The sequence below is a fragment of the Ranitomeya imitator genome, chromosome 5 (genome assembly GCF_032444005.1).
Source record: "Ranitomeya imitator isolate aRanImi1 chromosome 5, aRanImi1.pri, whole genome shotgun sequence".
NCBI classification, from domain to species: domain Eukaryota; kingdom Metazoa; phylum Chordata; class Amphibia; order Anura; family Dendrobatidae; genus Ranitomeya; species Ranitomeya imitator.
The window spans coordinates 41,067,347-41,139,435 of record NC_091286.1 but is presented as its reverse complement, the minus strand read 5'-3'; the positions used below and the strand labels follow the sequence as shown (position 1 = coordinate 41,139,435).

General features: G+C 45.1%; 1 long non-coding RNA gene across 1 annotated transcript; it reads left to right on the top strand.

Moving 5' to 3' along the window:
• The first annotated feature begins 23,677 nt into the window (after positions 1-23,677).
• LOC138681245 (uncharacterized) lies at positions 23,678-38,811 on the top strand. Its single transcript, XR_011321903.1, has 3 exons — positions 23,678-23,739; positions 32,421-32,575; positions 37,852-38,811. It is a non-coding gene; the product is annotated as an uncharacterized lncRNA (long non-coding RNA).
• The last annotated feature ends 33,278 nt before the right edge of the window (positions 38,812-72,089 follow it).

Sequence of the window (72,089 nt, the reverse complement as noted above, 5' to 3'; positions counted from 1 at the left end):
CGGCTTGTTATTGTAGGCTGTAGGCTTTCCTGAAGAGATGGGTTTTCAGGTTCCGTCTGAAGGATCTGAGGGTGGTGGTGGATAATCGGACGTGTTAAGGCATGGAATTCCAGGGATGGGGGATATTCGGGAGAAATCTTGGAGGCGGTTGTGTGAGGAACGAATAAGTGTGGAGGAGAGTAGGAGGTCTTGGGAGGATCGAAGATTACGTGAGGGAAGATATTGGGAGATTAGTTCAGAGATATAGGGAGGGGACAGGTTGTGAATGGCTTTGTAGACCAGTGTTAGTAGTTTGAACTGGATTCGTTGGGGAATTGGGAGCCAGTGGAGGGATTTGCAGAGGGGAGATAAAGGGGAGTAGCGAGGAGAGAGGTGGATTAGCCGAGCAGCAGAGTTGAGGACAGACTGGAGTGCTGCAAGAGAGCTGGGAGGCCACAGAGGGTGTTGCAGTAATCGAGGCGGGAGATGATGAGAGCATGCACAAGAGTTTTGGTAGATTGTGGGCTGAGGAAGGAATGGATTCTGGCAATATTTTTGAGTTGGAGGCGACAGGAGGTGGCAAGAGCTTGGGCATGAGGATTGAAGGACAGGGCAGAGTCGAGAGTCACCCAGAGGCAGCGGATTTCAGGTGAGCGAGAGAGCGTGATGCCGTTTACCATAATAGATAGATCAGGTAGGGGGTAGAGTTGAGCGACCTTGACCTTTTTAGAGTCGAGCCGGGTTTTGCGAAACCCGACTATGTCCAAAGTCGGGTCGAGTGAAATCGGCCGATTATGACGTAAAGTCGGGATCGACCGAAACACGAAACCCAATGCAAGTCAATGGGGCAGCATAGTCGGCAGTGAGTGGGGGCCAGGAAAACACCTAGAGTGGCCATTTTAATGTCAAAACCATCCATTCTTCTTAATGAAGCTTGTCAAGCGTAATTTACCTTATAATAATTGGAAGGCATTTGAAATTGGGGGTCATTTGGCTAAAGTTGTGGGGGGTAGGGCTGGTTCAAGTAATTAGTGGGCCCAGGAAATCTGGACCACGTCACGGCAGTGGAGCAGGGAGAGGTAAGTATTTCAACTTTGCAAGTGCTGTGAACCTGAGCAAGCAGGGGGGGCCCACTCGTTGGCATTGGCACTGGCACAGGGCCCCTCAAAGTACAGCGGTGTGTTTGCACGGCGGGGGCGCCTCCCACCGGCAGCAACACTTTTGCGTACTATGAGAGGCCCTGTGCCAGTGACGTCGCCAACTAGTATTCCTCCCCCCACCTGATGAAGGAACCTGCACTTTCATCTGCACCTTCCTCTTTGTCCCCGTGTAAGGTGGTATGGTATGCGGGAAGAGCAACCTGACTTTCAGCAGGGTCACAATGTTGTTGTGTAGCGTGCACGGGGAATGTTGCGTTATGGGTCAATGTACCAGCAGACTCATCTATCACTGGCTGGGCAATGGGCACGATGAAGTGGAAACACAGATATAGGCCCAAAGAAGAAAGTGGGCTAAATGCAGTTCAAAATTGGTAACACAGGAATAACCAGGGGGCATTGCAGTGGAGGACAACTGGAATGAGAGGCTGACACAGAGAGTAGGGCCAAATCAGTAAGTAGTCGAAATGCAGTTCAAAATTGGCAACCGTAGTAAACAGGCGGCACAGCTTTGTTCAGTGGAGGAGAACAGCAAGGAGTGGCAGACACCGATAGTAGGCCCCAAACCAACTAGTACGCCAAATGCAGTTGTTCCATTTAACCACAATTTAATGAGAGCCTGAAGATAGAAGCTCAGGAAAGGCAACCTGGGGAACACCTTGGAGTGTAACACACCATCTCTCTCCACCCCATACCCATTTTGTATGGCCTAATGCAGTGTACTTTTCTACAACTACTAAACGAGAGTCGGAAGACCGAAGCAATGGCAAGGAAACCTGGGGAACACCTTAGAGTGTAACACACCCTCTCTCTACACCCCATACCCAATTTGAAGGCCTAATGCAGTGTAGTTTCCAAGAACTACTAAACGAGAGCCGGAAGATCGAAGCTCAGGAAAGGCAACCTGGGGAACACCTTGGAGTGTAACACACCCTCTCGCTACACCCCATACCCAATTTGAAGGCCTAATGCAGCGTAGTTTCCAACAACTACTAAACGAGAGCCGGAATATCGAAGCTCAGGAAAGGCAACCTGGGGAACACCTTGGAGTGTAACAAACCCTCTCTCTACACCCCATACCCAATTTGTAGGCCTAATGCAGCGTAGTTTCCGACAACTACTAAACGAGAGCATGAAGATCGAAGCTCAGGAAAGGCAACCTGGGGAACACCTTGGAGTGTAACACACCCTCTCTCTACACCCCATACCCAATTTGTAGGCCTAATGCAGCGTAGTTTCCGACAACTACTAAACGAGAGCCGGAATATCGAAGCTCAGGAAAGGCAACCTGGGGAACACCTTGGAGTGTAACACACCCTCTCTCTACGCCCCATACCCAATTTGTAGGCCTAATGCAGCGTAGTTTCCGACAACTACTAAACGAGAGCCGGAATATCGAAGCTCAGGAAAGGCAACCTGGGGAACACCTTGGAGTGTAACACACCCTCTCTCTACACCCCATACCCAATTTGAAGGCCTAATGCAGTGTAGTTTCCAAGAACTACTAAACGAGAGCCGGAAGATCGAAGCTCAGGAAAGGCAACCTGGGGAACACCTTGGAGTGTAACACACCCTCTCGCTACACCCCATACCCAATTTGAAGGCCTAATGCAGCGTAGTTTCCAACAACTACTAAACGAGAGCCGGAAGATCGAAGCTCAGGAAAGGCAACCTGGGGAACACCTTGGAGTGGAACACACCATCTCTCTACACCCCATACCCAATTTGAAGGCCTAATGCAGAGTAGTTTCCAAGAACTACTAAACGAGAGCCGGAAGATCGAAGCTCAGGAAAGGCAACCTGGGGAACACCTTGGAGTGTAACACAACGTCTCTCTACACGACGGAAGGGCTGATTCTTAGGAAGGAAGGCTGTTGGAAATAAGCATTGCGCGTCCGAGGGTGATTATATTCTTATTAGGTATATACTCACCCTCGGACGCGCCCTGCTTCTTTATTTGGAATGAATGTTTATTTGCAATGTGGTGTTGACTTTCTCTATTATTTTGGTAATTAATGATTTTATTATTTTCATTATTTTGCATCTTCTCGGCAATAATATAAAGAAGACGCGACAGGACAACACTCGGTGGATGCCATATGTGTGTTTTCAATTTAAAAAAACTTTCAGTTAACTACTTGCAGGAGAAAGTAATTGTAGCTGGTGGCCATTTTTAGTACTGTACCAGATTAGAGTTGTGTGTTTGTTTTTAATGTTAAAATGTCTGCATTTGATATCTCACCAGTATTTTCTTTTTTATAAGCAAAATACTTATTTTTATATTTTCTGATGTTGGTTCCAGGGGTACACGGCCAGCAGTGCCCTGGTCAGTGTAGTAGTAGTTGAAAGAATGGACCGCAGACAGGCATCGAAGGCCTAAAATAATAACACATGGCTGTAGGCAATTTTAAATTGGTTCCAGGGGTACACGGACAGCAGTGGTGTGGTCAGTGGAGGCCTAGTGGAAGGAGTGACCGCAGACAGGCATCGAAGGCCTAAAATAATAACACATGGCTGTAGGCAATTTTAAATTGGTTCCAGGGGTACACGGGCAGCAGTGACCTGGTCAGTGTAGTAGTAGTTGAAAGAATGGACCGCAGACAGGCATCGAAGGCCTAAAATAAAAAAATTGGGCTGGCTGTAGGCAATTTTAAATTGGTTCCAGGGGTACACGGGCAGCAGTGGTGTGGTCAGTGGAGGCCTAGTGGAAGGAGTGACCGCAGACAGGCATCGAAGGCCTAAAATAATAACACATGGCTGTAGGCAATTTTAAATTGGTTCCAGGGGTACACGGGCAGCAGTGACCTGGTCAGTGTAGTAGTAGTTGAAAAAATGGACCGCAGACAGGCATCGAATGCCTAAAATAATAACACATGGCTGTAGGCAATTTTAAATTGGTTACAGGGGTACACGGACAGCAGTGACCTGGTCAGTGTAGTAGTAGTTGAAAGAATGGACCGCAGACAGGCATCGAAGGCCTAAAATAAAAAAATTGGGCTGGCTGTAGGCAATTTTAAATTGGTTCCAGGGGTACACGGACAGCAGTGGTGTGGTCAGTGGAGGCCTAGTGGAAGGAGTGACCGCAGACAGGCATCGAAGGCCTAAAATAATAACACATGGCTGTAGGCAATTTTAAATTGGTTCCAGGGGTACACGGACAGCAGTGACCTGGTCAGTGTAGTAGTAGTTGAAAGAATGGACCGCAGACAGGCATCGAAGGCCTAAAATAAAAAAATTGGGCTGGCTGTAGGCAATTTTAAATTGGTTCCAGGGGTACACGGGCAGCAGTGACCTGGTCAGTGTAGTAGTAGTTGAAAGAATGGACCGCAGACAGGCTTAGAAGGCCTAACATAACAAACTTGGGCTGGCTGTAGGCACTTTTAAATTGGTTCCAGGGGTACACGGGCAGCAGTGGTCTGGTCAGTGGAAGTCTAGTGGAAGGAGTGACCGCAGACAGGCTTCCAAGGCCTAACATAACAAACTTGGGCTGGCTGTAGGCACTTTTAAATTGGTTCCAGGGGTACACGGGCAGCAGTGGTCTGGTCAGTGGAAGTCTAGTGGAAGGAGTGACCGCAGACAGGCTTCCAAGGCCTAACATAACAAACTTGGGCTGGCTGTAGGCACTTTTAAATTGGTTCCAGGGGTACACGGGCAGCAGTGGTCTGGTCAGTGGAAGTCTAGTGGAAGGAGTGACCGCAGACAGGCTTCCAAGGCCTAACATAACAAACTTGGGCTGGCTGTAGGCACTTTTAAATTGGTTCCAGGGGTACACGGGCAGCAGTGGTCTGGTCAGTGGAAGTCTAGTGGAAGGAGTGACCGCAGACAGGCTTCCAAGGCCTAACATAACAAACTTGGGCTGGCTGTAGGCACTTTTAAATTGGTTCCAGGGGTACACGGGCAGCAGTGGTCTGGTCAGTGGAAGTCTAGTGGAAGGAGTGACCGCAGACAGGCTTCGAAGGCCTAACATAACAAAATTGGGCTGGCTGTAGGCACTTTAAATTGGTTCCAGGGGTACATGGGCAGCAGTGTATGGTCAGTGGAAGTCTAGTGGAAGGAGTGACGGCAGACAGTCTTCGAAGGCCTAACATAACAAAATTGGGCTGACTGTAGGCACTTTTAAATTGGTTCCAGGGTAACACGGCCAGCAGTGGCCTGGTCAGTGTAGTAGTTGTAGAAAGAAGGGACCGCAGACAGGCTTCGAAGGCCTAACATAACAAAAATGTCAAAACAATGGTATTGTCAGTGCCAGGCATTGAAGGATGTCAGCGGCTAGACTACACATTGGTGAAGCTGTGAGAGATAATTTTGCTAGTGGTAGAGCACTGTTTGAGCTGGGGGGGGGAACTGTCTTGTGGCCGGCGGTACAGGCACAGGGCCCCTCATATTACAACGGTGTGTCTGACGTTGGGTGCGCACCACCACCGCCAGAGACACTTTATTGTACTATGAGGGACCCAGTGGCAGTGCCGTCGACCAAAAGCGGCCACACCCACCTCTTCAGACAAACAGCACTCTCAAGGGTCCAAGCGCAAAGTGGCGATAGCACGGCCCCGTGTGGGGAGTTTGGCCATTTCGTGAGGTGGAAACATGTCGTATGCTGGACAATCAGGTGAAGAAAATTACGAGATTGGAAAAGTCATTCAGAATAGTCCACAGGCAAGACCTTTTCATAGGAAAGCTAGGTGTCAGCCGGGCAGGGTGGGGCAAAAGATTTTGAAATCCAGTTGTGGTTCATTTTAATGAAGGTTAGATCATCTACATTTTGGGTAGCCAGACGAGTCCTTTTTTCTGTTAGTATTGAACCTGCAGCACTGAATACTCTTTCTGATAGGACACTAGCTGCCGGGCAAGCAAGCTCCTGCAATGCATATTCTGCCAATTCTGGCCAGGTGTCTAATTTGGATGCCCAGTAATCAAATGGGAATGACGGTTGAGGGAGAACGTCGATAAGGGATGAAAAATAGTTTGTAACCATACTGGACAAATGTTGTCTCCTGTCACTTTGAATTGATGCTGCAGTACCTGTCCTGTCTGCGGTCATAGAAAAATCACTCCACAACCTGGTCAGAAAACCCCTCTGTCCAACGCCACTTCTGATTTCTGCCCCTCTAACACCTCTGGTCTGCTGGCCCCTGGAGCTCGTGTGAGAACGATCACGGGCGCTGTGTGCAGGGAATGCCAGAAGCAAACGGTCAACAAGAGTTGATTGTTTTGTTGCTAATATTAGTTCCAAGTTCTCATGTGGCATAATATTTTGCAATTTGCCTTTATAGCGAGGATCAAGGAGGCAGGCCAACCAGTAATCGTCATCGTTCATCATTTTTGTAATGCGTGTGTCCCTTTTGAGGATACGCAAGGCATAATCCGCCATGTGGGCCAAAGTTCCCGTTGTCAAATCTGCGGTTGTGCTTGGTTGAGGGGCAGTTGCAGGCAAATCTACGTCACTTGTGTCCCTCAAAAAACCAGAACCCGGCCTTGCCACGCCACCAATTTCCCGTGCCCCCGGGAAAGCTTCCTCATTAAAAATATACTCATCCCCATCATCCTCCTCATCCTCCACCTCCTCTTCGCCCGGTACCTCGTCATGTACACTGCCCTGACCAGACAATCGCTGACTGTCATCAAGGCTTTCCTCTTCCTCTGGTGCAGACGCCTGATCCTTTATGTGCGTCAAACTTTGCATCAGCAGACGCATTAGGGGGATGCTCATGCTTATTATGGCGTTGTCTGCACTAACCAGCCGTGTGCATTCCTCAAAACACTGAAGGACTTGACACATGTCTTGAATCTTCGACCACTGCACACCTGACAACTCCATGTCTGCCATCCTACTGCCTGCCCGTGTATGTGTATCCTCCCACAAAAACATAACAGCCCGCCTCTGTTCGCACAGTCTCTGAAGCATGTGCAGTGTTGAGTTCCACCTTGTTGCAACGTCTATGATTAGGCGATGCTGGGGAAGGTTCAAAGAACGCTGATAGGTCTGCATACGGCTGGAGTGTACAGGCGAACGGCGGATATGTGCGCAAAGTCCACGCACTTTGAGGAGCAGGTCGGATAACCCCGGATAACTTTTCAGGAAGCACTGCACCACCAGGTTTAAGGTGTGAGCCAGGCAAGGAATGTGTTTCAGTTGGGAAAGGGAGATGGCAGCCATGAAATTCCTTCCGTTATCACTCACTACCTTGCCTGCCTCAAGATCTACAGTGCCCAGCCACGACTGCGTTTCTTGCTGCAAGAACTCGGACAGAACTTCCGCGGTGTGTCTATTGTCGCCCAAACACTTCATAGCCAATACAGCCTGCTGACGTATGCCAGTAGCTGCCCCATAATGGGAGACCTGGTGTGCAACAGTGGCAGGTGCGGATGGAGTGTTTGTGCGACTGCGGTCTGTGGACGAGCTCTTGCTTCTGCAGGAGGACGAGGAGGAGGAGGAGGAGGGGGTGCGAACGGCTACAGACAACTGTTTACTAGACCGTGGGCTAGGCAGAACTGTCCCAAACTTGCTGTCCCCTGTGGACCCTGAATCCACCACATTTACCCAGTGTGCCGTGATGGACACGTAACGTCCCTGGCCATGCCTACTGGTCCATGCATCTGTTGTCAGGTGCACCTTTGTGCTCACAGATTGCCTGAGTGCATGGACGATGCGCTCTTTAACATGCTGGTGGAGGGCTGGGATGGCTTTTCTGGAAAAAAAGTGTCGACTGGGTAGCTCGTAGCGTGGTACAGCGTAGTCCATCAGGTCTTTGAAAGCTTCGCTTTCAACTAACCGGTAGGGCATCATCTCTAACGAGATTAGTCTAGCTATGTGGGCGTTCAAACCCTGTGTACGCGGATGCGAGGCTAAGTATTTCCTTTTTCTAACCATAGTCTCATGTAGGGTGAGCTGGACTGGAGAGCTGGAGATCGTGGAACTAGCGGGGGTGCCGGTGGACATGGCAGACTGAGAGACGGTGGGAGATGGTATTGTTGCCGCCGGTGCCCTAGATGCAGTGTTTCCTACTACGAAACTGGTGATTCCCTGACCCTGACTGCTTTGGCCTGGCAAAGATACCTGCACAGATACAGCAGGTGGTGCGCTAAATGGTGGTCCTACACTGCCGGAAGGGATGTTGCGTTGATGACTAGCTTCATTGGCCGAGGGTGCAACAACCTTAAGGGACGTTTGGTAGTTAGTCCAAGCTTTCAAATGCATGGTGGTTAAATGTCTATGCATGCAACTAGTATTGAGACTTTTCAGATTCTGACCTCTGCTTAAGGAAGTAGAACATTTTTGACAGATGACTTTGCGCTGATCAATTGGATGTTGTTTAAAAAAATGCCAGACTGCACTCTTTCTAGCATCGGATACCTTTTCAGGCATTGCAGACTGAGCTTTAACCGGATGGCCACGCTGTCCTCCACCAGGTTTTGGCTTTGCCACGCGTTTTTGGGCAAGATACGGGCCCGGCAGATGGAACCTGTGGCGATGTTGATGCCTGCTGCGGCCCCTCCTCCTCCTCTGCTTCAGAACTGCTGCCGCCTGCACCCTGTTCCCCCAATGGCTGCCAATCGGGGTCAAGAACTGGGTCATCTAATAACTCTTCTTGTACCTCCTGCGCAACTTCGTCTGTGTCACCGTGTCGTTCGGTGGTATAGCGTTCGTGATGGGGCAACATAGTCTCATCAGGGTCTGATTCTTGATCAGCACCCTGCGAGGGCAATGTTGTGGTCTGAGTCAAAGGACCAGCATAGTAGTCTGGCTGTGGCTGTGCGTCAGTGCACTCCATGTCAGATTCAATTTGTAATGGGCATGGACTGTTAACTGCTTCACTTTCTAAGCCAGGGACGGTATGTGTAAAGAGCTCCATGGAGTAACCCGTTGTGTCGCCTGCTGCATTCTTCTCTGTTGTTGTTTTTGCTGAAGAGGACAAGGAAGTGACTTGTCCCTGACCGTGAACATCCACTAACGACGCGCTGCTTTTACTTTTACCAGTTTCACGAGATGAGGCAAAAGAGCTAGAGGCTGAGTCAGCAAGATAAGCCAAAACTTGCTCTTGCTGCTCCGGCTTTAAAAGCGGTTTTCCTAATCCCAGAAAAGGGAGCGTTCGAGGCCTTGTGTAGCCGGACGACGAACCTGGCTCCACAGCTCCAGACTTAGGTGCAATATTTTTTCCCCCACGACCACCTGATGCTCCACCACTACCACTACCCTCATTACCAGCTGACAATGAACGCCCCCGGCCACGACCTCTTCCACTAGACTTCCTCATTGTTTTAAAAACGTAACCAAACTAACGTTATTTGTTGCAGTCACACAACTTACACGGTGAGCTATAACTTCAGTATGATTTAGCTACCCCTTTACAGGTTGGTGAGACCACAGCGAAAATCAGGCCCAATGTTACACACTCTTTTTTTGGTGGCTGCAAATTAGAGAGATGCCCCACACGCAGGACTGTCACTGAAGCACAAATGTTAATATTAATGTCACACTATTATTTTTTTTTTATTTTTATTTTTTTCAGGAACACTTTAGAAACCCCCCCAAAAAAAAAAAATAGATTTTTGCAGGGAGAATTTAGAAAACAAATGTAACAAACTATATGCTTTCTATGGGCCACTGAGTGAGAGATGACGCACACAGGAATCAGGAGTGGCACACAAGCCCAGAGGCCAATATTTTTCTACCAATGATTGATGGAGTTATTTTCTCTGGTAGATTTTGGAACCCAAATCAAGGAAAAAAAATGTAGGCTTTCTATGGACCACAATTGGAGAGAGAGAGAGAGAGAGATGGCACACCCAGGAGTCAAGACTGGCACACAAGCAGAAAGGCCAATATTAATCTCCCACTGTTTTTTTTTTTTTTTTTTTTTTTTCAGGGAGACTTTAGAAAAAAAAATAATAAAAAAAATATGATTTTATCAGGAAGAATTTAGAAACCAAATAAAATAAAATGATTTTTTCAGGGAGAATTTATAAAACAAATAAAAACAAAAATAGGCGTTCTATGGCCCACTGACTGAGAGATGACGCACACAGGAGTCAGGAGTGGCACACAAACCCAGAGGCCAATATTTTTCTACCAATGATTGATGTAGTTATTTTCTCTGGTAGATTTTAGAACCCAAATCAAGGAAAAAAAATATAGGCTTTCTATGGACCACAATTGGAGAGAGAGAGAGAGAGAGAGAGAGAGAGAGAGAGATGGCACACCCAGGAGTCAAGACTGGCACACAAGCAGAAAGGCCAATATTAATCTCCCACTGTTTTTTTTGGTTGTTTTTTTTTTTTTTTTTTTCAGGGAGACTTTAGAAAAAAAAATAATAAAAAAAATATGATTTTATCAGGAAGAATTTAGAAACCAAATAAAATAAAATGATTTTTTCAGGGAGAATTTATAAAACAAATAAAACCAAAAATAGGCGTTCTATGGCCCACTGACTGAGAGATGACGCACCCAGGAGTCAAGACTGGCACACAAGCAGAAAGGCCAATATTAATCTCCCACTGTTTTTTTTGGTTGTTTTTTTTTTTTTTTTTTCAGGGAGACTTTAGAAAAAAAAATAATAAAAAAAATATGATTTTATCAGGAAGAATTTAGAAACCAAATAAAATAAAATGATTTTTTCAGGGAGAATTTATAAAACAAATAAAACCAAAAATAGGCGTTCTATGGCCCACTGACTGAGAGATGACGCACCCAGGAGTCAAGACTGGCACACAAGCAGAAAGGCCAATATTAATCTCCCACTGTTTTTTTTTTTTTTTTTCAGGGAGACTTTAGAAAAAAAAATAATAAAAAAAATATGATTTTATCAGGAAGAATTTAGAAACCAAATAAAATAAAATGATTTTTTCAGGGAGAATTTAGAAAACAAATAAAACCAAAAATAGGCGTTCTATGGCCCACTGACTGAGAGATGACGCACACAGGAGTCAGGAGTGGCACACAAACCCAGAGGCCAATATTTTTCTACCAATGATTGATGTAGTTATTTTCTCTGGTAGATTTTAGAACCCAAATCAAGGAAAAAAAATATAGGCTTTCTATGGACCACAATTGGAGAGAGAGAGAGAGAGAGAGAGAGAGAGAGAGAGATGGCACACCCAGGAGTCAAGACTGGCACACAAGCAGAAAGGCCAATATTAATCTCCCACTGTTTTTTTGGTTGTTTTTTTTTTTTTTTTTTCAGGGAGACTTTAGAAATAAAAATAATAAAAAAAATATGATTTTATCAGGAAGAATTTAGAAACCAAATAAAATAAAATGATTTTTTCAGGGAGAATTTAGAAAACAAATAAAACCAAAAATATGCGTTCTATGGCCCACTGACTGAGAGAGAGAGAGAGATGGAACGCTTAGTACTGGCACACAAGCCCAAAGGGCAATATTAATCTCCCTTTTTTTTTCCAGGGAGAATTTCTGAAACCCAAAAAAAAAATAAAATAGGCTTTCTATGGCCCACTATTTGTGAGAGAGATGGGACGCTCAGGACTGGCACAGATGGCACGCTCAGGACTGGCACAGAAGCCCAGAGGCCAATATTAATCTCCCTTTTTTTCTGGGAGAATTTATAAAACCAAAAAAATATTTAAATAGGCTTTCTATGGCCCACTATTTGTGAGAGAGATGGCACGCTCAGGACTGGCACAGATGGCACGCTCACAACTGGCACACAAGCCCAGAGGCCAATATTAATCTCCCTTTTTTCAGGGAGAATTTCTAAAACCCAAAAAAAAAATAAAATAGGCTTTCTATGGCCCACTATTTGTGAGAGAGATGGGACGCTCAGGACTGGCACAGATGGCACGCTCAGGACTGGCACAGAAGCCCAGAGGCCAATATTAATCTCCCTTTTTTTCTGGGAGAATTTATAAAACCAAAAAAATATTTAAATAGGCTTTCTATGGCCCACTATTTGTGAGAGAGATGGCACGCTCAGGACTGGCACAGATGGCACGCTCACAACTGGCACACAAGCCCAGAGGCCAATATTAATCTCCCTTTTTTCAGGGAAAATTGATAAAACAAAAAAAAAAATTAAATAGGCTTTCTATGGCCCACTATTTGTGAGAGAGATGGCACGCTCAGGGCTGGCTGGCACAGATGGCACGCTCAGGACTGGCACACAAGCCCAGAGGCCAATATTAATCTCCCTTTTTTTCTGGGAGAATTTATAAAACCAAAAAAATATTTAAATAGGCTTTCTATGGCCCACTATTTGTGAGAGAGATGGCACGCTCAGGACTGGCACAGATGGCACGCTCACAACTGGCACACAAGCCCAGAGGCCAATATTAATCTCCCTTTTTTCAGGGAAAATTGATAAAACAAAAAAAAAAATTAAATAGGCTTTCTATGGCCCACTATTTGTGAGAGAGATGGCACGCTCAGGGCTGGCTGGCACAGATGGCACGCTCAGGACTGGCACACAAGCCCAGAGGCCAATATTAATCTCCCTTTTTTTCTGGGAGAATTTATAAAACCAAAAAAATATTTAAATAGGCTTTCTATGGCCCACTATTTGTGAGAGAGATGGCACGCTCAGGACTGGCACAGATGGCACGCTCACAACTGGCACACAAGCCCAGAGGCCAATATTAATCTCCCTTTTTTCAGGGAAAATTTATAAAACAAAAAAAAAAATTAAATAGGCTTTCTATGGCCCACTATTTGTGAGAGAGATGGCACGCTCAGGGCTGGCACAGATGGCACGCTCAGGACTGGCACACAAGCCCAGAGGCCAATATTAATCTCCCTTTTTTTCAGGGAGAATTTATAAAACCAAAAAAAAAAATAAATAGGCTTTCTATGGCCCACTATTTGTGAGAGAGATGGCACACTCAGGACTGGCACACAAGCCCAAAGGCCAATATTAATCTCCCACTGTATTTTTATCAGGGAGAATTTATACACCCCACAAAAAAAAATACAGAAAAATGAAAAGGCTTTCTATGGCCCACTATGTGAGAGAGATGGCACACACAGGGATGGCACTCTAGCAGAAATGCCAAATTGCCAATCTTAATCTCCCACCAAAAAAAAAAAAAAAAAAAAAACAGGGAATGTCCTACAATTACTATCTCCCTGCCTGCAGTAATCTCAGCCAGGTATGGCAGGCAGCTACTATCTCCCTGCCTGCAGTAATCTCAGCCAGGTATGGCAGGCAGCAATAAGGAGTGGACTGATGCACAAATGAAATAAAAAGTGTGGACAAACAAAAAAGATAGCTGTGCAGAAAGGAAGGAACAAGAGGATTTGTGCTTTGAAAAAAGCAGTTGGTTTGCACAGCGGCGTACACACAGCAATGCAGCTATCAGGGAGCCTTCTAGGGCAGCCCAATGAGCTACAGCGCTGAGGGGAAAAAAAAAAAAAAAAAACTTCCACTGTCCCTGCACACCGAGGGTGGTGTTGGACAGTGCAAATCGCTGCAGCACAAGCGGTTTTGTGGTTAATGGACCCTGCCTAACGCTATCCCTGCTTCTGACAAAGCGGCAGCAACCTCTCCCTAAGCTCAGATCAGCAGCAGTAAGATGGCGGTCGGCGGGAACGCCTCTTTATAGCCCCTGTGACGTCGCAGACAGCAAGCCAATCACTGCAATGCCCTTCTCTAAGATGGTGGGGACCAGGACCTATGTCATCACGCTGCCCACACTCTGCGTTTACCTTCATTGGCTGAGAAATGGCGCTTTTCGCGTCATTGAAACGCGACTTTGGCGCGAAAGTCGCGTACCGCATGGCCGACCCCGCACAGGGGTCGGATCGGGTTTCATGAAACCCCGACTTAGCCAAAAGTCGGCGACTTTTGAAAATGTTCGACCCGTTTCGCTCAACCCTAGTAGGGGGGATACGTGAGGTGGGGGAAAGATGATGAATTCAGTTTTGTCTACATCGAGTTTAAGGAAGCGAGAGGTGAAGAAGGAGGATATGGCTGACAGACACTTCAGGATTCTGGACAGCAGGCCAGAGAGGTAGATCTGAGTGTCGTCTGCATACAGGTGGTACTGGAAGCCATGGGACTTTATAAGTTGTCCTAGGCCAAGGGTATTGATGGAAAAAAGTAGGGGCCCTAGGACAGAGCCTTGAGGGACTCCAACAGAGAGAGGGCGGGATGAGGAGGTAGTGTGGGAGTGGGAAACGCTAAATGTGCGGTTGGATAGGTGTGAGGCAATCCAGGACAGGGCAAGGTCTTTGATGCCAAGGGAAGAGAGAATCTGTAGCAGTAGGCAGTGATCGACTGTGTCGAAAGCAGAGGACAGGTCAAGAAGGAGGAGAATGGAGAACTGTCTGTTAGCTGTAGCTGTGAGTAAGTCATTAGTAATTTTGGTCAGAGCAGTTTCGGTGGAGTGGTGGGGGCGGAAACCAGATTGGAGGCTGTCAAGAAGAGAGTTAGATGAGAGGTGGGAGGAAAGTTGAGCATGGACATGCTGCTCAAAGAGATTTGAAGCAAACGGGAGCAGTGATATGGGGTGATAGCTGGGCATAGCAGTTGGGTCAAGGTTAGTTTTTTTGAGGATGGCTGTGATGGTGGCATGTTTGAAGGCAGTGGGGAAGGTACCAGAAGAGAGCGATAGGTTGAAGAGATGGGTTAGAGCTGGAATGATCGTGTTAGTGAGGTTGGGGAGCAGGTGGGAAGGGATGGGGTCAAGTGCACAGGTGGTGAGGTGTGATTTGGAAAAGAGGCGAGTAAGCTCTCCTTCAGTGATGTTGGAGAGGGAGGTTATTAGGGAAGGGCAGAGGTCTGGTATATGGAGTGGTTGGGGTGATGGACAAGTAAAGGTTTGCCTTGTTTGGTCGATCTTGTTTTTGAAGTAGGTGGCAAAGTCCTCGGAAGAGATGAAGGGAGTTGGAGGTGGCAGTGGTGGGTGGAGGAGAGAGTTAAATGTGCTGAACAGTTGTTTTTGGTTGTAGGATATTGAAGATACAAGGTTAGTGAAATAGATCTGTTTAGCAGAGGTGAGGGCTGATTTGAAGTCAAGTGTAGCTTGTTTGAAAGCAGAGAAGTCGTCTGGCAGGCGTGTTTTCTTCCAACGCTGCTCCGTGACCCTGGATGCTTTTCGAAGGTTTCTTGTGAGATTGTTATGCCAGGGTTGCCTATTGGTTCGTCGCACTCTGCCAAGCACGAGAGGGGTGACTGAGTCTATGGCTTATTTGAGGGTGGAGTTATAGAAAGCGGTGGCGCTGTCCGTGTCGTGGAGTGAAGATATTGAGGACAGGGGTAGGAGAGAGTCTGATAGTCTGTGAATGTCTAGGTTTGCGAGGATTCTGCAAGGATGTGGTAATGGCTGGACCTGAGGTTTATAAGGGTATATAACACTGCCCACATAGTATATAGCAGCCATGTAGTATATCACGCAGCCCACGCAGTATATAACATTGCCCACATAGTATATAACACTGCCCACGTAGTACATAGCAGCCATGAAGTATATAACGCAGCCCACTCAGTATGTAACACAGCCCACGTATTATGTAGCAATGTTGGCACTATATGTGTGGTTAAAAGACTTAAAATAAAAAATAAACATATACTCACCCTCCGAAGGCCCCTTGAAGTCCTGGCACCTGTGTGTGGTGCACGCGGCAGTTTGCGGTCCCAGAGTTGGTATGAGCGCAGGACCTGTGATGATGTCGCAGTCAGATGACCGTGACGTCATGGAAGGTCCTTCTCACATAGCATCCTTGGCCTCGGAACCTTCCGCTTGCACTGCCGAGGACCGCACGCCACGCCATAAAGTTTTTTTTATTATTATTATTTTTAACATTAAGTCGTTTTACTATTGATGCTGCATATGCAGCATCAATAGTAAAAAGTTGGTCACACAAGGTTAATAGCTGCGTTAATGGAGTGCGCTACACCGCGGCATAACGCGGTCCATTAATGCTACAATTAACCCTGTGTGAGGGCTGACTGGAGGGGAGTATGGAGCGGGCACTGACTGCGGGGAGGAAGGAGCGGCCATTTTGCTGCCGGACTGTGCCCGTCGCTGATTGGTCGTGGGCGTTTTGCCACGACCAATCAGCGACTTGGATTTCCATGACAGACAGAGGCCGCGACCAATGAATATCCGTGACAGACAGACAGACGGAAGTGACCCTTAGACAATTATATAGTAGATGTATTCATTGGCGAAATTGGAGGGATAAGGTTGTAAATTATTGCTTCAAAGGCTTGTCAATGATAAATTTCAATATTTACGGTAACTTTGTTGAACGGTAATTGGGGTGCCCCTGAAGGTCCAGACGCCACAGAGGTACTGCATCTCAGCCAGAGATGTGGTATCCCAACTCTTTTGTAAGACGAGAGCTTTGTACAGAACTCCAACACTCGCACCCAACAGACACCAGTTTAGACGGAGCATCTGGGGAAGAGTGTGAGAGCAGTTGGTCCTGAGAGACCAAAGAAGGAGGAGAAAGGAAGAAGAGCTTATTGCGAACATCAGCTCAGATGGAGTTTGTGAGAGGAGTGAAGCTCAGCAGACGTGGGGGTCTGCAGCTCCAGATAGACTGAGAGAAAGAGCAAGAATTGAAAGGAAGGAGAAGAAGCTCCCAGTAGAAGGGGTTCCAGGAGCACGGGGAGTGCGGAGGCCACCCGTGGGATCCGTTTCCAGGCTGACCAGTGTCAATGGAGGGACCAGGCCGCAGTAGGGGATCCGGCCCCTGAATTAGTGGGAACACTCCAGGCTCCAGCTAAGAATCCGGAGGCTGCTGTTTTTGCAGGTGCAGTAGCCACATTTGCACCTACCTGCCGAAAGGATGAACACATAGGGTCCAGGGGACAGAGAGTACCTTGCCCGACAAGACCCACGTTCACTGTCTTGGGACACTGGGTGGCAAGCACCGAGACAGGAGAGGCGATAGCCAGCGCAGAAAGGTGGCCAGGAGAGGCATACATAGAAGTGGAGTTATGGACAGGTGCCCGACTTGCCGGAGAGTTTTCCTGACTTCTTACCTGGAGGACAGAGCCCCCCGGCTGGGGGCCAGAACTGTAAGTAAAGCTGTGAAAACTGCAACCTGCTTCCATGTCTTTCCGGCATCACCTACTCTGCACCTCTACCTCTCCCTAGAAACATTGCCACCCACATCACTTACGGCCCTGGGGACCCTGCTTCACCTGTGGGAAGCTTCACCATCTTTACTGCAGTAACATCACCCCAGAGGACCCCTTTAAGCAGCATTGGTCACCAATGACCGAGCACCACAGGTGGCGTCATGAACTTTCACCACCTTACATATCCATTTAAAAACTATCCCTTTTACTTGAGTGCCCAGGGCCACAGACAGGGTCGCTGCCGCCGTAACCACCCCTTTAATTACGACCAGACCCGGTACCGAGTAGCCCACGGCCCTGGCAGGCGACTCATAATTTTTTTTATATGGTGCAATAAAGGCTGCTTAATCTAATTGTGCTCCATCATTAATTAGAGTATCTGGTATTAACATATTATAAATAAAACATTTGGTTGTGCTTCCTCCTGCCATTCCATCCCTGAGTGCTAGAGATGAGGTAAATTATTCGATTGGGTTTGAATTCTCCTCGAATTGCATGAATATTTATATTTTCCAGAAAACTGACTTTTTTTTGTAATTCACTCCACCTGAATTCAGCAAAATGGAGCTAAGTTGCTGCCATAGAGGTCAAGGCAAATTGTTAAAAAAAATTTGCAATTGTCAGCTCACTGATCATCTGTACCGGCAACTCTGCTGCCTGTTGACCTGTCCTCCATGCCTCTACTTTTCCTCTTACCCATCAAGCTGGATTCTGCTCGCCTTCTTCACACCAGGCCAGGACTTCCAGCACAATGCGGCCTCTAATTTCCTTGTGTAGTAACCATCATTCATCAAGTCACGACGTGATGACACTTGTCACCCAAGTAACGGCAAAGTGCTTAGTGACAGCTGATGTGTGGCTGGAGCGCCCCACTAGGACCCTGGGGTACTTGGGCAGGTCCAGTGGTCGTCAAAGGGGTTGTCATGGTGGCAGCGACCCAGTCCGTGGCCCTGGCCGTGGCCCTGGCCCTGGCCGTGGCATCCAAGTAAAAGGGAAGGTCTTTAAAGGGGTTGTTTGGAATAAAGAATGTTCGTGACGCCACCTGTGGTATTCAGTCAGGGACGACCGACGCTGCTTAAAGAGGTCCACTGGGAATGATGGTACTGCAGCAGGGATGGTATTTCTTCACACAGGTGAAGCTGAATCCCCAGGGCTCCCGGGGTAATAGGCAGAGATGGTGTGGTGCCAGAAAGAATCAGAGGACACAAGGTTGCAGTCTCTTTACCTTTTAGTGGTGGTTTTCGGCCACAGTACAGGTTACCAGTAACAGGTGATGGTGAGGTTCAGTCAGCCCCTCGAAGCGATTATGGATCCCCCTTTCAGGTGAGGTTGGAAACCTTCCTTCCTGCGCTGTAAGGTGAGTCCCTTGCTACCTATGGCTCCACACAAGGTCCTCTCTCTGTCCTAAGACAGTACCCGCATGGCAGGCAATGCTTTTTACAGGTGTCTCTAATTTTGACTCCAGGCTCTATATGTTGCTGTGCCTTCAGGTGTGGGTGTGAACAGATGACCTGAAATCTTCTACCCTCCGGTTTCTGCTGTGGGGCATACAGTCTCACTCAGCCTCGGACTCCCGGTGTCCAGTTCTTGCGCTTCAGTGTAGAGGGAGATTATTATTATTATTTATTAAGGGAGCTCAGTCGCAGCTCCCCTCCAGCTCTTTACCTCTCCCATGCTTCTCCTCTCGCACGTCCTACAGACACAACTCTGTTTGACTCCTCCACTCTGGTCAGTAGCTGCAGCACCATGTGCCTGCAAGGCTCCAGCTCTCCTGCTCTCTCCACTCTCCCCCACTGTCTGCTACAGACTACACTAACTCCTCCAAGCCAGAACAGTTCAGAGCTCCCCCTTCAAGCCTGGAATCAGAACATGTTGCATGTATTGTGCTACCTGTTAAAGGGATCCTCCTAGCTTCCAAGCATGGCATCACCCTCCCCGAAAGGAAGGCAACACCACTGTAACAATCGGCTTCCTGGGGAGTTACATGGCCATGCCGTAAGTCCCAATCTGGCATGAGGAGGTTGAAGAGAATCCTGAGTACAATATAGCGCACTGCAGCGATGGCGGGACAGGTGAGCAGTGAGATAAGGATCCTTTTTTCATTTTTACATTCTACAGTTATTATGCTCTGGGGTCTAGAGAGATCCCATTGCAGGGGAAGAATGATCATTGTCGAAGAGGTGTAACCTTGATTGGGCCCATGGAGTCAGGAGGCCCTCTGACACGAGCCCTGCTTTCAGCTGAATGTGCATCATCGGACGCACATTCAGCTGAAATGTATTGTGTCGCAGAAAGCTATCAGCTCCCTGCACCTGAATAGCTAAAGAGGTCAGCAGCCTATCAGAGGCCATCATCTGAAGTTGGCGTGTCTGTCACAAGTGGCGCATCACATCACTGCTATGAACCGCTTGTTCCCTTGCACGAGCTATGGAGGATGAAGAGGGCACTACTCACCATGGGAGCATGTAAAGTTAAGAATTAAATTTTATTTTTTGCGATCAAATCTGTTTGAAGAAAGCGCCAAATTGGGGGGACATTATAACAGCAAAGGGCCCTGGGCGAGGGATATTATTAAAGGATGAAGGACAGGATAGGGGACAATATTAAATAAAGGGCCTGAAGGGGGGTCATTATTAAAGGATTGGGGTCAAAATGGAGGGGACATTATTACAAGACAAGTGACATTACTACAGGTAGGGACCAGGATGGGAGGCATTATTATAGGATGGGGTCCAGGACAGTGGACATTAGTACAGGATGGGGGCCAAGAAAGGGGGACGTAATTACAGAATAGGGGACATTTTGTACAGGATGGGGGACATTATTACTGAAATGGGACTTTTTTACAGGATGTGGGACAATATTACAGGAAGGTGCCATAATGTGGAACATTATTACATGATGAGGGCCAGAAAAAGGCATTTTAAAACAGGATGGGAGCCAGGATGGGGGACATAATTTTAGGATAAAGGGCATTACTACAGGAAATAAAACAGTATTATTATTTAAAATTAGGCAAATAATTTTTTGGCGCTCATCTAAACTGAGTGCCGACCGATCCCTAGGAATGTAGCTGCAGTGATGTGACTTATTTACATGATTCCCTGATTACCTCTGTGAGACCGCTTTTCTCATAATTTCATCCCACACAAAACAGACTAGTAAGAGATAAGTGAATTTCCTGAAATTAGTTTTGGGTTTGACTCGCCCAAATTAAGCAAAAAATTCAATTACGACCAACTCGATTTGGCACAAAACCAAGTACTCCAGAGACTCCAACTGTCCTGAAAAGATATATGTGACACACTGACGTCTCCTATATCCAACCTTTCTCAAGCTTTTTAACATGATGTCAGCCTCATTAATGTCAAAGTGCCTTGAACATTACAGCAAATTATTTTGATTTACAAATATTGATGAATTTTGGAAAAGTTGGACGCATCTCAATTCGTAGAGAATTATCTCACCTTTACAGCTAAATTATCACACTGCCGTATACCACCCATACAATGCTACCAGATACTGGCCATATAAGCTGTCCATCTGCCATCTTTCTGGATTCTGAATGCTGTAAAAAGTTTAAAAGAATTTTTCTTTTATTCACCTCTCATTAACCCTCCCCTACCTTTCTCGCTGCCTTCGGTCCTCTGATCGGCTTTGCTTTCTTCTCTCTTCTTTTTTCTTTCTTCTTCTGTTTCTGGACCTCCATCATTGCTTTTCTTCACTAGGCCCCATTTCTTTATGTGTGGCGTGACACACTTCATAGCAAAAATATGCTTCAAACTCCACACGATAGTGCTGGGCCCACTGAAGAAAAGGCAGAAGAAGACCAAAGACAGAAAAGAGAAGGTAGAGGAGTCCATTTGAGGACTGGCGTTGGTAATGTAGAGGGCAACAAAGCATTTTCTTTTTTTTATCCCCTTCCTGGCAGATTCGATATGCACAAAATTTATTAGATTCCCTGGCCAAATTTGAGTAAATCTGGTGAATTTCAAATTCAGGAAATTTGCTCATCCCTATTTAGTGCCAAGGTAATACTGTCACAAAATACTACCACATAGTGGCCAAAAATATGATATATTATACTGCCATAGAGTTCACATATATCAAATAGCTTCCAAAATATTACACAATTCTAAAAAATAATGGGTACTTTACATTTTCTCCTGGGGTTCCTGTCTTTCACGCTGTCTAAAAATTTCAAACTGCAATTGGGCAACAAGCACTCAATATTTCGAGACAGCTGTTCTCATAATTTCATTCCAAATAATATTACTAAACATATAGAGCCCGAATAATCATTTGTGGGTTTTTTAAGTCACATTCCTTTTTTTCTTGTAGTATTTGTTGCCTTTTTTTTTATACGACAAATGCTACAAAATGGTGCATTTGGTTCTTGAATATGTCGCAAAGTCAAAAAAAAAAAAAATTCTGACGTGAACTGTTTTTGCGACTTTTAACACAAAACGTTGCATGTTTTGCAAAATGGTGCAGAAATTGATCAATATACATTAACGGCATACTCAAAAACATACCCTGGATGGCTGGAGTGAAGCTGAGCCAAAGTTTGCAATTGCTAGACTCAGCCCACAAAGCAGGAAACTAAAACAAAACAGGGGAGCACATGTAAAATAGTCTTCAAAAAGGCACAAAAAGATGAACCTTGATCATACTGCCATATATAGCCCACACTGTCTTGCTGCATAGCGGCCAAATATTGCTCAACATCCAAATAACACTTCCTTAAAAATCCACATAATAATGAAATGTGGTGTAAACAAATTATTAAAAAGACATAAAAATTAATACCAAAGCTATAAAAAATTTGCCTTTTTTACATTAGCTGCTGAAGTTGCTATCCACAACGGTCCCCAAAGCCCTAAAAATGTGTCAGTTCCTAGTTAAGTGTCCCCTTTACCCTCCTCTAACCACCGATCGATCAAACTGCTGCCAGACCAGCTCTACCCTCGCCTACTGTATCCTCACCCATCCCTTGTAGATTGTGAGCTCTCGCGGGCAGGGTCCTCTCTCCTCTTGTACCAATCGTGACTTGTATTGATTAAGATTATTGTACCTGTCTTTATTATGTATACCCCTCCTCACATGTAAAGCGCCATGGTATAAATGGCACTATAATAATAAGTAATAATAATATCACACATTATTTATTATTTTGGTCTCCTTTCATGGTCATAGGTAATTTTTGGCCCCTATAAATAACTAGGTGGCACTGCTTCCTCTTCCTAACCCCCTAAGCCTAGTTTTCCACCCCCTACAATCACATGGGACCATAATGTTAATATCATCTAGCAGATTTTTAGTGCTCCCTCTATAGATCAGTCATGATATTTAGTAGCAATGGCATCAGTTACAAGTCCTAGGTCTAGTCTAACGATCACTCATCTGCGGTTTGGTACAGCTACATAATAAAGTCCAGCAGTTAACGTGCCCTATGACCCCAAAACTAATACAATTATTGTCCACAAAATGTTCTGATAGCCACCCCCTTTTAACATGCCATGCCTCACTGTGACACTTCCACCTCCCGAATGTATGAACGAGCGCCAGGGCTACTGGAGCATTCCAAAACTGAGAGGTTTCTTTTGTAGCCATCTTTTCTAGTAGGTCTTCACTTTTTCTGGGAGTATGGGTAAGTCGGCAAGTATGGTAATTGTTATAACAGCCCCTGCACATGTCTCCTTCCTCTTCTCAGCAGGGACTCCGGCATGTTGGCTCACCTCCTCGCACCTCTCTGGTCACCACTGTCTCTGCCTCATCCCAGGGCCTGCACATGGTATCATGAGCGAATGCTTAGGGAGCGTGTACTTCTGTAACTGTCCCCAGCTAATGGCTGGGATACATTAGATATTTAAAGGGAACCTGTAAGCAAGATTTTGCTCAGTAACCTACAGGCAGTGTCAGGTCGGTGCCATTATACTGATTACAATGATACCTTGGTTGATGTAGTCTGTCTTGTGGTTGTTGTTTAATCTTTATTTGTAGTTTTCAGTTAATGAGATTCTCATGCTTTGGGCGACCTGTAGGCGGGGCCTGTGGGTGGGGTTGTGGGCGGAGCTTTATGTGGTGCTCTGCCTACATCTGTATGGGCTTATGACAGGTCACTGATCCTTCACTGACCTGCCCCCTATTTTACATACTGCATATCGTTTTGTGTGGTTGCAAAAAAATGTAGCTTCATCAAAATGGCGCCTGCGCTGTAGCCCATTATGCCTATATGCCTTTATGCTTATACTATTGTGTGGTAAAAAAAAAAAAATTTGGTGGAGTTTTTCTATTTCCTAATTTTATCAAAATCCTCTCGAAAAAAGTGACATGCATTTTGTTTTTTTCCACCCACCCCTCGTTCTGCAAAACCTTTTCAGGAAAAAAGAAAAACAAAAGAACAATCCAAAAAACTCCTTATGTGATTACCAAAGCGGATTTCCCATAGAAATTAAAAGGAAGAGTTTTCCAAGCATCTTCCATTTGGTTTTTGGAGCAGGACTTTGGCGTTGATCTGCTCCAAAAAGACTCCTCAAAAGACCCTGTGTGAACACATCCTGGTAAGTGTCAAAATGCACCCTGCAATGTAACCTGACCCCAGTAATATAGTTTGTACATGGTAGATGTAGGGGGGCCCTGACACAGATTTTGCATTATGGTCGATGTATATAACATGATCTTACCATAAATAGGGGGTCACGTACTGTTATAAGTGCCGATTGTCATGTACTTGTCCTGGAAGGAATGGGCCTAAAGGCCCCTTCACATTAAGCGACGCTGCAGCGATACCGACAACGATCCGGATCGCTGCAGCGTCGCTGTTTGGTCGCTGGAGAGCTGTCACACAGACCGCTCTCCAGCGACCAACGATGCCGGTAACCAGGGTAAACATCGGGTAACTAAGCGCAGGGCCGCGCTTAGTAACCCCATGTTTACCCTGGTTACCATCCTAAAAGTAAAAAAAAACAAACGCTTCATACTTACCTACAGCCGTCTGTCCTCCAGCGCTGTGCTCTGCACTCCTCCTGTACTGGCTGTGAGCACAGCGGCCAGAAAGCAGAGCATTGACGTCACCGCTCTGCTTTCCGGCTGACCGACGCTCACAGCCAGTGCAGGAGGAGTGCAGAGCACAGCGCTGGAGGACAGACGGCTGTAGGTAAGTATGAAGCGTTTGTTTTTTTTTACTTTTAGGATGGTAACCAGGGTAAACATCGGGTTACTAAGCGCGGCCCTGCGCTTAGTTACCCGATGTTTACCCTGGTTACCAGTGAAGACATCGCTGGATCGGCGATGTCAGCAGGAGTCCAGCGACGAAATAAAGTTCTGGACTTTATTCAGCGACCAACGATCTCCCAGCAGGGGCCTGATCGTTGGTCGCTGTCACACATAACGATTTCCTTAACGATATCGTTGCTACGTCACAAAAAGCAATGATATCGTTAACAATATCGTTATGTGTGAAGGTACCTTAATAGGAGTTCAAACAACGTCTCTCATAATATATGTGCAACCTAATTAAATCCTGGAAAAAGATCTGTATCTCCGAGCGAGGAGACATCACCCAAATGTCACAGGTGGTGAGCATAGCTAGGTCTCCGCTACACGCCAATGATCACCGGCCAAGTGTAGTGACATCTGGACCTATTGGCAACAGATAAGAAATGATGAGAGATATGACAAGGAGACTGGCGGAGGGTACGCGAGGATGAATACATGCTCTATCTCACAGATACTCATCTATTCCTTTTTTTTCTTTTTCCATAAAAAATTATTACATTTTTTATGCAGCATTCCTTTACTACTTTATATCATTTCTAAAGTGCTGGAAAAGTATGAGATGTGAAGATATCAGATTGTAGGACACACAATCACATGACCCTGACACGTACAGACACTGGTACCTGACGTAGCCTTATATACAGTAGAAAGCACACTCTTAGGGCTCGTGCAGACCACCATCCGAGTGTGAGCCGACAAAACATTGGATTGCACTCAGGCCAATTTTATTCTATGGGGCCGATTTTTTCCTCGGGCCGAGTCTGTCTAAGAGAAAAATTGCAGCACGCACGATTTGCATCCGGAAATCAGATCACACTTGGCCATGGAAAAATTGGACTGCGCTCGGATGACATCTAAGTGTGGTCCGGTTTTCATAAACTGACAGAATAGAGAAGATGGAGAATTTTCGTTTTTCCATCTTCTCCTCCTCCGAGAAATTCAGACCGCAATATGATCATACTCTGATCAAATTCTGATCAAAGTGCGATTAGGGATTTTCTCAGATGAGAGGATACAGGATCATGCATTCCTAGCCTTAAATTGAATGTCTACCATTTAAGACCACTTCTTGTTTAGGCCAAAGACTTATCCCTTAAAGGGGCTGTCAATGTTTATGATTCAAGTCTGCAGTCCTTGTATGTGACTGCAGACTTGTGAGTCCTTACAGCGTGCACAGTGTGCACTGTTAGGATTTTTCAGTGTCGGCGCCATACTTTCATCCACATTCCAACTAAGCATGTCCAACAATTGCTCAATTCACGTGTATTTAATGAGGCCGTGCACGTCTAATAGGCACGTGGCCGCATGTATGTAAATTGCATTGTCCACCTACTCCCAGAGTAGGAGTGTCTTCATGAGACAATCCCTTTGATGGCACTATGAAAGTGAGACTTTTTATAGTATCATATAGCATTACATTTATAGATTCAATGGCTTCCAAGTAACATCAGGCAAGAAAAATTAGGGTATGTGTTAAAGGGGTTGTTCATCTTATACAAATATTGTTAAAAGGGCTCAGATTAATTGAAAAAATATATACTTAATGATCACTGGAGCTCCCATTTCAAATCCTGCACTGCTCTCTCTGGTCTATACTTCTCTGTCCAATTCTGACACGCCAGAAATGGCAGTAAATGCCCACTCAGTCAATGGCTGGCTGCATTGGTGACCCCTTTTATCCACTAAAGGATGTTGTTGATAACTCTCCAAGAACATTACAGAGGCTACTAGAAAAAGGGAAGGCCTCCCAGAACAAGTTGGCCATTCTCCCCAAAACATCCCAGTAAGCAGCATTATTGGAAGGTCTTTTTAAAGGGCATCTGTCAGTAGGATCATTCCTCCTAAGCCATCTATATGGGCATGTAAGTCATAGGAAGCTGAAAAAAATGATACCTTGATATCACCAGTCTGATGTTTTATTCCAGAGAAATCCATGTTCTTATTATGTGTTTTAAAACAAGCTCTGGAGGCAGATTATCAGGGAGATCTATGTCTGGCCCATAGTTCTCAACAGCTCATTTACAATAAGCTCTGGAGGCAGATTCTCAGGGAGATCTATGCCTGGCCCATAGATCTCAACAGATCATTTACATATTAAGAAAAACGTGCATTTCTCTGGAGTAAAACATCAGATTGCAGATATCAAGATATACTTTTTCTCAGCCAGCTTCCTATGACCTACATGCCCATATAGACGGCTTAGGAGGGTTTACCCTATTTACAGATGCCCTTTAATAAATGGTACGTGTCCTTAAAAGGGGTGAGAATTTTTGGATGAATACATAACATGTCATATGCTGTGAAGAACTAAAATCTGGAAAGTATGCTATATAACATTTTTTTTTAGATTCTACAGGTCGTTGGTGTTTGGGGAACTGTGTTTTTTAAGGGGCCCATAACTGTGTTTTTTAAGGGGCCCATAACTCCTATTGCCCATCCTCAGTCTGCTGTTGCTCAAGGATCAATAGGATTCCCATTAAGTTATCCAAAAGGTGGCCATACACATTAAATAATTGGTGGCTGCTTGTTCAAGAGTGGCTTATCTTGGGTAGGAACAAAAGATCGAACTTGTTGAAAACCAACCTGTTAGGGTACCGTCACACAGTGGCACTTTTGTCGCTACGACGGTACGATTCGTGACTTTCCAGCGATATTCATACGATATCGCTGTGTCTGACACGCAGCAGCGATCAGGAATCCTGCTGAGAATCGTACGTCGTAGCAGATCGTTTGGAACATTCTTTCGTCGCTGGATCTCCCGCTGTCATCGCTGGATCGGTGTGTGTGACACCGATCCAGCGATGCGTTCACTTGTTACCAGGGTAAACATCGGGTTACTAAGCGCAGGTCCGCGCTTAGTAACCCGATGTTTACCCTGGTTACCAGCGTAAATGTAAAAAAAACCAAACACTTCATACTTACATTCCGGTGTCCGTCAGGTCCCTTGCCGTCTGCTTCCCGCACTCACTGACTGCCGGCCGTAAAGTGAAAGCAGAGCACAGCGGTGACGTCACCGCTGTGCTGTGCTTTCACTTTACGTCCAGCAGTCAGTGAGTGCGGGAAGCAGACGGCAAGGGACAGACACCGGAATGTAAGTATGTACTGTTTGTTTTTTTTTACGCTGGTAACCAGGGTAAACATCGGGTTACTAAGCGCGGTCCTGCGCTTAGTAACCCGATGTTTACCCTGGTTACCCGGGGACCTCGGCATCGTTGGTCGCTGGAGAGCTGTCTGTGTGACAGCTCTCCAGTGACCACACTACGACTTACCAACGATCACGGCCAGGTCGTATCGCTGGTCGTGATCATTGGTAAATCGTATAGTGTGACGGTACCCTTACTCTCTATTTCTGCTGAAAAATGTAATCAGGAAGAGTCGAATGGCCTTTAGTTCAGTCTAATGTGTAGGAGTCACACAATCATATTTTAAGCTCTTCCGGAAGATTGATCAGTATGTACAGTCTCTATACAGTCTGTATACATCACTGAAGATTACTTTGTGTTTACAAATAATTATCACTTTTATAATTTGTACGTTTTATAACACACAAAGTAAAAAATGGTATAATAGACCAAAAAAATCCTATAATGGCATACAAATCTTTTTCTTTGTCTAAAAGACTTCTAAAAATAAAGTTGACACGAAGCACAATTTAAAAAAAAAAACCTCTATATTGTGTAACACAGAAGCACATGATTTAGCAAATATCTTGTGTTTGAGGAAATGAATAAGAGGAATAAAATCTTTCACAATATACCAGGAAGAGAAAAAAAAGAAGATAAGTAACAGCTATTTGAGGTCATTTGTAGCATACGTTCAGGGACTGAACGTGAGGACTACCTTCTGTTAGTTATATAACAAAATTCCATTGGTTCAGGTTCTGCTCAGTGACTTAAAGGGGTATTCGCATGTTATTAAATTAATATAGTTCGGTAGACAGCATGAAGGTAAGCAAGTTTGCAGTTGACCTGCTTTTTCTACCTGCTGTCATTCTCCTGTTATGATAGCTTTTGTCTTACAATGTTCACAGCTTGTTGCCAAGGAGAATGACCACTGGCCAAGTATGCGCATTAGCTACATTCCAGGCAGAGGAGTTAACTACTGTTACCTCTCTCAAGCCAATTATTTTTTATACAGCAGTTAGACAGCTGCTATCAGTCATGCACTGCCATCAACAAGATTTACCCCCTCTGTTGATACCCTAAGCCTAAAGGTACCTTCACACATAACGATATCGTTAACGATATCGTTGCTTTTTGTGATGTAGCAACGATATCGTTAAGGATATCGTTATGTGTGACAGCGACCAACGATCAGGCCCCTGCTGGGAGATCGTTGGTCGCTGAACAAAGTCCAGAACTTTATTTCGTCGCTGGATCTCCCGTGGACATCGCTGGATCGGCGTGTGTGACACCGATCCAGCGATGTCTTCACTGGTAACCAGGGTAAACATCGGGTAACTAAGCGCAGGGCCGCGCTTAGTAACCCGATGTTTACCCTGGTTACCAGCGTAAAAGTAAAAAAAACAAACACTACATACTTACCTAACGCTGTCTGTCCCCGGCGCTGTGCTCTGCACTCCTCCTGTACTGGCTGTGAGCGTCGGTCAGCCGGAAAGCACAGCGGTGACATCACCGCTCTGCTTTCCGGCTGACCGACGCTCACAGCCAGTACAGGAGGAGTGCAGAGAAGCAGAGCGCGGGGGACAGACAGCGTTAGGTAAGTATGTAGTGTTTTTTTTTTTTTACTTTTACGCTGGTAACCAGGGTAAACATCGGGTTACTAAGCGCGGCCCTGCGCTTAGTAACCCGATGTTTACCCTGGTTACCCGGGGACTTCGGGATCGTTGGTCGCTGGAGAGCTGTCTGTGTGACAGCTCTCCAGCAACCAAACAGCGACGCTGCAGCGATCCGGATCGTTGTCGGTATCGCTGCAGCGTCGCTTAATGTGAAGGTACCTTTACATGATACCTTTCCCAGGCTGAAAGCCTACAATTATAGACAGGTAGGATCAAACTTAAAAAAAACAAAAAAAAACGCATTAGACTGATGTGTGGAGTGCTCAGTAGCAATGGGTGAACCCATGGATATTTATGTTCAGCGTGTTCAGCCAAATATCTACAAAAAGTTTGATTCGGGTATCCAAATGGTACCCGAACCCCATTCAGATGAATAGGGGTCCCGAAAATCAGTTGTTTGCCACGCTGTCATCACTGCCTTCAGAGAGCTGCGGTTCTCACTCTGTCAGATGAAAGCATGAGCCAGCAGCTGTGACCGGCAGTAAAAAGAATTGCAATGCATAAAAACTGTTAGTTTTACACTGTCAGAACGCCTGTTAGACCCTACTGCTCGCTTAGTCTAACAGGCCACCATAGCTGGCAGACTCGGAGGTCATAATTTGACCTCCGGCTCCACCATGATCATGTTGCGGGGGAGCAGTGATCAATATTGATTGCGACATCTGGAAGATAACAGGGTAAATGGAGCGCCTGCCAGGGTCATGGGGATACTTGGTACCCAGCCGGTTCTTAAAGGGATGTGTCATGGCAGCAGTGACCGGTCCGTGGCCCTGGGTGTCCAATGAAAAATGATGATTAAAGGGAAATATAGTTTATGGGAGAGGTTGTTCGTGACACCACCGGTGGTATTCGGCAATGAGTGGCCGACTCTGCTTAAGGGGACCGCTGGGGCTGATGGTGATGCTGCAGAGTTGTTACTGCTCTCCACTGGTAGAGCTGGGCCCCAGGGCAACCATCGTGTTAAAGTCAATGATGGTGAATGTGGTGATGCAGGGCAGGTGGCGCAGCAATAATTCAGAGGACACAGCAGGCTACAGTTTCCACAGTTTACTCACAGTTTGAAGTGCAGGCCAGGTCACTAGGTACAGATGACAACAGAGGTCCAGTGAGCCTGGAATCAACATAGGATCCGCTAGCCAGATGAGTTTTGAGGCCTCCTTACTGCACTGACCTCTGAGGTCCTTGTTTCCTAAAGCTATGCCCAGTCCTCTGTTCCTGATTGGTCTGTAGTACTTGCCCGCATGGCAGGCAGCTTAAGCCTATTACAGGTGTCACTCCTTCATGGTGGTTCCAGGCTCTCATTTGCTGCTGTGCCTTCAGGTGTTGTAATGGGCCAGGAGACCTGCAGTCCCCTGCCCTCTGGATTTAACTGCTGAGACTTCCTTACCCAGGCAACCACGGACCCCGGTGTCCGGTTTCTGAGCGTTTGGCTCTGGGGTGAGCATGGCTACTGCTCCTATCCCCAGGCTCTCATAGACTTGCTTCCTCTCTCCTCTTCCTCCTCAGACTGACTGACTAACTCAGCCTCCAGGTCAGAACTTATAGGGCAGCTCTCCTGGAATCAGGTATTAGAGCTCCCCCTTTTGGTCTGGAGTAGGAATGTGTTGGATGTAAGTGTTATCTAGTCATGGAAACCCTCTTTGCTTCCAGGCATGTCATCACCCCCCTGTGAGGTAGGCAATGCCACTGTAGCAACCGGACTCCCACAGTAACATTATCAGGACCTGAGTTAACCAGGTCCTGATGATGTCCTGATGCGTTATCGCTCTTCACCGAAATCCCAGCAAACGCCGACGCGGTTGTAAAGCGGTTAATCCAAGTCCAGTATATATTGTATGTTCCTTTTTGCTTCTTTGAACATAACTGCGCAATTAATAACAAAGTATGTGACGTGATTGTTAGGTACTTGGGTAAGGATCATGTGATGTACTTGCATATACTGTGGACTCAGTGCATGCACAGTACTTAAAGGGATTGTCCGGAACTTTTATATCGATGTCCTATCCGTAGGACACCCAGCACCCCTGTCAATTAGCTGCCCCCGATGCTGGTGGTGGACAGATGGGCTCAGTTGTGCAGCTGCACAGTACAGCTCCATTAACTGTAGAGTGGCTACGGCCGGGTACTGCACTTCTGCCCCATATTTGTATCAATCGCACCTTGCTGCAGCCACTATGCAGTTAAGATCAAAATGACGAATTAGATCACTTTTCAGGGCAATTTAATAGATTCACTCATTTAACTCATTAGATTTTATATTGAGTGCGGAAACTTCGAAGTGTAGCTAAACTTTAAAAAAAAACTTTTCACATTGAGACCCCCAGACCAGTGGTCCGATCCCCAGACCAGCTGAAATATGATCGGGCGCACAAAGGTGACTTTGTATTGAGCTTGGACACAGCTGTACTCGCTTCTGCCCTGTGGTTTTAGCAGAGGTCTAAGGACTAAGTTGTCCTAAGTTGTTCATCAGGACTTTGGGGACTAAAAAAATCTGAAATATTTTTTAAAGTTGACTTCCACTGATAATCTTAGGCTACGTTCACATTTGCATCTTTGGGCGCAGCGCTGTCGACGGATACTGACGCATGCGTCATGCGCCTCTATCTTTAACATGGTGGGCGCATGGACATGCGCCAGGATGCGCTGTCATGGGTTCTATGACGCATGCGTTATTTTGGCGCACCAGACAGGGCACGGACGACGCTACAGGTTGCATTTTTGATGCGTCACATTTCCGAAAAAAAACGCATGCAACGCACTTGCGTCGTAAATGCGCCAGAAAAACACATTAGTGTCTATGAAAAACGCACAGGGCGCAGGTGCCTGCGTTGAGCCGCGTTTTTTGACGCATACGCCTTTTGAGTAAAATGCAAGTGATGTATTTTTTGGGGGGCGTTTTTGATCTTCAATTGTATAGGACAACGCATGCGTCAAAAAACGCTGCATTGTGTATGCGTTTGACAAGCGTTGTGCGTTGCGACGACGACGCTGCGCCCAAAGATGCAAATGTGAACGTAGCCTAACTAGTACTGATAATCTGACTGTCAGTTGTTAAATGTGGATGAGTTGTTTTGCAATTTTAGGCTAAGTGTAAAATATGTATGATTGTATGATGCTTTTAAAGCCACATTTCAATAATTTAGCAATTTACTTTGATTACGGCAGTCTCTATCCGCAGGCAAAGATATCAAAGCTTATTAATTTCTTCATGAGAAACAAATGTTGCAGAGGAGATTGTTGTTCTCAATGACACAATGTCACTTAGATCCCGGCACACGCTTCTCCGCTGCCTGCCCTTGAGGATACGCTACGTGTTCCAGGTGAGCTAAGGTTGTCCATTTTCATTTACATTTTTCCGTTGAGATCATATCTGGTAATCTGACATTCGGCCATCTGCTTATTGCTTGGGGGCAATTCATTAATATGTAGCAGATAACTTGCGTGATGGCTGGAGAATGAAACGTTGCCCTATAACAGATAACATGTCAGCCTGCAGAAATAAGCTGATACATATCTCTTCTCATGTAACATCAGATAAAAATGAAGCCATAGAAAACTAGAGAAAAAACAACTGAATATCTACCTAGTATCTGCCTGCACCTATACAGTATATCTAGCGTTCACGTGTATGGCCAGTCCAGTCCCCATGAGTTGCTAATAAAGATGAGCAAATGGATTCAATGTGAATTTTTAGGAATATACTGAACCAATATGTGATTGGATTTGCTTGAAATGCCAGAAAAATGGCAGCTGCCGTTTTATATATTGATGAAGATTAAATTAGCCAGAAAAGTCTCATATGATCTCGGACAAGGCCAGCTGACTTCCCATAAATACTTGCTACTATCAAATCATATTGTATTGCACAGCCAACCAGGACAGATTATTATAGCCACTGTAAAACTACAGGCAGGGAATGCAGCAGCCTTTTTGTGGTGAATCTGGATAGTAAGAGTACGTCACAGCTTAGCCATAAAAATATGGAGAGAAAAGCATAAAATAGCTAGAAAAAATTGTACCCAACAGAGTATGTTGAGGTCACTTTCACATTACTTATTCTATACTTGAATTAAAGGGGTTGTCTACTACTTGGACAGTTCCATCTTAAAGAGGACCTTTCCCCAAATGTTTCACATTAAGTTTGACGCTTCGCTCATTTCATTTGTATTACGTGAGGCTGCACACAACTAGTCTTCACATTACTGAATGTATGTAAATCACATACTTGCAGACACGATCCCGCCAGCTCCAGAGCAATTGGCCTTCGGTTGTCTTGTGACATTATTATGACACGTGAGTGCTGCAGCCGATCAGCAGCTGCTTTTTTTTTTTTAGAGAAGTGTGAGCAAAGCAGCCCATTCAATGAAAAAATAAACTGAAAGACAGTAGAGCAAAACAAGGTCTTATCAAGAAAGAGGGTGGACAAACAATAGGTACAGGGCTCGGCTTGGCTGGCAGGGTTGTGAGATCTCAACACTATAAAAAAAACTCAGTAAACCGCTGTTGCAGATCCAAGACCACATACAAGGAATGGAAATGGAAGATGGATCTTTTTCTGCGCTGCTGTAGACACCAATATGTGGCCGAAAGGAATCTAAGAGGTGATGTGTAGAGGACTGCGGTTTTAATGCGTTTCGAAGTTCACAAACTTCTTCATCAGGATGAACTGCATTGAATGTGGTCCACCTTCCATTTCCATTCCAAAGCAGCCCATTAGCGGTCACTGATTGGTTGCAGGGCTCAATAACAATGTCACACGAGTGGCGGGGATCTGGTGTCAACATTGCTGGAACAGCTTCGGTGCAGAAGGTGCATATAATTTTTATTTTACACTGGGGACTACAGAATTTAAGAAGGGGTTGTCCAAGTAGTGGATCACCCTTAACTTGGATAAAGGCTTCAGAGTCATGCACACCTTTCGAAGGTGATTGGAGGCCTTTCAGTACTTTTGACTCAGATTTTTGGGAAGCATTCAGGAAAGCTCACCAATTTAAATTCCAAAAGATTTGCTCATCTTGGTCTAAAAGGTTGTGCTTCTGTTATCATTTGCTGCATCTCATCTGTACAATTTCTCCCACATTTTGTTCTTATTACCTTCAGAGGGCAATCTCAAAAAGGGATACGTCCAGTTGTCCTCCTCAATCTTTTAAAGGAGTTGTCCAGCCTTAGACTACAAGTCTAGAGTCACTTTATGTCACTGGAGACTTGTGCATCCTCACATCCTCGCATCTCATGCTCTGCATGCTGCCAGGATACCCTAGTGCCGGGAGTGGGCGCTCATGTAATTACAAGTATACAATTTTCTTACTTCCAGACACTTTCTGACTAGACGTGTCTGACCTTGCTCAATACACATACACTGAGCGAGGCTGCACACGTCTAGTCGGTACATGACCACATGTATGTATGCACTCGAGTTTAAGCAATTAAGTAACTGCAGACTTATAGTCTAGGGCCGGACGAACCTTTTAAGGCCTCAATACACTTTAAACTAATGTCATCTGAGCTCTTCTATATGGCTTTCTTATAGCGGACATATGACCATTCCTGTGTATGGGATTGCTGGCAGAGATGGCTGTTGGACAAACGATCAGCCAAAGCATTGTTCGGCCAACAGCCAACTAATAAGTATGGCCGGCTTATCAGTATGGCTACTTTTCACTGGGGCCCTGAATCGAAAGGTCTCCTTCTATGTCTTCCTCCTCCACTGTTTAAGGTACCGTCACATTTAGCGACGCTGCAGTGATCTAGACAACGATGCCGATCGCTGCAGCGTCGCTGTGTGGGCGCTGGAGAGCTGTGACACAGACAGCTCTCCAGCGACCGACGATGCTGAAGTCCCCGGGTAACCAGGGTAAACATCGGGTTACTAAGCGCAGGCCCGCGCTTAGTAACCCGATGTTTACCCTGGTTACCAGTGCTAATGTAAAAAAAACAAACAGTACATACTTACATTCCGGTGTCTGTCCCCCGGCGCTGTGCTTTCCTGCACTGACTGTGAGCGCCGGCTGGCCGTAAAGCACAGCGGTGACGTCACCGCTGTAATCTGCTTTATGGCTGGCCGGCGCTGACAGTGCAGGGAAGCAGAACGCTGAGTGACGCGACAGACACCGGAATGTAAGTACGTAGTGTTTGTTTTTTTTTACATTCACACTGGTAACCAGGGTAAACATCGGGTTACTAAGCGCGGCCCTGCGCTTAGTAACCCGATGTTTACCCTGGTTACCAGTGAAGACATCGCTGAATTGGCGTCACACACGCCGATTCAGCAATGTCTGTGGGAGATCCAGCGATTAAATAAAGTTCTGGACTTTCTGCTCCGACCAATGATGTCACAGCGTGTCAAACTCAACGATATTGCTATCCAAGACGCTGCAACGTCACGGATCGCTAGCGATATCGTTCAGTGTGAAGGTACCTTTAGTCCATCCAGTTAAAGATCAATTAGCTTATCGTTTGGATATCTGATAGAGATCAATATGTAAGTAACTTCTGCTATAAGAAGAAGTGTGCCAAATTTCTTGAAAAATTAGTCACTCGCTTCCTTATTGTCCATGAATTGCAATAAATGATTATAAAAGTTTGGTTCTTTGGGGATCTTTAATTGAAAACCTGTTTATTGTTCACATATACAGTGGGGCAAAAAAGTATTTAGTCAGTCAGCAATAGTGCAAGTTCCACCACTTAAAAAGATGAGAGGCGTCTGTAATTTACATCATAGGTAGACCTCAACTATGGGAGACAAACTGAGAAAAAAAAATCCAGAAAATCACATTGTCTGTTTTTTTATCATTTTATTTGCATATTATGGTGGAAAATAAGTATTTGGTCAGAAACAAAATTTCATCTCAATACTTTGTAATATATCCTTTGTTGGCAATGACAGAGGTCAAACGTTTTCTGTAAGTCTTCACAAGGTTGCCACACACTGTTGTTGGTATGTTGGCCCTTTCCTCCATGCAGATCTCCTCTAGAGCAGTGATGTTTTTGGCTTTTCGCTTGGCAACACGGACTTTCAACTCCCTCCAAAGGTTTTTTATAGGGTTGAGATCTGGAGACTGGCTAGGCCACTCCAGGACCTTGAAATGCTTCTTACGAAGCCACTCCTTCGTTGCCCTGGCGGTGTGCTTTGGATCATTGTCATGTTGAAAGACCCAGCCACATTTCATCTTCAATGCCCTTGCTGATGGAAGGAGGTTTGCACTCAAAATCTCACGATACATGGCCCCATTCATTCTTTCATGTACCCGGATCAGTCGTCCTGGCCCCTTTGCAGAGAAACAGCCCAAAAGCATGATGTTTCCACCACCATGCTTTACAGTAGGTATGGTGTTTGATGGATGCAACTCAGTATTCTTTTTCCTCCAAACACGACAAGTTGCGTTTCTACCAAACAGTTCCAGTTTGGTTTCATCAGATCATAGGACATTCTCCCAAAACTCCTCTGGATCATCCAAATGCTCTCTAGCAAACTTCAGACGGGCCCGGACATGTACTGGCTTAAGCAGTGGGACACGTCTGGCACTGCAGGATCTGAGTCCATGGTGGCGTAGTGTGTTACTTATGGTAGGCCTTGTTACATTGGTCCCAGCTCTCTGCAGTTCATTCACTAGGTCCCCCCGCGTGGTTCTGGGATTTTTGCTCACCGTTCTTGTGATCATTCTGACCCCAAGGGGTGGGATTTTGCGTGGAGCCCCAGATCGAGGGAGATTATCAGTGGTCTTGTATGTCTTCCATTTTCTAATTATTGCTCCCACTGTTGATTTCTTCACTCCAAGCTGGTTGGCTATTGCAGATTCAGTCTTCCCAGCCTGGTGCAGGGCTACAATTTTGTTTCTGGTGTCCTTTGACAGCTCTTTGGTCTTCACCATAGTGGAGTTTGGAGTCAGACTGTTTGAGGGTGTGCACAGGTGTCTTTTTATACTGATAACAAGTTTAAACAGGTGCCATTACTACAGGTAATGAGTGGAGGAAAGAGGAGACTCTTAAAGAAGAAGTTACAGGTCTGTGAGAGCCAGAAATCTTGATTGTTTGTTTCTGACCAAATACTTATTTTCCACCATAATATGCAAATAAATTGTTAAAAAAACAGACAATGTGATTTTCTGGATTTTTTTTTCTCAGTTTGTCTCCCATAGTTGAGGTCTACCTATGATGTAAATTACAGACGCCTCTCATCTTTTTAAGTGGTGGAACTTGCACTATTGCTGACTGACTAAATACTTTTTTGCCCCACTGTAGTTTTGAAAATCTCCTGGCTAGTATTGTTAAAGGATAGGGCGGACCATAGATGTCCTGATGACACAAGCATCATCTCTGGCTATACAACATCTTAACCCATCTGGCTGCCTAAACGCAGCTGGAAAGATCGAATTCACTCTTCTTCTCACCATTTTAGAGAGGCAAACATAGCACCTGGAGAGGGTCACACCACTGACCCACAGCTCTATACATAGTAGACATCTAGTGGTTTCCCCTTAACTAAAAGTTCTGAAGAAAGACAATAGACTATTCACAATAACGGTTTCTAGATATTGAATTCTTGTTTTGGACATTCCGGCTGAATTCTACAAAAATTATTTCATTTTTTTGATAGGATCAAAAAGAAGAACATCTTTTTCGAATCCATTATCATTGACAGTAAATTTTGACTTATAAACTAAAACTGCAGCATATGTTTGCATTTCACGTGTTGGTATATTTTCCCGAGAATAACTATCTACATATGGATCCAAGGATAAATATTTATGCGCAGAGAAGAGTTCAAAAATTGATATTCTACGTGTGTGCCAAAATGTATGATTTTCAAGCCAAAACTTCTCCTTTCTTCTAAGACGTATTCTTTCCTACGATCCCCGAGAGCATAAAGAAGAGGAAATACATTTCATAGGAAATGATCTCAACCCCCACATTTAGTGCAGCATCATCAAAGATGTAACTGTATAAATTTCTATGTGCGACTTGAAGACGAGGGAAGAAACAGCCCTGGCGTTAGACCCAAGATAGCCAGCTGTGTCCTCTACATCATTGGTGTAGCTCTTTGAGCATTGAGAAAAAATAGTTGTTGGATCTACTTCGAGTGCAGCTGTCACAGACAGCTCAGGACTTCCTGAAAGAAGCTAAGACCCTTTCTGTTTTTATGCTGGTTGATTACAAGGAAGAAAATAATACACAACGCGATATTGCCATATTGTAACACACAAGAACGATACAACATTGTAATTAAACACAAAAAGAAGCAAATTGTTTCCAAAAATAAGAGAAATATGGAACATGACTTCATTTCCAAGGTGAAAGAATGGAGAAAAATATCGTGACGGTAATAATAATAATAATAATAATTTTATTTATATAGCGCCAACATATTCCGCAGCGCTTTACAAATTATAGAGGGGACTTGTACAGACAATAGACATTACAGCATAACAGAAATACAGTTCAAAACAGATACCAGGAGGAGTGAGGGCCCTGCTCGCAAGCTTACAAACTATGGGGAAAAGGGGAGACACGAGAGGTGGATGGTAACAATTGCTTTAGTTATTCGGACCAGCCATAGTGTAAGGCTCAGGTGTTCATGTAAAGCTGCATGAACCAGTTACCTGCCTAAGTATGTAGCAGTACAGACACAGAGGGCTAATACTGCATAAAGTGTATGAGAACATGATGCGAGGAACCTTTTTTTTTTTTTTTTTTTTATTATAAATAGGCCACACAGGGATCGTTAGGTTAATGCATTGAGGCGGTAGGCCAGTCTGAACAAATGAGTTTTTAGGGCACGCTTAAAACTGTGGGGATTGGGGATTAATCGTATTAACCTAGGTAGTGCATTCCAAAGAATCGGCGCAGCACGTGTAAAGTCTTGGAGACGGGAGTGGGAGGTTCTGATTATTGAGGATGCTAACCTGAGGTCATTAGCGGAGCGGAGGGCACGGGTAGGGTGGTAGACTGATACCAGGGAGGAGATGTAGGGTGGTGCTGAGCCATGGAGTGCTTTGTGGATGAGGGTAGTAGTTTTGTACTGGATTCTGGAGTGGATGGGTAGCCAGTGTAATGACTGGCACAGGGTAGAGGCATCGGTGTAACAGTTGGTGAGGAATATGATCCTGGCTGCAGCATTCAGGACAGATTGGAGCGGGGAGAGTTTTGCAAGAGGGAGACCGATTAGTAGAGAGTTACAATAGTCCAGACGAGAATGAATAAGTGAAACAGTCAGAGTTTTTGCAGAGTCGAAATTAAGAAAAGGGCGAATTCTAGAAATGTTTTTGAGATGCAGGTAAGAAGAGCGAGCCAATGATCGGATGTAGGGGGTGAATGAAAGGTCAGAATCAAGGATGACCCCAAGGCAGCGGGCATGTTGCTTTGGAGTAATGGTGGAACCGCACACGGAGATGGCAATGTCAGGCAAAGGTAGGTTAGTAGAGGGAGAGAACACGAGGAGTTCAGTTTTTGACAGGTTTAGTTTCAGATAGAGGGAGGACATGATGTTAGAGACAACGGTATAATGAGTACCCATGGAAATACTCCGAGCATGGCACGCTGCCCTGGAGTCCAAAGCAATTAACACATAAGGCACACGCATTGCTTACAAATGAATAGAAAGATTGGATTCAAGCCTAAACACACCACAATGCAAACATATAAAATTTTGTTCTATCCTGCGATATTATAATCAGCTAAACATCATTGTTTCGGTCAGTTCATTCGTGTTGGATTTCCATATTCCATATCCAACAAATACTTTACAGCAAGATCCGAGGCTGAAATTTGAGGCTTATACTCGGATTTCTCTTGTGGATAAGCTATGGGTGCGCAGCTGATCCACGCTAGGATTAGTCCCATTGTCATTCAATAGGGCTGATATTCAGCATTTCCGTGCTAAAGCTCTGTGCAGACTTTTTCTGCAATGTGTCAAGGGGTTTGCAAGAACCTCATTAAGCACATAGAAAGGGGATCGCCATGAGTTCTGGCAAAAAAATTGGAGCAAAATAATTTTTTTATGACAAAGCCATATTTACTGCATTTAAAGCACCACTCCAGCGTTTTTATTTTCAGCACTGGAATGGTGCTTCTAATATAAGGTTCCTGACTCTAATTTTATACTTACCTGCCACCATCTTTCCCTCTTTTCGATGACGATCCGGTCCCGGTGTGCCATCTTGTGACTGCAGTTTCTGACTGGCCTGAACAAGTCTCTCATAGACGTGGGCAAGGGCATGGATATGGGCAGCACGGTGGCTTGGTGGTTAGTGCTGTTGCTTTGCAGTATTGGGGTTCTGGATTCAAATCCCAACAAGGACAATATCTGCAAGGAGTTTGTAAGTTCTTGCCATGTTTGTGTGGGTTTCCTCCTATACATCAAATACGTACAGATAGGGAATTTAGATTGTGAGCCCCCACTCAGCAGTGACAATGATGTCTGAAAAGCGCTGTGGAAATCTTATGACGCTATATAAGTAACTCATGTATTGAAAAGTGACCAGGTCACAAATTTCTGGAGACAACTAGACTAGCAGTGATAGGTGAAGATGACAGCGGGAAAGTATAAGATGAGGGCAGGGACCATACATTAGATGCACCACTCAGACATTGCAATAGTAAAAAATGCTGGAATGCTGCTTTAAGACAATGTAGAGAAAAGAATCTAATCCATTTTATCCTCTATTGACTTATATCTAAAGATGAGGGAGCACCAAAATGCTCGGATGCTCATTACTCTAAGTGAGCAACTTAAGATGCTCGTTTCGAGTAATGGGAGTCAATGGGAAATCTGAGCATTTTTCAGGCATACCCTACAAAGAGGTCTGAGTGTTAGGAGTCGAGTTCCCGCCGCTGCACAGGGGGAATCTCGAGCCGTGTCTGCTGCGGTCTCCCATTCTGCATCGGCCACAGTGGAGCCTGCTCAGCAGAGACGTCGGTCCCAGCATCTCATTGAATCTGATACTGTGCAAAGGGTTACTGCTGCCTCTCCAGGCTCTGCTATTGTACCCTGCACTGGTCTGCGACGAGCAGGCTTTTCTGGGACTAAGTCCTGCTTTGCACACACTGAGCATGCCCAGGGTAAGATCTCTCAGTGGAGGTCTAGGGTCACATGCTCAGGTACTGCAGCAACTTCCATTGGTCCTCCAGGAAGGCCCTGTACCTGATCAAGTTCTGTGGCAGCCTTCCATTGGTCCTTTTAGGAAGGTCCTGAAGTTGCTGCAGCTATAAAAGGTTCTCATGACCGCACGGCCATGCGCTAGTACCAAATATGTACGAGCTCAGTGTCAGTGTGGTCGTGTGTGTGGTCAGGGACACGGCTGAAATAAGCCCCTAGAATGCTGGCACCTCCGGCGAGGAGTTTTTGTGTGTATGCAGTCAGGGACCCGGCTGAAATAAGCCCCTAGAATGCTGGCACCCCCGGCGAGGAATTTATGTCTGAATTCAGGGCTGGCTAATAGCCATTAGAATTCCGGCTCACCCGGAGAGGAGCAGCGTGTTTGGTTGGGACTGCATGACCACTGTCGGCTCTACTCAGAAGCTGTGTTCCCTGTGAGCTAAACAGGGCACAGTGTTCTCTTTACTACGGGCTCTGTGAAGTAACAGAGTTCGTTTATACTAATTTACTTCACCGCCTTACTTAGCAGCAGGTTCTTTCCTGCATGGTGGATCCCGGGTTGCGAACGCACCTATCTCATCTAATAAATATATTCAGTGCGTTCCGCAAACCCTAACACTGAGGGACAATGAAAATGTTGAAATAGATGGAAAAAGTGCTGAATGGAAGAACAGCATGGAGTTGACCCCTGGAAACATCTCTGAATCCCAGATCGCTGCTGAGAACAATGGTGTCACGCTTTTACTCTACTTTAAGGACTGATAATAAAACATTCAAAATCAACGGGAAATTGGAGTTTACAGGAAAAAAAATTAAATAAATGTTTTTTCTGTATAATAACTTGTGTGTAAGGCAAAATTTAAAAAGATTTTTAAATAAATATAATTTAAGTAAACCAAAATTGAATTTTTTATTAAAAAATTGTAAATTTCAGTGTAATTTATGAAGGAAGCAAGGCCTGGAAAGCATAATAAGTAGGGTCATACAGTCATCCAAAGACCCTAGAAGGCAACAAGTGGTGGGCCTTATTCAAATATTGAACATTTAAATCTGTTTATGCGCTGCTGTCATCTGGCGGTGTGGAAAAGTCAGGTCTAATCCAAGCTTTGGTCATTTTTTTATCAGAGTGAGCTTGTCAGCACCTGTCTGCTATGACCCCCTGGTGGCACTAAAAACCTGCTCAGACAAGACACTAGTGGCAGGGCAGTACAAAGTCTCTAAAGCAGAGAGGGACAGCTCATGCCAGGTTTCCAGCTTTGAGACCCAATAGCTGAAGGTCACAAAGGAATTAGGGAGTATGCTGGTTTTGTGAGCCAAGTATTACTTGACCATCTTTAAAAACTTTTCCCTCCTTGTCAAAATACCCTGTCATCAGGCCAAGGATGCTGGCAGGGTGTCATTAAATTGGCCCAGGCGTTTGACAGTGTACCCCTGCCTCTGCTGTACCTGGTGTGTGTATCCCTTGCCTCTCCTCCTTGGCTTAGCAAGGAAGATTGCCCCCTGCCAATAGTGTTGTCTGATGGGAATTTTTTCAACATATTTTCCACAATGGCATTCTGGTGTAGTACCATTTTAGGACACCTCTCCACCTCAGGAATAAGAGATGCAAAGTTCTTGTAGCATGGGCGAACCAGTACTCTTTTTTGGCCAAGATGAATGTTATACAAGGGTCACGGGAAGACAGCAGTGCATAAAGTCTTCCTTATGTGCCAAGATCTCTACAGGCAATATTTATCTGTCTCCACCGTGATGACAACTCTCCTCCTCCTCCATCTCTTCCTCCTCATTCTCCTCCTCAGTTCATCCATCTATGAGAGACGTGACAAAGGTTGTGTGGGTACTAGCCTCTTTTGTGCTATCAGCCAGCTCCTGTTACTCATCCTCTTCCTGAGTCTACATCTCCTCCTAGTTACCCACTCTTCACTGAGCAGATGAGATGAGGCTGGACAGTATCTCACTGTCTCATGTCTTCCTCTATCTCCACCTGGTCTGAATGCAAAGCTTCATATTTAATTGTCAGCAGTGACTGTGTAAGTAGGCACAGAAGCAGGACCGTAGTGCTGTTGATAGCGTCATCGCCACTCACCATCTTTGTGGAGTCCTCAAACTCTTGGAGAACAGCACAAATGTCAGACATCCTTGTTCTATCTTCAGTTGTTGTGTGGAGGCTGACAAGAATACTGACAGGTATGTTGGAGCTGGCATTCCACAACTGGCCTTTACTGCTTACAAAGTCTTTCCAGCATGAGTAGTGTAGAGTTCCAGTGCATGGTCACGTCGCACACCAGTCAGTTAGCTGGCACCACCAGCGGCAGCTGTAGCGGAAATGGGCGATGACGTGGCGTACCTTGACCAGTTACCAAGTTGAGCGTGTGGGTCAAGAATGATACATGTGTGAGCTTGCCAAGCTTCACAGCTGCCACCAGGGTACGCCCATTATCACACAAAGCCATGCCTGGCCAGAGGCATAGCTAGAGTTTTGGTTCAGGGGGGCGAAGCTTCTGAGTGGGCCCCTAACCAGTTAACCTTGATTGCAACTCGGTGACGCACCCTAATAGCGGAGGAGGATTTCAGCAGATGACAGCGATGTTACTGAAAATAATCTCTATATAAAGACCAATATTGATATTACCACCATATGGTCAGTGGTAGATGCCAGTCCTACAGAACATATAAGTGATTACAGCACAGTTATAGATAGTGACTTACCGCTGATGTTCTTTCTGATGGAATCGTTCACTTTTCCCGTCTTTTCCATCTGGCCCAGACCGACATGACAACTTCTTCCAGCCAGGACTCGGCTACAGAGAGTACAACAAAGACACATTTCACGTCTCATATTCCAGCCCCATCACCATCTATTCCCAACCTGCACAAACTCCTCTTCCTGCTGATATTCCAATACTGAGCCACTGCTGCTGTATGTGTCCCTATTACTGCACCTGCTGTGTGGTTCACTGTGCCTTCTAAATTGTAAAGCAACCCTCTATAATATAGTAATGCCGGGTGCAAGTGCCCTAGAAAACAATGCCCATATTTTTCCACCTAGAAAGTAATAATACCCTCTGTGTGGCCCTTTGAGAGTTATAGTAACCTTAGTTCCCCTATAACAATAAGTGCCCACTTTACATTTAATAATGTCCTGAGTCTCCCCCCTGTACAGCTCCCCTATTCACAGAATGATGCTCTCTTATACACAGTAATAATAATAATCTTTATTTGTATATACAGTATAATGCCCCTCACTGTATAGTACCACCCACACAGTATACTGACCCCTTAGTAGCCACCAAACTGTTTGATGGCTCCAACACTGTATGATGACCCCCTCACTGTAATCTCCACACTGTATGTTGGCCCTCTAGATACCCTCCATATAATATAATGCACTCTCCATAGGCCTCTACATAGTATAATGCACCAGATATACTTAGGCCTACTCTATATTGTATAATGCACCCCCAAAGGCCTATTCTATATTGTATAATGCACCCCATAGGCAGACTCTATAGCATAAGGAAGCCCCCATAGGCAGACTCAATAGCACAAGGCAGTCCTCATAGGCAGACTCTATAGCACAAGGCAGCCCCCCATAGGCAGACGCTGTAGTATAAGGCAGCCCCCCATAGGCAGACTCTGTAGTATAAGGCAGCCCCCCATAGGCAGACTCTGTAGTATAAGGCAGCCCTCCATAGGCAGACTCTGTAGTATAATGAAACCCCCTGTTAGACAGACTCTGTACCAGATACAGTTACAATAGCGTAGCTCTGGGTCGGCCCCCTCAGAGCGCGGGACCCGGGGTTATGGCCCCCTCCGCCCCTCCTGTAGCTACGCTAGTGTGCCTTGCTGAAGGTTCAGCAGCGAAAGCCACAAATCTTTGTGGTCTGTTATTCCTTTCAAAAACTCTGCTATGGTGTGTTCTTTGTTTCCTAAGCAAATTAGCTTCAGCAGAACCTTTTGCCACTTTGCTGAGGCTGTGTTCCAGAGCTTCCAGCTTCTGCCTGATGTGGATAACGTGCCCTAAGATAGCACATTGGAGATGGAGGATGAGGAAGAGCAAGAGCAAGAGAGGGTGAAGGAACTGGTGTAGGAGGTGGAGAAAACCCTGATAGAAGTAGTGCCAGCAATCCTCGGCGTCAGTGGCAAATTTGCTGTGCCAAGGTGGGACTCGGCCCAGCCTCCACAATGTTCACCCAGTGTGCCATCAGGGAAACGTAGTATCTCTGGCCATAAGCGATTGTCCACATGTTGGTCATTAAGAGGTTAATGTTAGTAGTAACCGTGTTTGTAAGGACTCTGGTGATGTTCCTGGACATGCACTGGTACAAGGTGGGGACGTCACAATGAGTGAAATAGTGGAGGATGGTGACCGAGTACCGAAGGATCAGATTTCTACACCTGTAGCAGGACAATTTATATTTTTTTTATGTCAAGCCAATGACATTTCACACGAACCAACTTCAATAGTATATATGACAATAATCAGTTTTTATTGTTCAGACATTTTTAACAAAAAGGTTTTAACTATTTACATGCAAAGAATCAGGCATTATAATATTAATAGAAAGAACCTGGCACTCAACTTTATGCTGTGAAAGGTTTATTGTGGTACCAATAGGTGGGTATGTTTGATCATGTGTCCCAAGGACAATTATTGTAAACCTTGTCAATCATTGGTTGTGGGTGGCCGTGTATAGGAGGCTAGGTGAGACTTATACTGCACGTATGTCTGTGCCTGGACGCGGCATCCACCACTTGATCAAACATACCCACCTATTAGTACATAACTGATGAAGGTCCTGAATGAGGACCGAAACGTTTTGGTACTACAATAAACCTTGCACAGCATTAAGTTGAGTGCCAAGTTCTTTCCATCAGTATCACAAGGTGTGGGAACGTACCTTGGCACCTCTGACATTAATGCACACATCTTCACTTCTTGCATTATAATATTAATCTTAATGAAAGCATTGTTCCCATTCTTGCCGTTATGTCCCCCATCCATGTCCCCATATTGCAGACATGTGCCAAATCCAGGTTTCCTCATATGTTGCAGACATGTGCCCCATCCAGGTCCCCCATATTGCAGACATGTCCCCCATTTAGGTCCCCCCATATATTAGACATGTCCCCCATACAGGTCCCCCCATATATTAGACATGTCCCCCATCCAGGTTTCACCATAAATTGCAGACAGCTCCCCCATTCAGGTCCCTCCCATATATTACAGACATGTCCCCCATCCAGGTCCCCCCCCTATATTGCAGACATGTCCCCCATCCAGGCCCCCCCATATATTGCAGACATGTCCCCCATCCAGGTCCCCCCATATATTGCAGACAGGTCCCCCATCCAGGTCCCCCCCATTTTCACATAGACATAACAGAGAAGAAAAAAAAGATTCTTCTCACCTTTCCTCCGTTACCTCGGCGTCCTTTCTTCTCCTGTGGCCCGCAGGCACATAGACCCCTCGATGATTGCAGCCCGGTCCAGGAGACGCTGACATCAGTGCTGTAGTGCAGTGTATTGCCGCGCAGAGACCGGCTCTCTGCACAGCAATACTAGTGTCAGCCGCCGGCCTATCAGAGGCCAGCAGCTGACATGTGTGTCCCAGCGCAGCGGCGTATGACATCACTGCCATGCGTAAATGCCAGCTGCTGGCCCCTGATAAGACAGCAGCTGACACTAGTATTGTTGTTCAGAGAGCCGGTCTCTGCATGGCAATACACTGCACTACAGCTCTGATGTCGGCAGCTGCTGGAGCAAGCGTGATCGTTACGGGGTCTATGTGCCGGTAGGCCGCATGAAGCAGCCGGAGGGGCCGCGTGCGGGCCGCGGACAATGTGTTTGAGACCCCTGTTCTAGAGTATATATGACAATAGTCAATTTTTGAATACACAAATTTCTACACCTGAACTAGGACAATTTTTGGTTTTATTTCAAACCAACGAAATTTCAGACAAAGCAATAGTCAATTTTTGACATAAACATTTTTATGAACTGTACTCCTACACTCATAAAGGCTTTGCAGAAAGTGCAAAGCCAGGAAAAATTATAAGGAGGGTCATCCAATCATCCATAGACCCCAGAAAGGAAACAACTGGTGGGCCTTATTCAAATATCTTTATATTGTGGACTGCCTCCACCTGTTTCCTGGACCCCAATTCCCAGGTGCCCACACTGTAAATGTCCCGGCGTCAGTTAGTGCCAGAGCCCCTGACATGTAGAAATGGCCAATAGCCCCCTCTGTCATCTCCCCCATTGCCTGCTCCTGCATAGGAGGTCGGTAACACCAAGGATAGTACGATCTCTTGGGGGTGGTAGTAGACACATCTAGAGCTGTCTCAATGAGCCTCTCCAAGGCCTGTTCATTCCTCAAGAAGGGTTCATCCTGCTCCCTTTCTTCTCGGATCACACCCACCGCATATCAGCAATGCTGCCCATCCATTTTGAGGATCGTGACTCTGTTAGCTATTGCAGCCTTCGAGGCAAGTGTTCCATCAATACTGCACGCTGGTTGAACGAGATGTCATAATGGGTCCCAAAATTTTTAAAGAACCTCCATCTCTGCTGCCGCTCGTACGTAACTACCTTTCCCCCGGAATGCCAACTATCAGTACCTTGTGGCTAGAAGACCAACTTGAATTTCTCCAGCCTTGGTCCTGGTTCGCCTTCTTGTCTCTTTTGAAAAGACTAGGCCTTATAGGGTTTCTTAACATGCACCCCTCCACTACTTCAAGTCGGTTTACCAAAGATTAATAAGGTTTCTTAAGAAGTCACATTGTATGCATTACTTTCTAAAGGGTTTTATGAAATCCACGGCTAACCAGAAATATAACTACTTTCCACATATGTTTCCAGGCTTGAGCTGGGATTCAGACATATGTTCCACATCACCAACGGCTCTTTGGTGTTGCATAAAGTTATATAACATCATTTCCATAATATCCATTAACCAGATTCTTCCCCCTCTATATCTGGTATTAGAGCATTAAGAAATATAGGCAGCGAATGACCCCTGCAGTTTAAAAGATGCCTGCAAAGTATTAAAAATGAATGAGTTTATTGTTGAGTGAAGATGACTGGATAGATATAGCCTGACTAATTGTCTCTGACCAGGGTCTCTGACCAGGGAAGAAAAAATAAATATAGCTATAATCTGAACGTACTGTGATGGGGGAGAGATCAGGAATTTCCAGATCTGTTTTGTGTGACCCTTAACTATGACAAATAAAAACTTAAAGGGGTTTGTCTGATTTTTAAAAAATTATTTTCGAATAGAAAATTCCCCATTTCGAATCCTCATCTGTTAACCAGAGTGAACAGCGACTACAATGAGGTAGAAGTACCCAGCACGCCAGTATGTTGCAGAAGTATCTAATTATTTTTAACCTAAAGTATATAATGTTTCATTAATCCTGCATTTTTATAATTTTTGGCACTGCAGGGAAATGAAAAGCTTGTTGTTGGATTCCTTAACATATTGTTATTGCTAACTGAAAGTCACATCAGCAAGATATCTTTCTATTAGAAATAGAGTGAATCTGTGAGCTATGACATCCTCTCCCTATCCAAATTCGTTACAGGATATCTGCTGCATTCCCTGCCTCTGCTTTTATACAGCCTATGATAGTCTGTCCTATATGATGTAAGGTGATAGCTGCATTATGTGAAAGCCGTATGAGCCTTTTCCAGCTCATGCAATCTTTAGCAGTGTGTAAAATGGCGGTGGGTATTTTTTTTTGGTGACTTGTGCAAAGCTCATGGTAAATTACTCAAATTTGCTGAGTCCAGCGAATTTCCTACATTTTGACATGGATAGATCTGCTCAACATTCCAATAAGTGGTTAAAATTGCTACCTCTACCTCGGATTTTAAAGTAACCCTAATTATCTTTACGTAACTCGGTTAACAAAAATAAATTGTCCAAATAAGTTTTCTGATCAATTTAAAGCCAAAGTTGTCAATCAAGGAACAGTGCTGTGAATTTTCAGGTTAAGCTATTGTCTGTCTACATTGAAATTAAAACTATTTTTTTGCATTTTTCAATAGCCTTCCCCTCTGCAGGCTCAATCTCTGATTTTCAGTTGTCTCTGAGCTAGTGAGTGAAGAGTAGCTGCCCCCATACACTGCACACTTGGACATACTGTATTCCTTTTCCTTTGTCTCTGCACATCACATGTTCAGAAGCACCTATTAGGTCATTATACTGCACTAATGAACAGTGTAGCTGTGGATCAAGCAGGGAAGTGAGATAAAACACTTACTTGACCCATTGTTGTATGTTTTGCAGCTCCTCCTTCCTCATTTTCCTATATGCTTCAATATGCAGCTGTAATCTGATACCTCACTGAGCTGGTGGTCTATTGTGTTTTACCAGAGTAAATGCTGAGTTCAGTAAACAAGTAGAAAAGGAGAATAATGGATGATACGTAGAAAAAAAAGCTTGTTTCTCTGACAAGATATATTGCAAAGCTTCTTCCAGTATATTTACATGTACTATCAATGTATGCACACAGTAACAAATTAAAATTGCATACAGTACAGACCAAAAGTTTGGACACACCTCATTTAAAGATTTTTCTGTATTTTCATGACTATGAAAATTGTACATTCACACTGAAGGCATCAAAACTATGAATTAACACATGTGGAATTATATACTTAACAAAAAAGTGTGAAACAACTGAAATTATTTCTTATATTCTAGGTTCTTCAAAGTAGCCACCTTTTGCTTTGATAACTGCTTTGCAAACTCTTGGCATTCTCTTGATGAGCTTCAAGAGGTAGTCACCGGGAATGGTTTTCAATTCACAGGTGTGCCCTGTCAGGTTTAATAAGTGGGATTTCTTGCCTTATAAATGGGTTTGGGACCATCAGTTGTGTTGTGCAGAAGTCTGGTGGATACACAGCTGATAGTCCTACTGAATAGACTGTTAGAATTTGTATTATGGCAAGAAAAAAGCAGCTAAGTTAAGAAAAATGAGGTTCAGCACCTGTTCACACTCAGTCTATGTTTGGATGTGCAGATCAGGTTTTTGAAATGTATTCTCTAGCCTTCTGATCGTGCACTCCGCCTCCTAGCTTCAGGTGTTTTAATTATAGTAGGTCCAATACCCCTCCACAGAGAGAGAGAATTTGAGTCCAAGAAGAGGTTTCACATGTACCCATTCAGATGGAGACGTTTATTCTCAGCAAGGTAGGTCAAGCGTAGGACCTCGTATAAGAGAGATGCCGTAAAGTGGCTACGAGGTACACATAAAATTGGCCATTTTTATGCGCTAAAAGCTCTCATTTTTCATATTTCTAGTGCAGTAATGCAGTTCAAATTTCGTGTTTTCAAGTTTGCATGTTTTGGCGCTGCAGTGTGCTGCCCTATTTACTTAACTATATACGAGTTGGCGACTCTGGGTTCAGCACCTGTTCACACTCAGTCTATGTTTGGATGTGCAGATCAGGTTTTTGAAAAGAAAAATGAGTGGCCATCATTACTTTAAGAAATGAAGGTCAGTCAGTCCGAAAAATTGGGAAAACTTTGAAAGTGTCCCCAAGTGCAGTGGTAAAAATCATCAAGCGCTACAAAGAACCTGGCTCACATGAGGACTGCCCCAGGAAAGGAAGACCAAGAGTCACCTCTGCTTCTGAGGATAAGTTTGTCCGAGTCACCAGCCTCAGAAATCGCAGGTTAACAGCAGCTCAGATTAGAGACCAGGTCAATGCCACACAGAGTTCTAGCAGCAGGCACATCTCTACAACAACTATTAAGAGGAGACTTTGTGCAGCAGGCCTTCATGGTAAAATAGCTGCTAGGAAACCACTGCTAAGGACAGGCAACAAGCAGAAGAGACTTGCTTGGGCTAAAGAACACAAGGAATGGACATTAGACCAGTGGAAATCTGTGCTTTGGTCTGATGAATCCAAATTTGAGATCTTTGGTTCCAACCACCGTGTCTTTGTGCGACGCAGTAAAGGTGAACGGATGGACTCTACATGCCTGGTTCCCAACGTGAAGCATGGAGGAGGAGGTGTGATGGTGTGGGGTTGCTTTGCTGGTGACACTGTTGGGGATTTATTCAAAATTGAAGGCATACTGAACAAGCATGGCTACTACATCATCTTGCAGCTGCATGCTATTCCATCCGACTTGCATTTAGTTGGACCATCATTTATTTTTCAACAGGACAATGACCCTAAACACACCTCCAGGCTGTGTAAGGGCTATTTGACCAAGAAGGAGAGTGATGGGGTGCTACGCCGGATGACCTGGCCTCCACAGTCACCAGACCTGAACCCAATCGAGATGGTTTGGGGTGAGCTGGACCGCAGAGTGAAGGCAAAAGGGCCAACAAGTGCTAAGCATCTCTGGGAACTCCTTCAAGATTGTTGGAAGACCATTCTCTGTGACTACCTCTTGAAGCTCATCAAGAGAATGCCAAGAGTGTGCAAAGCAGTCATCAAAGCAAAAGGTGGCTACTTTGAAGAACCTAGAATATAAGACATATTTTCAGTTGTTTCACACTTTTTTGTTAAGTATATAATTCCACGTGTGTTAATTCATAGTTTTGATGCCTTCAGTGTGAATGTACAATTTTCATAGTCATGAAAATACAGAAAAATCTTTAAATGAGAAGGTGTGTCCAAACTTTTGGTCTGTAGTCTGTACTGTATATTAAGCATTTAGTTGTGAAATGTGTGCAGGCTAATAATGTCAGGCATGGGCGGATAGGCTTCCTCACAGTACTTTGAAGCTATCACGTTACATAGGGACTATCAGAGCTAGTAGAAACATGACAACCAGCCAAGTGGCGCAATTTTTAGATTTTCCAGTGTGGGGATAATAGGTCAGCTCATTATATATAACAATAGAAAAGGGCCTAAATGTTATTACTACTGCAGCAATTAAGCACATTTAAAATGTGAGTGTTTCTCAGTCAGTGAATAATAATCCAAAGATTCAGGTGATAGGGAGGTGCTGGACCTGGCATAGCCAGTGTAACTGTGAAATCATTGATCTGAGATATACTACACTAACAGCACCTTAATAACAGCATTTTATAATATTCTTAACACACTGCAAACAAGGAAGGCAGATTAATACATCTCTGTATAGTTTTTCTACTAAACAAAAATCTTGAAACCAAGGCTTGTGTGTCACCGAAAGGTTGCTTCCTTGATTATTGAGACAGGTAAGTCATAATTTATTTATTTATTTATTTTAAAGACAAAAGAAAAATCTCCATAATCCAGAAATTGAAACACAATTGTGTAAATAATATGCATATTTTTACATACTTCCTTGTTGTAATGACTCAATATTAGACCAGTACATTACCACCGGTTGCCATTCGTTTTTCCTTAGGCAGATAGGTTGCGATCACTTGGACGTTAAGAGGGCTGTCTTTATATTAAAGAGTTAAAAAATGTTTAAATAGAGTCCTAGAAGACCTTCAAGAGCTATTTTTCAGGCAAATAGAGGTTTTCCCTCTATTGAGATGTATTGCAAAATTATTTGAAAAAAATTATATTTGGGAGTAAAATTCTACAAAGCTGGTGAATATGTATTGCAAACAATCCTCTCATCTGTAGTGCTGAACTGAACTCTTGGAAAAAAGCTGTGTTTGGTATAGTAATTAAGCCCTTTATAAGAAGGCCTTTCAGTAGATCGAAAAAAACTGAATTAAATACCTTGTAAAACTCCCTTCGTGCCCCAGATTAGTTTTGTGCTCTTTTGGAGTGCACTATGTGACATCTCTGCTTTGCAATCCAACTTTGTGTTTCTTCACAGTTTTTCATAGGGGCGTGTGCCTTTACCCCTCCCTCTCATACACTGCCTATCACACTATGTATATCTACAATAGAATAACAGCACAAAAAGGAAAGGAGACACAGAATTAGGGGAACACAAGGATTTTACTAGGTATTTAGCTCATTTTTTTGAGCAAAGGACTGTGGGTTTCCTCTGGGTGCTCTGGTTTCGTCCCAACATACTGATAGGGAATATAGATTGTGAGCCCCATCGGGGATAGCGATGATAATGTGTGCACACTGTAAAGCGCTGCGGAATACACTGTGTGCAGAATTATTAGGCAAGTTGTCTTTTGATCACATGATACTTTTTATACATGTTGTCCTACTCCAAGCTGTTCAGGCTTGAGAGCCAACTACCAATTAAGTAAATCAGGTGATGTGCATCTCTGTAATGAGGAGGGGTGTTGTCTAATGACATCAAAACACTATATAAGGTGTATCCGCATAGAGGTATAGAATAGGATGGCACTAGAGCGATACTTCATACAGCAGCCAGGACTATAGATAGGATCCAGAGCGTTAGGCGTCACGCTAACTACGGGGTATTCGGTGCTCAGCAATTGAAAACCAATAGTTCATGTGTGCTCATAGGTAAGAAAATATGCGGCACTCACCCCAAATTCTGCAGTGGAAAGCGTGAATTTTAATGGAAAACTTCAACAGATGAACATCCGTTACAACATGAGGTAAGCAGGAGGGTGCGGTGTTGGAGCTTTGTCCAAGCTCCAACACCGCACCCTCCTGCTTACCTCATGTTGTAACGGATGTTCATCTGTTGAAGTTTTCCATTAAAATTCACGCTTTCCACTGCAGAATTTGGGGTGAGTGCGGCATATTTTCTTACCTATGAGCACTATATAAGGTGTGCTTAATTATTAGACAACTTCCTTTCCTTTGGCAAAATGGGTCAGAAGAGAGATTTGACGGGCTCTGAAAAGTCCAAAATTGTGAGATGTCTTGCAGAGGGATGCAGCAGTCTTGAAATTGCCAAACTTTTGAAGCGTGATCACCGAACAATCAAGCGTTTCATGGCCAATAGCCAACAGGGTTGTAAGAAGCGTGTTGTGCAGAAAAGGTGCAAAATAACTGCCCATGAATTGAGGAAAATCAAGCATGAAGCTGCCAAGATGCCATTTGCCACCAGTTTTGCCATATTTCAGAGCTGCAACGTTACTGGAGTAACAAAAAGCACAAGGTGTGCGATACTCAGGGACATGCACCAGGTAAGGAAGGCTGAAAAATGACCACCGTCAAGCCTGGGCCAAGAAATATCTTAAGACTGACTTTTCAAAGGTTTTATGGACTGACGAAATGAGAGTGACTCTTGATGGGCCAGATGGATGGGCCAGAGGCTGGATCAGTAAGGGGCAGAGAGCTCCACTCCGATTCAGACCCCAGCAAGGTGGAGATGGGGTACTGGTATTGGCTGGTATCATCAAACATGAACTTGTGAGACCTTTTCGGGTTGAGGATGAAGTGAAGCTCAACTCCCAGACCTACTGCCAGTTTTTAGAAGACAATTCTTCAAGCAGTGGTACAGGAAGAAATCGGTATCATTCAAGAAAAACATGATTTTCATGCAGGACAATGCTCCATCACATGCCTCTAACTACTCCACAGCATGGCTGGCCAGTAAAGGTCTCAAAGAAGAAAAAATAATGACATGGCCCGCTTGTTCACCTAATCTGAACCCCATAAAGAACCTGTGGTCCCTCATAAAATGTGAGATCTACAGGGAGGGAAAACAGTCCACCTCTCGGAACAGTGTCTGGGAGGCTGTGGTGGCTGCTGCACGCAATGTTGATCGTAAACAGATCAAGCAACTGACAGAATCTATGGATGAAGGCTGTTGAGTGTCATCATAAATAAAGGTGGCTACATTGGTCACTAATTTTGGGGGGGTTTGTTTTTGCATGTCAGAAATGTTTATTTCTAAATTTTGTGCAGTTATATTGGTTTACCTGGGGAAAATAAACAAGTGAGATGGGAATATATTTGGTTTTTATTAAGTTGCCTAATAATTCTGCACTGTAATAGTTACCTGCACAAACAGAAATCCTCCTAAGATAGCCAAATCTAAAAAAAAACCACTCTGATTTCCAAAAATATTAAGCTTTGATATTTATGAGTCTTTTGGGTTGATTGAGAACATAGTTGTTGATCAATAATAAAAATAATCCTCTAAAATACAACTTGCCTAATAATTCTGCACACAGTGTATGTTAGCACTATATAAAAATAAAGATTATTATTTTTTATTATTATTATTAACCAAGCACGCTCATGTGCTAATAGAGTATCTTCGGCATGCTTGATTACTATGCCTGAGTCACCGCGGTTGCATGTCTCATGGCTGTTCGACAGCCGTAATAGATGCAGCAATTGACTAACAAACAGGCTATGTGTGCATGTGTTGCGGTTGTCGAACAGCCGCAGAACATGCAACCCCGGCGACTCGGACATAGTATTCGAGCATGCCGAAGATACTCTATTAGCACACGAGCATAGTGGAGAATATGTAATCTGAGCAGGTTTGCTTATCACTATTCATTTTCACTGCCCCACTGAATAATATTGGTCTGAGTACAATCTGATTTTTTTTAACAGAGAAAAAAAGGACCAAGTCAGAAAAGAAACCTTAGATCTATTACCGTATTTCTGATCATAGCTATTATAAAACGTTGAATTTCATTCTGTTTTGTAGGTTTTTAAGCATCATGGATAGTCTAAAAGCCCACCATAGAGACATTTCAATGACAAAGTATGTGTAAATGGCTCTGCTTACCAATTTCCAGCCTATTTCTCGGAAGTTCACCGATACTTTTTTATATATAGAGTTAAGATGAAATCACACGGAAAAGAAAATCCCGTCCAGCCTCCAATTATGTAACAAGCTATTGGAAAAAGAAAAAAAGAAAAACTTTCATTAACTTCTATTACACTTAATGGAAGATTGTAATGTTTTTCAGTTTAATGAGTCAAATATCTTGGCCCCAAGGGGTCATCACCAACACATTTTGAAGTTTTGCAAAAACATTGGCCTCTAGGAAGTCAAACGGAATTGTCGGCCAATCAGAAAGCTATTATAGCGAGTGAATTGAATCGTGGGCCTTTTATATGTCATAATTCTAAGTTGTGCTTAAATGGAAAAAAAATTGGCCTGGCGCCTATTGCAATAAAGCTATGGGATGTACTTTTGGGAAGTGCAATTTATGGCTACACATAGGATGACCTCAGTAACTGAAGCAATGTGTTGTTTTTTTTTATTTTAATAGCGGCTTTGAGAATATAAACATCCCTTAAAGTATTTTTTCCATTATGGAGTTATCACAGCTGGAAATTTTCCGTTTAAAAAATGCTGAATTATGTAGTATGTTAACAATATTCTGTTACTGGGGAAGATGGAAAAAACTGCAAGGTTTTAGCTCACAGATGTTTTAATGATCCAGTACATCTGAACACTTGCGCATTATATAGAGATGATCCAATCTGTTTTTTGGAGAGCGGGACTTAATGGGCACACTTACTTTACAGGCACACTGAGCATTCGCTGCTTCGGCAGAGTAAGTGCACACGGCTTAAATAATAAACAAGCTGTGTTTGTTGATAGAGGCGTTTAATGTAAAATGCACAGAAAGGAGGAAAAGTCAGGCTCATCTATAATGTATGGCACAGGGATCAGAAATGACATGTTGTGTGATGTATTGCATATCAAAGAGCAACAGAAAATACTAAGGATTCCTAGGTCAGCCTTAAAGACTATGTACACCTTCGCAATTTCTTTTTTTATTTGTTTCCTAAATGCAAAGTCAAACAGGATTCGAAATTGTCTTCGTTAAAAAAAATCTATCATTTATCTGTGGCAAAGTGTCTGTAAGGCCTTTGTCTAGCTAAGTGATCTGTAAAAATGTTACAAATACACCACTACTGTTGCTGGTTTGATTGCTTTCTCTGCGCTTTCCCTCCCTTCTCTCAGTGTTAGCGATGTTAAAAATACTGTATATCACAGCTCCTGTTGCTAGTTCTGATAGCTCTCACTGCGCTTTCCCCCCTTCTCTCAGTGACAGAGATGTTACAAATACTGTACATCACAGCTCCTGTTGCTGGTTCTGATAGCTCTCACTGCGCTTTCCCCCCTTCTCTCAGTGATAGAGATGTTACAAATACTGTACATCACTGCTCCTGTTGCTGGTTCTGATAGCTCTCACTGCGCTTTCCCCCCTTCTCTTAGTGATAGAGATGTTACAAATACTGTACATCACTGCTCCTCTTGCTGGTTCTGATAGCTCTCACTGCGCTTTCCCCCCTTCTCTTAGTGATAGAGATGTTACAAATACTGTACATCACTGCTCCTGTTGCTGGTTCTGATAGCTCTCACTGCGCTTTCCCCCCTTCTCTCAGTGATAGAGATGTTACAAATACTGTACATCACTGCTCCTGTTGCTGGTTCTGATAGCTCTCACTGCGCTTTCCCCCCTTCTCTCAGTGATAGAGATGTTACAAATACTGTACATCACTGCTCCTGTTGCTGGTTCTGATAGCTCTCACTGCGCTTTCCCCCCTTCTCTCAGTGATAGAGATGTTACAAATACTGTACATCACAGCTCCTGTTGCTGGTTCTGATAGCTCTCTCTGTGCTTTCCCTCCCTTCTCTCAGTGTTAGAGATGTTACAAATACTGTACATCACAGCTCCTGTTGCTGGTTCTGATAGCTCTCTCTGTGCTTTCCCTCCCTTCTCTCAGTGTTAGAGATGTTACAAATACTGTACATCACAGCTCCTGTTGCTGGTTCTGATAGCTCTCACTGCGCTTTCCCCCCTTCTCTCAGTGATAGAGATGTTACAAATACTGTACATCACTGCTCCTGTTGCTGGTTCTGATAGCTCTCACTGCGCTTTCCCCCCTTCTCTCAGTGATAGAGATGTTACAAATACTGTACATCACAGCTCCTGTTGCTGGTTCTGATAGCTCTCTCTGTGCTTTCCCTCCCTTCTCTCAGTGTTAGAGATGTTACAAATACTGTACATCACAGCTCCTGTTGCTGGTTCTGATAGCTCTCACTGCGCTTTCCCCCGTTCTCTCAGTGATAGAGATGTTACAAATACTGTACATCACTGTTCCTGTTGCTGGTTCTGAGAGCTCTCTCTGTGCTTTCCCTCCCTTCTCTCAGTGATAGAGATGTTACAAATACTGTACATCACAGCTCCTGTTGCTGGTTCTGATAGCTCTCTATGCGCTTTCACTCCCTTCTGTCAGTGATAGAGATGTTACAAATACTGTACATCACTGCTCCTGTTGCTGGTTCTGAGAGCTCTCTCTGTGCTTTCCCTCCCTTCTCTCAGTGATAGAGATGTTACAAATACTGTACATCACAGCTCCTGTTGCTGGTTCTGATAGCTCTCACTGCGCTTTCCCCCCTTCTCTCAGTGATAGAGATGTTACAAATACTGTACATCACTGCTCCTATTGCTGGTTCTGAGAGCTCTCTCTGTGCTTTCCCTCCCTTCTCTCAGTGATAGAGATGTTACAAATACTGTACATCACAGCTCCTGTTGCTGGTTCTGATAGCTCTCTCTGCATTTTTCCTCCCTTCTGTCAGTGATAGAGATGTTACAAATACTGTACATCACAGCTCCTGTTGCTGGTTCTGATATCTCTCTCTGCACTTTCCCTCCCTTCTCTCAGTGTTAGCGATGTTACAAATACTGTACATCACAGCTCGTGTAGCTGGTTCTGATTGCTCTCTCTGCACTTCCCCTCCCTTCTCTCAGTGTTAGAGATGTTACAAATACTGTACATCATAGCTCGTGTTGCTGGTTCTGATAGCTCTCACTGCGCTCTCCCTCCCTTCTCTCAGTTTTAGAGATGTTACAAATACTGTACATCACAGCTCGTGTTGCTGGTTCTGATAGCTCTCTCTGCGCTTTCCCTCCCTTCTCTCAGTGTTAGAGACGTTACAAATACTGTACATCACAGCTCGCGTTGCTGGCCCTGATAGCTCTCTCTGCGTTTTCCCTCCCTTCTCTCAGTTTTAGAGATGTTACAAATACTGTACATCACAGCTCCTGGTGCTGGTTCTGATAGCTCTCTCTGCGTTTTCCCTCCCTTCTCTCAGTGTTAGAGATGTTACAAATACTGTACATCACAGCTCCTGGTGCTGGTTCTGATAGCTCTCTCTGTGCTTTCCCTCCCTTCTCTCAGTGTTAGAGATGTTACAAATACTGTACATCACATCTCCTGTTGCTGGTTGTGATAGCTCTCTCTGCGTTTTCCCTCCCTTCTCTCAGTTTTAGAGATGTTACAAATACTGTACATCACAGCTCGTGTTGCTGGTTCTGATAGCTCTCTCTGCGCTTTCCCTCCCTTCTCTCAGTGTTAGAGACATTACAAATACTGTACATCACAGCTCCTAGTGCTGGTTCTGATACCTCTCTGTGTGCTTTCCCTCCCTTCTCTCAGTGATAGAGATGTTACAAATACTGTACATCACTGCTCCTGTTGCTGGTTCTGATAGCTCTCTCTGTGCTTTCCCTCCCTTCTCTCAGTTTTAGAGATGTTACAAATACTGTACATCACAGCTCCTGTTGCTGGTTCTGATAGCTCTCTCTGAGCTTTCCCTCCCTTCTCTCAGTGATAGAGATGTTACAAATACTGTACATCACAGCTCCTGTTGCTGGTTCTGATAGCTCTCTCTGCGCTTTCCCTCCCTTCTCTCAGTGATAGAGATGTTACAAATACTGTACATCACAGCTCCTGTTGCTGGTTCTGATAGCTCTCTCTGCATTTTTCCTCCCTTCTCTCAGGGATAGAGATGTTACAAATACTGTACCTCACAGCTCCTGTTGCTGGTTCTGATAGCTCTCTCTGCTCTTCCCCTCCCTTCTCTCAGTGTTAGAGATGTTACAAATACTATACATCACAGCTCCTGGTGCTGGTTCTGATAGCTCTCTCTGCGCTTTCCCTCCCTTCTCTCAGTGATAGAGATGTTACAAATACTGTACATCACAGCTCCTGTTGCTGGTTTTGATAGCTCTCTCTGCACTTTCCTTCACTTCTCTCAGTGATAGAGATGTTACAAATACTGTACATCACAGCTCCTGGTGCTGGTTCTGATAGCTCTCTCTGCATTTTTCCTCCCTTCTCTCAGGGATAGAGATGTTACAAATACTGTACCTCACAGCTCCTGTTGCTGGTTCTGATAGCTCTCTCTGCTCTTCCCCTCCCTTCTCTCAGTGTTAGAGATGTTACAAATACTGTACATCACAGCTCCTGGTGCTGGTTCTGATAGCTCTCTCTGCGCTTTCCCTCCCTTCTCTCAGTGATAGAGATGTTACAAATACTGTACATCACAGCTCCTGGTGCTGGTTCTGATAGCTCTCGCTGCGCTTTCCCCCCTTCTCTCAGTGATAGAGATGTTACAAATTCTGTACATCACAGCTCCTGTTGCTGGTTCTGATAGCTCTCTCTGCATTTTTCCTCCCTTCTCTCAGGGATAGAGATGTTTCAAATACTGTACCTCACAGCTCCTGTTACTGGTTCTGATAGCTCTCTCTGCTCTTCCCCTCCCTTCTCTCAGTGTTAGAGATAGCAGCAGAAATTGTACACAGATTTCACAATGTGGAATAAGCAGCTACAGTCTCCTGGAGGGAATGGATAACAGGCTACAGACAAGGAAAAAAACACATGAAAAGGAAATAAGTGCAGGATTGAAGCTATGTTGGTATATGAGCAATTGAAAGTAGTAGCACCCTGGCTACACGCAGACCAACATCCAGTTGATATCATAGAAAGGGACACACACAAAAAAACAGGAATATGGACCTTGAATCAGACTGCGAATAGCTAAATATATCACTATCTTCATGCATGAGCCAGCAATCTTGCCTACAACCGATGGTCCTCAGCCACTGTGAGATAACTAGGGAACAAGCTGTGATGTCATATCTGCTGTGCCATATATGTTGTCTCCTTTCCCTTCACATTTCTCCACTGCCAAGAGCTCTGACTCATGGGAGTAGTGACCACTTCCAGCCTCTCTAATGTTTGTGTTGTTCCAATACACACAAAGAAAATAAACATGTGTATAACAAAACATGTATAGTTGCAATAATTTTCTTGGAGATGCACTTCGTTTTCTGGAATAATTTCAAGGGTGTCAACATTTTCGGCCATGACTGGATTTTTATTTCTACACTTGGTCATGACTACACCAGGGTTGTAAACACTGGTGTTGGGCATAATTGCATTGATATTACAGACCTCCCCGAAGGTTGCTATTTTGACACCTCACTGAAAATTATTATTATTATTATTATACATTTTTATAGCGCAATTTATTCCATGGCGCTTTACATGTGAATACGGGGCAAATATAGACAAATACATTAAACATGAGCAGATAACAAGGCACACGAGTACATAAGGAGGGAGGACCCTGCCCGCGAGGGCTCACAGTCTGCAGGGGGTGGGTGAGGATACACTAGGAGAGGGAAGAGCTGGCTGTACGGCTGTTCAGTAGGTTGAGGATCACTGCAGGCTGTAGGCTTGTCGGAAGAGATGAGTCTTCAGGTTCTTTTTGAAGGTTTCTATGGTAGGCGCAAGTCTGATGTGTTGGGGTAGAGAGTTCCAGAGTATGGGGGAAGCACGGGAGAAGTCTTGGATGCGGTTATGGGAAGAAGAGATGAGAGGGGAGTAGAGAAGGAGGTCTTGGGAGGATCGGAGGTCGCGTGTAGGTAGGTACCGGGAGACCATGTCACAGATGTATGGAGGAGACAGGTTGTGGATGGCTTTGTATGTCAGTGTGAGGGTTTTGAACTGGAGTCTCTGGGCGATAGGAAGCCAGTGAAGGGCTTGACACAGGGGAGAGGCTGGGGAATAGCGGGGGGACAGGTGGATTAGTCGGGCAGCAGAGTGTAGGATGGATTGGAGTGGTGCCAGAGTGCTAGAGGGGAGTCCAGAGAGTAGGAGGTTGCAGTAGTCGAGGCGGGAGATGATAAGGGCATGCACTAGCGTTTTTGCAGTGTTGCGGTCAAGGAAAGCACGGATCCGGGAAATATTTTTGAGTTTGAGACGACAGGAGGAGGCAAGGGCTTGGATATGTGGCTTGAAAGAGAGGGCAGAGTCGAGGATCACCCCGAGGCACCGGGCGTGTGGGACTGGGGATAGTGAGCAGCCATTGACATTGATGGATAGGTCTGGTGGAGGGGTAGAGTGAGATGGGGGAAAGATGATGAATTCTGTTTTGTCCATGTTCAGTTGTAGAAAGCGAGCAGAAAAGAAGGCTGAAATGGCAGACAGACAGTGCGGGATTTTGGTAAGCAAGGAGGAGAGGTCAGGTCCGGAGAGGTAGATCTGCGTGTCGTCAGCGTAGAGATGGTACTGCATACCGTGGGATTCTATGAGCTGTCCCAGGCCGAAAGTGTAGATGGAGAAGAGTAGGGGTCCTAGAACAGAGCCTTGAGGAACACCGACTGACAAGGGGCGAAGTGAGGAGGTGGTGTGGGGGAGGGAGACACTGAATGTTCGGTCTGTCAGATATGACGAGATCCAGGAAAGGGCCAAGTCTGTGATGCCAAGGGATGAGAGGATTTGTAGCAAAAGGGAGTGGTCTACAGTGTCAAAGGCAGAAGACAAGTCCAGGAGAAGGAGGACAGAGTAGTGTTGCTTGCTCCTGGCAGTTAGTAGGTCATTGGTGACTTTAGTTAGGGCAGTTTCAGTTGAGTGATGGGAACGGAAGCCTGATTGTAACCGATCAAAGAGGGAGCAGGAGGAGAAGTGGGAGGACAGTTCAAGATGGACGTGTTGCTCCAGCAATTTGGAGGCATAAGGGAGAAGAGATATTGGGCGATAGCTAGACAAAATACCTCACTACCTTCCCTCTATGTCCTCTCCTACCATCTGTAACCATTAGTATCCTCATCGATTCCATATTATGGATTCTGCAGCCTCTGGAGACTACTTTCTTTGATCAAATCATGTCTTGATTTTTCTCTCGATTTACCAACCTCAGCAACCATGTCGTGAATGGACATGCCGTCTTAATGATGCTTTTCTGAAAGATCCGGTCTAGCCCTTTGAGATTCCTGCTAGTATCAAAGACTTTCTTATGATATACACCTCTAACAAAACCTCTCCACTGATACAGTGGGAGATTTGGAACTTCTGAGTGGCATTTCCATAAAGCATGGCTCTCGATTGAAGAGTGAATGGGCTCAAAAATTTGCGAATCTAATCAGGTACATGGAGAACATCCATTAACACATGCTCTCTGCAGATGCGGCTTTAGAGCTGCAGTGCTGACAGTTTGGGAGCAAATGCAGAAGATTATAAGTTGAAGGCACATTCTCTACAGAACCTGAATGCGGAAGCATTACTATGAACATAAAGAAAGACCTGGTCGGCCGCTGACATCTGGTGACCTCAACATTTCACTTATATCTTCCGAGGCACAGACCCTGTGCAAACTATCAGCTATATTGGAAACTTTTGGCTCTTATTAAAAAGACCTGTTCCATTTACCGAAAATAGAGGATATGGCCTTATGAAATAAAATAGAACCTACAGTATATAGCAGCATCAACTCTGCTAATAACTACCCATGAGGAGGCAAAGGAGTCAGATGAGCCAGTCTTGGAAACAGATCTCGGATTCTTTTAGGAAAGTTACCCTAGACAATAGTCCAAGGCCAAATGGCTGCATGCCAAGATTTTACAAGTTCCTTAATGTGCAATTGCCTCTAATTTCTTATAGGATACTCTATTCCCTATCCAAGCTCTAAAGACCCCTATGAAGCTCAATGAACGACCCAACAGTATGTGGCAATTACTGTCCCATTTCCCATGTCATCTGTGATGTAAAGCTATTACTGACAGGTTGAAGCTATTGCAACAAGAGTACCTGACTCGTTTCAAATCAGAGAGATGTCTCCTGTTACGCTTTATATGCAGATAATTGTCAAAAATACTTATCCTATCCTACCTACCTGACCTACTAACAGCTAAATCCAATGGTCACCACTCCATGCTAATTCTCTTGGATCTCTCTGCAGCATTTGATACTGTGGATCATCAGCTCCTCCTCACTATGCTCCGCTCCATCGGCCTCAAGGACACCGTTCTCTCCTGGTTCTCCTCCTATCTCTCTGATCGCTCTTTCACTGTATAATTTGCTGGTTCCTCCTCCTCTCACCTTTCCCTTACTGTTGGGGTTCTTCAAGGATCAGTCCTAGGCCCCCTCCTCTTGTCTTTGTATACTGCCCCTATTGGACAAACAATCAGTAGAATTGGGTTCCAGTACCATCTCTATGCTGATGACACCCAATTTTACACTTCTTCTCCTGATATCACGCCTGCCTTTTTAGAAAACACCAGTGATTGTCTTATCACTGTAACATTATGTCCTCCCTCTATCTTAAACTGAACCTGTCTAAAACTGAACTCCTCTTGTTCTCTAACCTACCTCTGGCTGACATTGCCATCTCCGTGCGTGTTTCCACCATTACTCCCAAGCAACATGCCCGCTATCTTGCGGTCATACTTGATTTCGAACTTTCATTCAACCCCCCACATCCGATCATTGGCTCGCTCTTCTTATCTGCATCTCAAAAACATTTCTAGAATTCGCCCTTTTCTTACTTTCGACACTGCAAAAACTCTTACTGTTTTATTTATTCATTCTCGTCTTGACTATTGTAATTCTCTCTTAATCGGCCTCCCTCTTACCAAACTCTCCCCGCTCCAATCTGTCCTGAATGCTGCTGCCAGGATCATATTCCTCACCAACCGTTACACCGATGCCTCTACCTTGTGCCAGTCATTACACTGGTTACTCATCCACTCCGGAATCCAGTACAAACTTATCACCCTCACCCACAAATATTATTAAATTAAAATTATTATTATTAAAGCACTCCATGGCTCAGCACCACCCTACATCTCCTTCCTGGTTTCAGTCTACCACCCTACCCATGCTCTCTGTTCTGCTAATGACCTGAGGTTAGCATCGTCAATAATCAGAACCTCCCACTCCCATCTCCAAGACTTTTCACGTTCTTCGCCAATTCTTTGGAATGCACTACCCAGGTTAATACGATTAATCCCCAATCCACACAGTTTTAAGCATGCCCTAAAAACGCATTTGTTCAGACTGGCCTACCGCCTCAACACAGCGTCGGACTGGAGCACCTTGGGCCCACCAGAGAAAATCATTCTTGGGGCCCACTATGTAGCTACATAGAAATAGATACAAGACCACCAATTGTGCGGTAAAAAGCGCTAATATCAGGGTATAATATAAGGTAGTTCACGTCTTAATAATGTAGCAAGGGTTGGGGTAGCCCCCTCACAGAATATAATGTAGCCCCCTCATAAAATATAATGCAGTCCCCTCTCATAGAATATAATGCAGCACCCCACAAAATATAATGTAACACTCTCAGGTATGACGCAGTCCCCACCATAGAATATAATGTAGCACCCCATAGGGTATAATGCAGCCCCCCCATATAGTGTAATGCCACCCACCACAGAATATAATGTAGTCCCCTGAGAGAATGCAGTTCCACCACAAAATACAATGCAGCCCCCCCATAGAGTATACTGTAGCCCCCTCATATAGTATGATGTAGCCCCCATAATATTATGTAGTCCCCTGAGAGAATAATGCAGCCCCACCACAGAATATAATGCAGCCCCTCATAGAGTATACTGTAACCCCTCATATAGTATGATGTAGCCCCCCATAATATAATGTAGTACCTTGAGTATAATGCAGTCCCCCCACAGAATATAATGTAGCCCCCCAGGGCCGTGTTTAGAGTTTCTGCTGCCCTAGGCACTTTTAGTGCTGCCTCCCCCTTTGGTGAGTATGACTATCAGCAGTGACTTTGGCAAGAATCGCTCATGTGAAAGTCGCCTTTTGCAGCAGATCGTGCAGTTTTTCTGCATCTGCCGCGTAACGGATCACTTATGGCAACACTGCGTTCGGCCTCATTCATTCCCTATGGGATTTGCGGCACTTGCCGTGATCTGGCAAATGTGGTACCATACCTGCCAACTTTTGAAGGGAAGGAGGTATTAAGTTTGCAGCGCGCGTAGTGCGCCACGGCAAATTTTAGGCCACGCCTCTGACCAGACCCATTTCACAACTAGTCACACCCATATCCACGTCCCAACCACACCCATTCAGCACTGCTAATCACACTGTTTTATATACAATAATTATAAGCAAACAAAAATATAGCCACACAGTGCTCCATACTGTATAATGGCCACACATGATGCTGCATACTGTATAATGGCCACACATGATGCTGCATACTGTATAATGGCCACACATGATGCTCCATACTGTATAATGACCGCACATGATGTTCCATACTGTATAATGGCCACACATGATGCTGCATACTGTATAATGACTGCACATGATGGTCCATACTGTATAATGGCCACACATGATGCTCCATACTGTATAATGGCCACACATGATGCTGCATACTGTATAATGGCCACACATGATGCTGCATACTGTATAATGACTGCACATGATGTTCCATACTGTATAATGGCCACACATGATGCTCCATACTGTATAATGGCCACACATGATGCTGCATACTGTATAATGGCCACACATGATGCTGCATACTGTATAATGACTGCACATGATGGTCCATACTGTATAATGGCCACACATGATGCTCCATACTGTATAATGGCCACACATGGTGCTGCATACTGTATAATGACCGCACATGATGCTCCATACTGTATAACGGCCACACATGATGCTCCATACTGTATAATGACCCCCCTCCTGTATGCATGGCTCATCTCCCTCCTATCCCATATACATAGCTCATATTACCCCCTCCTGTATGCATGACTCATATCTCCCCATGTATGCATGGCTCATATTCCCCCCCCCATGCATGGCTCATATCCCCCCCCCCCCTGTATGCATGGCTCATATCCCCCCCCCTGTATGCATGGCTTATATTCCCCCTGTATGAATGGCTCATAGTCCGCCCCTGTATGCATGGCTCATATCCCCCCCCCTGTATGCATGGCTTATATTCCCCCCTGTATGCATGGCTCATAGTCCGCCCTGTATGCATGGCTCATATTCCCCCCTGCATGGCTCATATTCCCCCCTGCATGGCTCATATTCCCCCCTGCATGGCTCATATTCCCCCCTGCATGGCTTATATTCCCCCCTGCATGGCTTATATTCCCCCCTGCATGGCTTATATTCCCCCCTGCATGGCTTATATTCCCCCCTGCATGGCTCATATTCCCCCCTGCATGGCTCATAGTCCCCCCTGCATGGCTCATATTCCCCCCTGTATGGCTCATATTCCCCCCTGCATGGCTCATGTTCCCCCCTGCATGGCTCATATTCCCCCCTGTATGGCTCATATTCCCCCCTGCATGGCTTATATTCCCCCCTGCATGGCTCATATTCCCCCCTGTATGGCTTATAGTCCCCCCTGCATGGCTCATAGTCCCCCCTGCATGGCTCATATTCCCCCCTGCATGGCTTATATTCCCCCCTGTATGGCTTATATTCCCCCCTGCATGGCTCATATTCCCCCCTGCATGGCTCATATTCCCCCCTGCATGGCTTATATTCCCCCCTGTATGGCTCATATTCCACCCTGTATGGCCTATAGTCCCCCCTGCATGGCTCATATTCCCCCCTGTATGGCTCATATTCCCCCCTGTATGGCTCATATTACCCCCTGTATGGCTCATATTCCCCCCTGTATGGCTTATATTCCCCCCTGCATGGCTCATATTCCCCCCTGTATGGCTCATATAACCCCCTGCATGGCTCATATTCCCCCCTGCATGGCTTATATTCCCCCCTGTATGGCTCATATTCCCCCCTGTATGGCTTATATTCCCCCCTGTATGGCTCATATTCCCCCCTGCATGGCTCATATTCCCCCCTGCATGGCTTATATTCCCCCTGTATGGCTCATATTCCCCCCTGCATGGCTCATATTCCCCCCTGTATGGCTCATATTCCCCCCTGCATGGCTCATATTCCCCCCTGTATGGCTTATATTCCCCCCTGCATGGCTTATATTCCCCCCTGTATGCAGGCTTTTCTCTCAGCTCCTGCTCCTGCTCGGCGCGCCGGATTATGTCCTCCTTCATCCCCCCCCCCGTCCCTCATACTCACCTGTCCCACTGCACGGCCGTGCCGACATCCCTCGTGCTCTGTCTCGACTCCAGGTGGCGGCGCCGGCGCAGCACCTTCTTCCTGCTTGAGCGGTCATGTGACACCGTTCATTAAGATCATGAATATGCGCATATTCATGATCTTAATGAGCGGTGTCACGTGACAGCTCGTTCAGGACGAGCTGCAGTGCAGACGCCGACACCAACGCTGGAGCAGGCAGGGTGAGTATTCAAGGCGGGCGGGCCGGCGGGGGAGGGGGCCCTGGAGCGGGGGGAGGCCCTGCCAGCAGGTGTCAGTGCCAGGGCCCACCGGAAGATCCTCCGGTTCCCCGGTGGGCCAGTCCGAGCCTGCCTCAACACATTAATCTAACTATCCCTGTGTGGCCCATTCAAAAAAAAAAAAGCATAATCAGGTTCCTCACATCATGTTCTCATACACTTCATACAGTTATTAGCCCTCTGTGTCTGTACTGTTACATACTTAGGCAGTTAACTGGTTCATGCAGATTTACATGAACACCTGAGCCTTAAGGTACCTTCACACATAACGATATTGTTAACGATATCGTTGCTTTTTGTGACGTAGCAACGATATCGTTAAGGAAATCGTTATGTGTGACAGCGACCAACGATCAGGCCCCTGCTGGGAGATCGAACTTTATTTCGTCGCTGGACTCCCTCTGACATCGCTGGATCGGCGTGTGTGACACCGATCCAGCGATGTCTTCACTGGTAACCAGGGTAAACATCGGGTAACTAAGCGCAGGGTCGCGCTTAGTAACTCGATGTTTACCCTGGTTACTATCCTAAAAGTAAAAAAAACCAAACACTACATACTTACCTACAGCCGTCTGTCCTCCGGCGCTGCGCTCTGCACTCCTCCTGCTCTGGCTGTGAGCGTCGGTCAGCCGGAAAGCAGAGCGGTGACGTCACCGCTCTGCTTTCCGGCCGCTGTGCTCACACAGACAGTACAGGAGGAGTGCAGAGCACAGCGCTGGAGGACAGACGGCTGTAGGTAAGTATGTAGTGTTTGTTTTTTTTTACTTTTAGGATGGTAACCAGGGTAAACATCGGGTTACTAAGCGCGACCCTGCGCTTAGTAACCCGATGTTTACCCTGGTTACCGGCATCGTTGGTCGCTGGAGAGCGGTCTGTCTGTGTGACAGCTCTCCAGCGACCAAACAGCGACGCTGCAGCGATCCGGATCGTTGTCGGTATCGCTGCAGCGTCGCTTAATGTGAAGGGGCCTTTACACTATGGCTGGTCCAAACAACGAAAGCAATTGTAATTGTAATTCAGTAACCAACATCCCTTTAAAATTGATTGCATTGGCGCAATAAAAATGTAGTTGCAAAAATGTACATGGCCTTGAAGTATTCACTGTCATTTTCAGTTGGGTTCCTCAGGAGGTACATTCTGTGCTTTCATACTCAGATAAACACTTGTGGGACATCACTCAACTTGATGATGTTCTGTGTTGCAATATAAGATGTCCTGTGAAGTGTAACGGGTTTCAATCTAGTTAAAACCTCTCTTAATATCCCGCTGACAACACATCACATTTATACTGCTTTCTGACCTTAGTGAAGTGTTGGGCAGCTTGAGGACAGTATTTGGACGCTTTTATGTACAAATATTTGCAAATGTCGGATTTTATTTTTCAAATCCCGATTATTGAACTCGAAAAAGGATGTGAGAGAAAAATATTCACAAGACTCATTACTCATTACCTAAAATCCAATACTAAGCAGAAACATCATTGGTTTGAGTCAGGTAAGATCATTTTTTCTTTTGAATGTCAACCTATCTTCAGTGTTAAGGTAACAACATCTTTACTGACCATCAACTGGCCAATCTTCAGATTATGTAACAAATATACCGTAGTCATCTTCACTGTAGTCTGCGGCATTTTCTGCATAATCATGAAACAATTAATCTTGCAGAGAACACAAAGGTTTAATCCCCTGGTGGTGAAAGTGGCATAAACCTTTGGCAGTCGCTTATCTTTTGGAAAAAAAAAGGTCTACAGAGTGAAATCAAGCTGCTGGAAACTTATCCCCCTCAAAACCAACTGGCATGAAAGTCATGAGGCCCCCATGTATATGCCATTATTGGTCAATCAGCACTATATCTACGTGTTTGGTCAACTTTAAAGTGTAATCAAAGTAGAGTTGCTGCTTATCAATTTGCACATCAAATCTCACCACCTCCTAGTAGAACCACCTCTTACCTACCGGAAGCGGCAAAGTTTCTTTTGATTAGCTATTCTGCGATGATGAACATTTGTTGTCATGCCAGGCTGGCTAATCCAAAGAACATCCGTGATTTTCAGCAGTTAAGAGGATGTACATTCGAGAAGCCACAGACCACTGTGATGACCGATTGTTAGGGGTCGAGTTCCCGCTTCTGCACAGGGGGAATCTCGAGCCACTTCCGCTGCGGTCTCCCATTCTTGTCCAGCCGCAGTGGAGCCTGCTCAGCAAGGACGTCGGTCCCAGCGTCTTGCTCATTCTCACTATGTTCTGAGAGTTAGTGCTGCTTCTCCAGTCTCTGCCATTAAAGTCAGTGCTGGTCAGCAGCGAGCGGACTTCTCTGCGACTAAGTCCTTGTCTGCATGTACTGAGCATGCCCAGCGTAAGGTCTCCCGTTGGAGATCGAGGGTCATGTGCTCAGGCGCTGCAGCACATTCCATTGGTCCTCTTGGCAGGTCCTAGAAGGGCAAAAGTGCTGTGGCCACTTCCTGTGCTGCTGCTATTTAAACTGCGCATGACCGCACGGCCATGCGCTAGTATTGTCTTACAATTGCTTATGTGTGTATGTTGTGAGTGCAAGTCGTCCTTGGAATCCCCTACCCTATTGAATGTCTGTTCGCGGAAGGTGTATGGCTGCTATCTAGCGCCCGACTTAGCCTACAGCACTAAACACACATCTCAGCGTCCTGTAGCTGTGCCTGCCAGTACGGCGCCGTGCGCCTGCCTTGCGCTTTCCATACCCGAGTCTGGGTGGTTAGTGGCGTCCGTTAGTGCGGCATCGCTCGCACTCTTGTGCACATAGATTTCTTAAGGTTCTCTACACACCCAGTTGCGGTGTTACGCCAGCAAGGGTCTAATCGGGCTCCAATCCCTTCTGGGGTTAAGTCCGCTGACCACTTGCTCGCGCACTAGTGCGGTACTGCGGTCCTGTGAATTAACAGGATCACTTTCTTCACGCTGGGTGAGGTCTAACCCACGCGTGTATACTTTAGTGTACCGCCATATTGTCTGCAAATTGCTAGCAGCAGGTTCTCACCTGCACGGTGGACCCCGGACTGCGAACGCACCTTTATCATCTGTCTTGGTGCGTTCCGCCAGTCCTAACAGAATACTAGCGCCAGGGTCTGGCTAGTAAAAATGGCGGACGACCAGCGTTTACAGCGGTACATCCAGCAGCTGGAGGGAAGGTTGGCGGCTCTTGAGCGTACAACCTCAGCTGTGGATGTCACTGCTGTAGCTGTGCAGGCTGCAAGTGTAGCCGCAGCCAGTTTGTCCACTGCCACCCCTGCTCCGACTTTATCCCGTCTCCCACTACCTGACAAGTTTGCTGGCGACAGCAAACATTGTCGTGGATTCGTGAGTCAGTGCTCTATACATCTTGAGCTCCTGGCGTCACGTTTTCCTACGGAGCGGGCGAGAGTGGGATTTATCCTATCTCTCTTGTCGGGCAGGGCGTTGGAGTGGGCAACGCCACTCTGGGAGCGAGATGATCGTG